The 71,112-nt window shown below is 45.1% G+C and overlaps 1 protein-coding gene and 2 long non-coding RNA genes across 8 annotated transcripts; 2 read left to right on the top strand and 1 right to left on the bottom strand.

Annotated features, from left to right (window-relative positions):
* The first annotated feature begins 10,126 nt into the window (after positions 1–10,126).
* On the top strand, positions 10,127–13,572 carry LOC140601348 (uncharacterized). Its single transcript, XR_012004361.1, has 2 exons — positions 10,127–10,645; positions 12,436–13,572. It is a non-coding gene; the product is annotated as an uncharacterized lncRNA (long non-coding RNA).
* A 4,310-nt stretch (positions 13,573–17,882) lies between these two features.
* On the top strand, positions 17,883–39,168 carry THNSL2 (threonine synthase like 2). 6 transcript variants are annotated; one of them, XM_072770137.1, is made up of 9 exons: positions 17,883–17,936; positions 19,623–19,857; positions 21,324–21,518; positions 21,943–22,095; positions 25,423–25,653; positions 28,402–28,550; positions 28,661–28,786; positions 31,188–31,339; positions 31,769–34,123. In XM_072770137.1, the coding sequence occupies exons 2-9, from the start codon at positions 19,635–19,637 to the stop codon at positions 31,992–31,994; spliced, it is 1,455 nt and encodes a 484-aa protein (XP_072626238.1). In that variant the 5' UTR covers positions 17,883–17,936; positions 19,623–19,634; the 3' UTR covers positions 31,995–34,123. The 6 variants fall into 6 exon arrangements, with proteins under 6 accessions (XP_072626238.1, XP_072626240.1, XP_072626239.1 ...); XM_072770139.1 differs by lacking the exons at positions 17,883–17,936; positions 31,188–31,339; positions 31,769–34,123 and adding exons at positions 18,157–18,441; positions 38,526–38,636; positions 39,121–39,168; XM_072770138.1 differs by lacking the exon at positions 17,883–17,936 and adding an exon at positions 18,164–18,441 and having other exon boundaries at positions 31,804–34,123.
* A 9,448-nt stretch (positions 39,169–48,616) lies between these two features.
* Positions 48,617–57,106, bottom strand: LOC140601347 (uncharacterized). The gene is made up of 3 exons (XR_012004360.1): positions 57,040–57,106; positions 53,126–53,371; positions 48,617–49,019 (listed from the first exon to the last, which is right to left on the bottom strand). It is a non-coding gene; the product is annotated as an uncharacterized lncRNA (long non-coding RNA).
* Between the last annotated feature and the right edge of the window lie 14,006 nt (positions 57,107–71,112).

The following is a 71,112-nucleotide window of genomic DNA, read 5'->3' on the forward strand; positions in this document are numbered from 1 at the left end:
ATATCCTTATAAATATTTCTTTTTTTTTTTTAAAGATCCTATTTATTTATTCATGAGAGACAGATAGAGGCAGAGACACAGGCAGAGGGAGAAGTAGGCTCCCCGTGGGGAGCCTGATATGGGACTTGATCCCAGGACTGTGGGATCATGCCCTGAATGAAAAGCAGACTGCTCAACCACTGAGCCACCCAGGCATCCCCTTATAAACATTTCATTGAAACGCTAAAGCCCACCACCCTTGGAAAATAGCATGGGGAAGTTACTGGATTCCATGATGTGGGCAGAGCTCATGACATGCACACTGGCCATTGGGAGGAGGGAATCACCCCATCTGCTGACAGGTGTGTGTGTGTGTCAGGGATAGGTACATTTTTAGTCACATGTCCAGCTCTGGCCCAAGTTTCTCCTTTGACCAAAGCTCTTGACAATTTGGTTAAATTTCAACTAAACATTATTTGACTAAACGACCCCCTTTGTAACTCAGAGCCCTGGAGTCTGTCAGCTTTCTTTGGCTGTCTTTGCTGAAAATATCTCTAATAGGAGTTGTTTTCCAAGGTCAGGGCAATGTTTTCCAAGGAAACCCTGGTGTCTTGAGAAAAGGCAGCATTGGCCATGATAAGTGGGATTCAAACCTTTATTAGAAAGGTGTGTGGGCCTGAATGGGACCAGTCAGATGTCTTTACCATTTACTTGACTCCTTTTCTAAATAGACCCAAGTGGACAAACTCTAGACCCCGGTTTTGATTGATATTTTTCATCATAGTTAGGGAATTAATTCATAGAGAATTCAAATCACCAAAGATTAGAATAAAATGCCAAACCATATCTGCACAATACAACTCAGCAGGACTTGTGCATTCCCAAGAACCCATTCCCAGGCACAATGCATACTACTACTCCCACTTCATCCAGAGAAAACCGAGATCCAGAGATGGAAAGTGTGATGCTACACAGCTAGGAAACAGCAGAGAAGGCAGCCCTTCTGGGAACCAAGCTATAAGTATCTCCTCGACACTGAAGACTCCTCTCTTCACATTTTCATTCTAAATGCAAAACAACTTTGTATTTAATGAAGTATGCATACAGAATTTGGAAATTTCTCTTTTAGTTCATCACCAGCAAGTTTAGCCACAAGACCAGTGACCCAGAGAAATCAGTGCCTGGCACATTGCAGGTGCTAAAGAACTATTGAGTGAGTGAGTGAGTGAGTGAGTGAATGAATGAACAAATGAAGTGTTATTGCTGTTTCAGAAGCCCCCATGCTGCAGCAGCAACACTCCACAGCCTTCCCTATCAGCTTGGCTTAGGCCCAGGCTGAGCCCAGGCAGGAGCTGCCCAGGGAGGGGCAGACTCTGTGGCTCTCAGGGCCTGGTCTGCCCAAGTCACTACTGCTTCTCAACCACTGAAGCTCACTTGGCTGGTGCTCTCAGAGCTGTGCTGAGTGCCAAGCCCCTGCCCACTCCCTGCACTGGGCCTCTATGGCACCAAGTGGCTTTCAATCTTGTGGCACACAAGTGACACACACTGCCCTGCCTGGTTTGGGCAGTATAAGCCATTTCTTCCTCTCACCCTCAGGGTGCATATCAAGACCAAGTGATGGGTGCCACATAATCATAGAAAGAAGCTTGAATCCATGTTATAAGAGAAAAGGGGAAAAAAACAAGGAAACTTCTGCACTTCATGAGTAAAGTGTGGCCCTTGACTCTGCTGATAAGGTTGATGTGTTGCTGGAAGCCTGTTTGAGCACCCTGGAATCTCCCCCAAGGTGCACCCTTTACTACCTTTTCCATACCCTTTGGAAACCCCCCACCTGTCCTGCAAGTTAACAATCATCCAGCCTCTCCATTCAAATCTCCATCAGAGATCACTGCATCCCATCTTAAGGAGACTACTCTGGCCCTCAAAGGAATATAACAAGATGGCCTCGAATTGTACCTTGAACCATTCACAGACTCAGACTGCAACCTGTACAATTTATTGCTGCCAATTTTCTTCAGGGATCCTTGGGGAAGGCACCTGCTTCTTACTTCCACCTCTGTTCCCAATCTTTAATGGACATGAGAAATAAGCAGTGCCACCAGTTGAAAAGAGTGTAGGATTTGTAGTCAGGTATCACAGATTCTTGGCTACACCATCCTGCAGGTGCATCCATCAGCTTCTCTGATCATAATTTTCCCATTTGTAGAATAAGAAGCAAATTACTTATTCACTCATTCAACAAGTATTTATCAAGCATTTACCTTGTGCTAGGACTTTGCTCAACCAAGATATTAACAAGTTGTGGCCATTGTCCATGAGAAGTTGCCAGAGCTTTGATCCTCCCAGGAGCACTGGCTGGCTGTACCTTGCCTTTGCTGGGAGGATTAATAGAGATTATTCATGTGGATATCTTCATAAAGGACAAGCGCGAAGGATCCTGGGAGCTGGAAGCACCTCCTTAATACCTGGGCTGCTATGAAGCAGTTGAAGGTATAGGAATAGGGAGCTGAGGATTAAGCCACTCATTCAACCTTCCTGAAGTCTCTTACCTCTATGGTAAAATATGGAGCTAAATATACTATAGAGATCTGACGGTCTAGACTCTGCTTTCGTGGATGATTGTAAGAGGCCAAAAACATTAAGAGATTGACCCAAAATTCCAGTGCTCTTGTATGGGAGTTGGTATTCAAACCCTACGCGCTTGACTCCAGGTCAGAAATGTTTCCCTACACCATGTTTAGTAATGTACTCCACACTATTGATTGTTTCCTAACACCTTCTTTGCTAATGAAACTTAAACCATGTTCAGATGGTACTTTACTTTCTCTTTCTTGGAGCTCTGTGCATTTCTGGTAAATCAAGAACTTTCTATACCTATGTCTGTATCTGTATCAATCTACAGAGAATTGTCATCCTTATAATATTGAGTCATCCTATCAAATGCACATCCTCTTAAATTCTTTAATAGAGTTTAAAATTTTTTTAATTTCCCCATGGAGGTATCCAATGTTTTATAAAGTCAATTCCTAGATGCTTTGTGATTTTTGCTGATATTGGAGATGTGATTATATTTTTGAATTGATTATTGCTGGTATACCTAAATGTTTTTGTTTTTGTTGTTGACAGAAATCTGGCAACCTTATTGAACTATTTTATACCAAGAGATTAATTTTTTAACAGCTCTATCAAAGTGTAATTGATATACAATAAACTGCACATATTTAAAATGTATAATTTGATAAGTCTGACATATGTATGAACCCCTAAAACCATCACTACAATCAAGACAAAGAAGGATTTGTCACAGTCCAGGGTTTCTTCATGGTCTGCTGTGATTCCTCCCCCCACTCCTTGCCATCCAACTGCCTGCATTCCTAAACAGCCACTGACCTGTTTTCTGTCACTGGGTTAGTTTGAGTTTCTAGAGTTTTGTAAATGCAATCATGCCATTTATATTCTTTTTTGTCTGACATTTAATTTACTATAATCATGTCATACTATAAATAACAGAAAACCAAAACCAAAGACAAAGAAGGCATAATCTCAGAATAAGTTGACAATCTTATTCTGCTATGTTACATAACCTGTTATTATGTAATGGACTATTGAGGCTAGAAACGAGCAGAGGAGGACAGTAGGCAGATATGGGACATAGGTATCTTGAGCGAGTCTCACATCCTTCTACATACAGCCTCTCTTCCAGGCTGAGAGGATGATGAACAATGGTCAGGAGTTCTGTGCAAGCACACATGTCCCTGTGGGTGGCTCACAACTGTAGTGACCCTGAGTTTCCTCTTCCTATCTAAACCTTGGCCCTGTGACCATTGACCAGCTGGCCACGTGCCACAGATTCAATTAATCTCATTGAGATTAGGGAAGCATCAGGAGCCAATGGCTCCTCTGATTATGCCTGAAATGGTCTGAACTCAGCACTCAATCTAGAGGCCTTCAACGGCACTAGATAATAGGCAGAACTGTACCCTGGCTTGTCTGGATGAAAGGTCTTGTCAGGCATGACAAAGGTGACTCAAGACCTTTGGGCCTCATATCTGCACAGGTTGTCCTACCCCTTCTCAGTGCATCTGAGCCCACGAACTAGACGAAGAATGAGTGTCATGACCATTATCAAAACCGTTTTTTATCTAGAAAGACCATTTTTTTCTAGGATCTGAAAGAGAAGTGTAGGGCTGGGGCCACTTCCCCAAGCTGATTTATCTTTCTTAGAGTCAATTTTTTATTAAATGCAATTCTTCTGAGACGTTCTACTATCTTATAACCCTGGATCTCCTTGGTCCCTCATCATTCCCAAGAGACTTAGCTGCTGGTGTCTTGGCAAGGTAGGGGAGATTTCTATCTGCTAAGTTAGTGACCCGCTCTTCAATCCCATGAAATGCAGTGTGAAGTGCTCATTCAATGCATGAGACCACCCATGGGTTAGGACTAAAGTTGCTGTCTGGGTGGGAGTCCTGCCTCTCTACCCAGCCAGCCTACCAATAGTCTCCAGAATCTAGATCAGCTTGAACATCATTCATCAATTCCTTGAAGAATGCTCCTTCCAAAAGATTGTAACCAAAAATCTAAGGGACTTCTAATGGGCTAGGAACACCCTGAATTGTCTGCAAAGTATACTGTATTTTTCTGGTAACACTTTCATTAGATTCTCAACCTTCCCCTCTCAAAAAGTTGAAGAAGCTTTGATCTAATGCAATCCCTTGATAAGATGGGGAAACAGAGAAGTGAAGTAGTTGGCTCAACATCCCACAGGTAGGAGAAGTGGGCCTGAAAGAGAATTTGGGGCTTGGCTCCATTCTGCTTTCTATCCCTTAGAATTTAGAGCAGAAGTACTCAAAGCAGTCCTCTGAACCACTTTTTAAAAAAGATTTTATTTATTTATTCATGAGAGACCCAGAGAGAGAGGCAGAGATAAAAGCAGAGGGAAAAAAAAAAAATCTAAAAAAAAAAAAAAAAAAAAAAAAAGCAGAGGGAGAAGCAGGCTCCCTGTGGGGAGCCTGGTGTGGGACTTGATTCCAGGACCCTGGGATCACTCCCTGAGCCAAAGGCAGATGCCCAACCACTGAGCCACCTAGGGGTCCTCCTCTGAACCACTTTGTATCAAGCTAAGCATTTGGATGTCTAGGCCTGCCTCAGACCTGCTCAGTCAGAGGGTTGGGCCAGGAGTTTAGCAAGCTCCCTCAGGGTTTTAGGGCACACTAAAGTTTAAGAGTCCTGGACCATCCTACAGGTGCCTGGGTGGCTCAGTCAGTTAAGTGCCCAACTCTTGATCTCAGCTGAGTTTTGATGTCAGGGCCGTGAATTCAAGCCCCACATTGGGCTCCATGTGGGTGTGGAACCTACTTTAAGAAAAAAGAAAGAAAAAGAAAACATTAAAAACCACATCTATACAGTAAGGTAGTAAGATAACTGCAACCACTTCCAATTCCTTTGGCTTTCTTTTCTTGGCATTTCCCCCCACATTTCTAAATAACATTGTTTTATGATCTTTCCTTCCTTCTTTCATCCTTCTTCTCTACTTTTTTCAGCTGTAGCTACTATCAACTAAGTTATTATCATGGGTGATTAGAATCATAAGACTTGTTTGGTGGTCTCCAGGGGCCCATCTGGGCTCACCTCTGCCATCTTTCTGGTAGGGGAATGTTCTAGATGCACAACTGACCTATGCCATTTCACATGCCACAATAAGTCCAACCCCCCCTCTCCTGAAGGGAGTGGCCCATGGTCTGTGCTCTATGTTCCCTGCTGCCTTTCACTGCTGCTCTGAACCCTCAAGAAACCTAGGAATCCCTCATAAACCTTCTCTCCAGACACATGTGGGTAAGAGAGGAGATCCTTTTTTCCTCCTGGGTTGCAATGCCAACCAGCTGCCTCTCTGCCACCTGCTCTTCAACTTCAGTGTCAGCTTCATTCCTCTGTCTGCACTCTTTTCCCTCTATATTATTTCCTCAACTCATGCGGAGTTGATAGAACTGTCCATAATTTTTTCATGTGTTGTTCTTCCATCCGTGTTAAATTTTTTAAAAAAGATCATTCCTCTATAAAGGCACTTGGTTGTGTCATATCCTTTGCTTCCCCACTTGTCAGTGTCTGCAAGGTTGAGACCACTATAGTCCCCTTCAACTCTCCACCCTCATGTAGTGCTTTTGCATCTAGCAAATGCCTGATGCATGTTCGTTGAATGAATAACTTTGCCTTGTAAAATATCTGCTGATATTCTTTAAAATACAGTTTCCCTAAAGTTACAAAACACAGAGACAATAGTGGCTTAGTTAATAAGAAATGAGAATTTTGGGGCACCTGGGTGGCTTAGTTGGGTACAATCCGTCATAATCCCTGGGTCCTGGGATGGAGCCCTGAGCCCTGCATTGGGCTCTCTGCTCAGCAGGGAGGCTGCTCCTCCCTCTCCTTCTTCCTGGCACTCCTCCTGCTTGTGCTCTCTCTTCTCTCTCTCTCTGCCCCCCCCCCCCGTCAAGTGAATGAATAAAATCTTAAAAAAAAAAAGAAAAGAAAAGAAAAAAGAAATGAGAACTTTAATCCCACAAGAAGGAGATTACTTGAAATAAATCAAGTGACCTTGGAGATGAGACTCTCAACTCTGGTTTTACATCCATAAACTATCAGGGAAGGTCCGACTTATCTTCTAACATATCACAAACATTTCACAATAGCTGCTTTCCAATCATCATCTACTTAGAGAAGATGGGGGTAAAAGCCACAGACTATGGTGCCAACTGAAGATCATGAAAAAGATTAAGTATAACGTCACCAATGTGTACACTTGGTGCCTGGCCAGGAGGCAGGGAAGACATCATAAGAAAAGATCATTCCCATGAAAATTCCAGTTTGCCAATTTTCTAGGAAAACATGGAACAGTGATTTCAGTCTACTATGGAGATCAATACTCTACCATTTGCTTGATTTTTCAATCCTTTGGGCACATGAATATATATATGCCATATGCAATTTGATGAATTAAAGTAAAAAAAAAAAAATGTGAATCCTATTGCTGCTCCCAGGCACTCAACACTACTCCCACTCTGCCCACCTGCAGGATAAACCACAACCGGATCTGCCGCTGACTGCAATAAAGCAGTTTAGCTGTGGCAGCACTTTTGGCCCAATACTGTCATCTAGTGGCACTGAATGGAGGCACTATGGTTTATGCTGGAACCACATATCAGAGAAAGATGGCCCTGGGGTCTTGGCACCAGCTAAGAGAGAAGGGAGCCACAGACTCTGCATCAGACAACTTCCTGCCTGTGGGTAAAAAGAAGCCCTATTCTGTTCTACCTATATCTGCAAAACTGAGTCACAGGGGCTGCACCTCTTCCATGAGGCCTTAGGTGTGATCCTGAGCCCCATCTCTCTGTGCTGAGCCAGGCTTGGGCTTGCTTCCCTTAGAGAACTCCTCAGCTGGACTGTGCGTGTCTCTCTCCCTCTGCTCCCCAGAATGTAGGTTCCTGAAGGACAGAAATCTTGTTTCATGTCTAGGGCCTGGCCTAGTACCTGCTACTTTGTAGGTGCAAAGTAGCAGGTACTTATATATATATACCAATATATATGGAATATAATTATATATCATACATCAGATTTATAATTATGTATAAGTAATAAAATAAAAATGAATGAATGATAGAGTAAATATCTATCACTTTTGTAATGTCAGCTCCAAGAGAATGAGACATCTACTCCTCTTAAATCATTTTCTAAATGCAGTGGATGCTGTGATGCTCTGCCCATCTCCTCCTTTAGGAAGAAAGAGCCTCTTCCTCAGCTGCTGGGAACTGCAGAAAGAAGCTGTTCAGCCCACAGCCTTCTTTGAGGTTGGTACTAGCTAGAGATACAACTGTAGACACTGATTGTACTGTCACACCTCCTTCTGGGGCAGTCATATCCAATAACTCACCAACATGGGAGGGCAGAGGCCCACATTCACATTCAATTCCTGAAGATGCTGGTGGTGTTTCTAAGGTCTGCTCCCAGGGGTCTCTGCCTCTTTCAGCAGAAAGTTACTCAAGCCCTGAGTAACTTGTCCCATTTCTACACTTGGGGAAACATGCTGCTCTCTCCTCCTCTGATACAGCTTGAGGTACATGTGGTTGAGTGTCCCCACTCCTTTTCCTACTCCATTCAGGCAAGCTCAGCTCAGTGGCATATATTTTTAAAAAGTAGCCTGTATTGTAAACTTTATCTACAGAAACAGGAAATGGGCCAGATTTTGCCCATGGGCCATAGTTTGCTGATCCCTGTTCTAGATGGTCAGCATCTTCTCCCATCTTTGGCTAAATCTATCACTAGCCTGCCCAACTCATATTCTCTTAACTTCCAGTGATCCATGTCCTATGTCATCTCAGGTTGTTCTGTGTGACCCAGACCTGTGTCAACCTGTCAACCTGTAGTTCCCTATTCATCTGAAGTAATCAATACTATGCTGATCTTACCCCATTTTGCCTCTCTCAAATTTGTTGAAAACCATATGTAACTACACTCAAGGTCACATTAGTCATTAAAGAGAGTCAACTGCTTTTTCTTATCCATGGCAAGGTGGTGATGAGAACCTTGGTAGGAAGGAAAGGTATCAGGGTACAAAGAGGGACAGCATCCCCATCACTGTGGTCATGGTTTCCTTCCTCCTTAAGCAAGTATTTTATTGAGCATGTATCACATGACAGGGACTGTGCTAAACACTGGGGATAAATCAGGAGGATAGAACAGAACTATTCCCTGCTCTTCTAGGAGCTTCCAATATGGTGAAGAGAAACCAATGGCCCTCTACAGTGTCTGGTGGTGATAAGTTTATGCAGATTAATAAAGCAAGATAGGGGGATAATGAACCATTGCTTTAGGCTGAGTGATTATGGAAGCCCTTTCTAATTTGGAGACCATGGAGCAGAGACCTGGCTGCATTAGGCCGGAAGACCTCTTTAGAAAGAGCATTCTGGGCAGAGGGAAAAGCAAATGTAAAGCCCCTAGTTGCTATGTTTGTTTGTGTGGGGGAGCTGTTGAGTACCATTGTAGCTGGAGCAGAGAGAGTAAAAGGGAGCATGCAGGAGAGGGGGCTAGAATTGTATACTCTTCTATTTCTCACTGCCCGTGAAAAGGAACCATTGCTCATTTTTTTTCCCTAAATATGAACCCAGGATCATTGTCATGAACGATGCCATGCTCTGCATTAAAATTTCAGTAGCCCATGCCTGAGCTTCTGGGCTAGACGTTTTCAGGTGTCTGAACAAGGGCCGTTTGCAAACACTGCATTGCAAGCATTATTTTGTGTCACTCTTCCTCACCACCCGCTAGAGGATATCCTTAAAGAGCTCCCTCTCTACCACTGCTCAAAACCTTCAGCTATTTCTCCCCCTGCCACTTGCTACCTTTCTTCAAGACAGCTTGTTAGCTCATCACTCTTCTTGAGTTTCTTTATGACAATGGTCAAATGCAAAATATCTCTAAATATGTCAGCAGACCATTTGAATCAGACTCACCTGGGCCACTTGTTAAAAACAAAGATCCCTGGGCCCCTCCTACTGACCTGCTGGATTAGGAGCTTGGAGAGTGAGCCCAGGAATCTGCATTTTAAACAAACTTCCTACGTACTTGCTACTTAAGTAGCGAAGTGTAGTCCTCAGACCAGCAACATTGGTCTCACCTGGGAAGTTGCTAAAATGCAGAACCTCAGCCATATCCCAGATCTACTGAATTAGAGTCCACATTTAAAAAATCCTCAGGTGAAGATTTTGGGTGTCCAAGTTTGAGAAGCATAGGCCTAGGTAATATTTATATACCCTGGAGTGTAAGAACCCCTGATCTAATGCTATCAACAGGGGAAAGAAAGTATTCTTTGAATAGGGTTTATCCTCAGATTGGGGCCATAGGAAATGGCTGCTTGTCTCACCTGGAAAAAGAAATTTATGCAGCTGGAGGTTCCTTTTCTACATTTAAGACCACTTCAGTCTATGCAGATTTTCTAGTTCTCAATGCATTCACCTGCAAAAAACGTGTTTTCATCCTGAAGCTTGACAATGTCCCTGCTGACCATTACAATCCAGGGACGGTTAGCTTGGTCACCAATTATGGAATTTCTTATCAGGCTCCAACCAACTTTGGCAGGCTGGCCTTTGCTAAATGCCTAACCAGTGACATTTAGTTGGCTGACAACTTAAGCAAGTCATTTTGTTTTCTATGCATTTTATTCGTTCATTCAGTAAGCATGCATTCAGTGTGGCCAGTAATCTTTTTGGTGCCTGGGCAAGAGAGTGGTGGACACAACACATAAGGTCTGTGTCCTCCGAGAGCTTCCATTAGGATAGAGAAGGGAGAAAACAACCAACAAGCTCAAGAATGTGATGCAGTAAGTGCCATGAAGACAATGGAACCCGACCATAAGGCAGTGGCTGGGGAAAGGTGAGCTCTGAGGGTGTTCAAAGGCTGTTCTGAAGCAGTATCTACCCTCTCGCTCCTAGAAAAGAGAGGCAGCTGTTGCACCGCCCAAGCGCACCATTATTAAGAGCTTCTGTGGGTGGTGCTGGGCCTGGGGCCTGCAGGGGCAGCAGTGAATGGGGCAAGGGTCTGCTCCCAAGCAGCTGACGCTTCTGTGGGCAGGTGGACGAAAATTGAACAACAGCAACAACAAGCAAGAGAACTTCAATATCTGGTACGTGCTATAAAGAAAATAGGATAGTTTGACAGAGAGAAACAGGGGAAGGAGAGTGGTCAGGGAGGGTTCTCTGAGGAGAGGACGTGAGTGCAGATACCTCAGTTGTGAGAAAAAGCGATACCTCAGTTGTGAGAAAAAGCCAGTCATGGAAGAGGCTGGGAAGAGCATTTTGTCAGAGGGAATGGCAATGCCTAAAGATATGAAAATGATTGCTTGTTCTTAAAGGGGTGAAAGCTGAGTGCTTGAGTACTGAGTGCTGCTTATTACAGTGGGTGAAGGTTGGAAAAGTTCAAGGTGAGGGTAAAAAATTCTCTCGGGCCACATGGGCTCAGAACTAAATTCGAACAGTGACAAGAACTATTGAGAACTTAATGACTGGTGTGCTGGGACCAGTCCTGTGCTAAGAGAAGGGATGGTGGGTTGGGAGAGTTGAGGGGGCTATTGAGAGGAAGTAGAGATGGTGGCACATGGGCCAAGGAGGTAGATTCTGTGGCTACAACCTTGTTGGTGGATTGCATCTAGGGGATAAGGAGAAAGGAAAAAACAAGTATTCCTACTTGGGAGTTTCAGCAACTGAATCAATAGAGGGGCCATTCACTGAGTGAAGGAAGAGTAGGTGGTGGATAAAGGGTTCTGTGTACAGCATATTGTATTGAAGATGGAACAGCCATCTTTCCATACTCTAGTTTTGTAATGATTCTTTTTCTCATTTGTCTGCCCACTCCCTTCTTTTTGGGCTTCAGTTTGTGATAGAAGACACATAACAGTTAAGATTCCTATTTGGCTTCTAGCAGGAGAAACCCTGAGAAACCAAGGTTTAAACAAGTGAGTCCAGGGCTGGGTCAGCTGCTCAAGGATGCCACCAAAGATTCAGGGACCTTCTATCTCTCGGTCCCTCTCTCCTTTGTTTGTGGCTGTCCTCTATGGTGCAAAGTGGTTCCAGAGCCTCTAGGTGCTGGGGGAAAACTCTCCATGGATATTTCATAGTTTTGCCTGGTCCAGGATTTCTGTACAAAGGGTGTAATTGACTAGAAAAGGCCTAGGAATCTGGAGATAGTGTCTCCCTAAAGGTAGAGACCTCCAGAGAGATTGAGAGAGTTAAATCCCTCTCCTTCTACATCCTAGAGATATTTCTTATATTCCAAGATAATAAACCTGTTGATGTCTTCCCTCTTTCCTGGAGCCTTGATCAATGAGTCATCTCAAGGGTCAGATGTGCCAATGGCCTAAGAAACTCCTAATTTCAGGGTTCTTCTCCTGTGATATCAACCTTGCTGTATGTGCAGATGACATCTGGTTCTCACCATGTCCTTCTCTGCCAGCTGGGATGTAGGGAACTTGTGCTAAGGTGCTGCTCTGGTTGCTTTTGCCAGGAGTGATCAACTGTTTGTCTGATCCAGAAAACCTCATGTCACCTAAAAGTAAATATGCATAGTGTGGTAGGCTAGCATTAGCTTCCAAGTAGGGTAACATCTCAGGCCCTTTGCAGTTTCTGACTTAACACCAGGCTACAAATCTGAGTCTCAGGTGTACTCATTAGTTGAGTCTATTCCTTATAAAAGTTGTCCTGGAACCCTTCCCAGAATTTTTAGCTCATATCTCATTGGCCAGAACTTGGTCTCTTGGCCACTTCTAAATGCAGAAAAGTTTGAGGACACATGTGAGTTTTCTAGCTGCCCATCTTGCCACATTAGGGGAGTAGGTGAGAGCAGATGTTGGTCAAGCACCTCACAGTGGTCTGTCCTGGGATGTTGGTAAACCTGCTCTTACACTGCTATCTTTCCCAGGTTTTCATAATTTCTCATTAGTGAAAAAAATCTTTTCCAAGTTCCAAGCAACTTACAGTTGTGGCAAGATGAGAAGAAATTGGATGTGGGATTGGGAGACCTAGGGTGAACCCCAGCTGCACTGCTTTCTAATGGTATGCCCTTCAGAAGGCTACAAACTCGCTGAATCTCAGCTCCTGAAAATTGTCATGACGTGGCAACTGGGAGGATAAATGGATTGATCTATGTGGAAACTCTTAGGAAATGTGAGTCTTGGCTGAGAGAGTGGAAGAGCAAAGGGCAGGTCCAGCATGGAACCAGGTCTCCTCCCAGAACAAAGAGGCTGCTCCCATGACATGATGTATCCAAGTCCACATAAAGCTGGCACAAGAGCTCACATCCTGACAACCAACAACACCTATGACTGCCAAATCGTACAAGCCATTTACAATTATTACCACTCTGAGGAAACAGGCAGAGCACACAGGTCAGTCTGGACAATGGTCTCAAGATAATGCAACATGAGTCTAGGCTTTTACTTAATTCTGCTTCAGTGGAGATGATCGGGCAGGCATGACTTCCTATTTGCATGAACAAAAGTACCTTTGAACTTGGCACAGATGCCTTCATGCACACGACGCATGAAATACTTAGCACGGGCCCCGGGGAAGGAAAAAGACATGACTGAGCAACCAGCACCCAGTCCTTACAACAAACATCTATTATAAATGTCCATTCTGCTCAGATGGTCAGAGAGCAGCACCTGAAGTGACGTCAGCTACAGAACTATTAGGCCTCTTCCCCAGTGTATTCTGCAGGTTTCTCAGAAGGTATGGAGTAAAACCAGATGTCAGAATGTTAAAGGGCATCTCTGACTGGCATTAATTATGCACCATTGACTGCTCTTCCAAATAAATTCAGCAACGGAAGAATTTATTTAGAACAGTAGCAAAGATGAGCAGCCCGGGTGGCTCAGCGGTTTAGCGCCGCCTTCAGCCCAGCGCGGGATTCTGGAAACCTGGGATGGAAACCCGGGATCCAGTCTCACGTCAGGCTCCCTGCATGGAGCCTGCTTCTCCCTCTGCCTGCGTCCCTGCCTCTCTCTGTCTGTGTGTCTCTCATGAATAAATAAATAAGTAATCTTAAAAAAAAAAAAAACCAACAGTAGCAAAGAATGCACAATGAATACACAGAAAAAAACTTCCAGCATTGAAAAAGGCTTGGTTGGCCTTTCCTGAGTTTTTATGAATGATTTCTAAGGTTGTTTACTGATGAATTAGACCTGAACTAAAACCACTCTCCACTTGTTTTGTACTCCTGGCAGGAGCAGCATGCCCTTCTCAGGGATGAGTCGGTCCCTTCCAGCCTTCAGAGCTTTTCTCTCTGGGCAGCTGTTTTGTATAATGTGTCCTGACTCCCAGCCAATCGGGGGGAGGGGGGATTTGCAATTTTTTTTTACTATGACATAGTTCACAAAGCATTAACTCACCCCCTAAAGTGTATAATTCGGTATTTTTAATATATTACAAATTTGTGCAACCATCACCACTGTCCAATTCCAGAACACTTAAATTATCCCCCAAAGAAACTGTGTCCTCATTAGCAGTCATTCCTTTTTTCCCCTCTCACTCAGCCCTGCAACCACTAATCTCCTTTCTGTCTCTAGGGGTTTGCCCATTCTGGACATTTCATATAAAAAGAACCATACAAGATGTGGACTCTTATGTCTGGCTTCTTTCACTAGCAGAATGTTTCCAAGTTTTATCCATGCCATAGGATGATGATCCATGCTACAGTATTTATTTTATGGATGAATACTGTTCCACTGTACGGATATACCACAACCACATTTTGTTTGTCCATTCATCAGCTGATGAACATTTGGGTCATTTCCATTTTGAGTCAATTATGAATAATGCTGCTATGAACATTTGTGTTCAAGATTTTGTAGGAAGGTATGTTCTCTATTCTCTTGGGCATGCCCCTAGGAATAGAATACTGGGTCATCTGGTACCTCTAACATTTTGAGGAAGTGGAAAATTGTTTTCCAAAGTGGCTATTCCATTTTACTTTCCCACCAGCAATGGGTCTCAGTGCATGTATGAGGGTTCCAATTATTCCACATCTTCACCAACACAATCTTTCTGATGCAAGCCATCCTAGTAGGCATGAAGTGGTATCTCATACTTGTTTTGATGTGCATTTCCTAATGACTAATGATGTTGAGTATCTTTTTATGTGCTTGCTAGCCATTTGTATCTCTTCTTTGGAGAGATGTCTATTTAAGTCCTCTGCCTATTTTAAAATTACATTGCCTTTTTATTATTGAGTCGTAGGAGCTTCTTATATATTCTAGATACTTGACTCTTACCAGATTTATGATTTGCAAACGTGCTCTCCTATTCTTTTTTTTAAAGATTTTATTAATTTATTTTAGAGATAGAGTGCACGCATGCATGCACAAGCAGGGGGAGGGATAAAGGGAGTGGAAGAGGGAAAGGGTCTCAAGCAGACTCCACACTGAGCCCATGTGGGGCGCGATCCCACAACACTGAGCTCAAGACCTGAGCCAAAACTAAGAGTTAGACACTTAACCAAATGAGCCACCCAGGTGCCCCTATGTTCTCCTATTCTGTAAATTGTCTTCTCACTTAATAGTTTCCTCTGATGCACAAAAGCTTTAATTTTTTTATGAAGCTAAATTTGTCTATTTTTTCTTTTGTTGCATTTGATTTTGGTGCCACATCTAAGAAACCGTTACCTAATCCAAGGTCATGAAAATTTCCATTGTTTTCTTCTAAGAGTTTCATAGTTTCAATTCTTACATTTACATCTTTAGTCCATTTTGAGGTAAATTTTGCATAGGGTATGAGGTAGGGGTCCAAATTTACTCATTTGGGGGATCCCTGGATGGCTCAGTGGTTAAGCATCTGCCTTTGGCCCAGGGTGTAGTCCTGGAGTCCCGGGATAGAGTCCCACATTGGGCTCCCTGCATGGAGCCTGCTTCTCTCTCTGCCTATGTTTCTGCCTCTCTCTCTCTGTGTGTCTCTCATGAATAAATAAATAAAATCTTAAAAAAAAAAAACAAATTTACTCATTTGTATGTAGATGTCTAGTTATCCTATCATCATTCTCCTCATTGAAGAGACTTGGTACCCTTATTAAAAATCAATTGACTGGAGTACCTAGGTGGCTTAGTTGATTAAACATCTGGCTTTGGCTCAGGCCATGATCCTGGGGTCCTAGGATGATGGAGTCCCTCATCAGGCTCTCTGTTCAGCTAGGAGCCTGTTTCTCCCTTTCCCTCTGCCTGCAGCTCCCTCTGCTTGTGCCTCTCTTTCTCCCTCTCAAATAAATAAATAAAATCTTTGAAAAAAAAAAAAAACATCAGTTGGCCATACATGTATGGGCTTTATTTCTGGACTATCAATTCTATTCCATGGATTTGTATGTCTATTCTGATGTCAGCACCACACTGACCTGACTACTACAGCTTTGTACTAGGTTTTAAACTCAGGAAGCATTAAGTCTCTCACCTTTGTAATTTCTTTTTAAGATTATTTTCATTATTCTGAGTCCCTTGCATTTCCATATAAATTTTAGGATCTACTTGTCTATTTATGGGGGGGAAGGGTAATTGGAATGATACTAGTCAGTTTTTTCTTGATAATTTGAGGGGCACCTGGGTGGCTCAGTGGTTGAGCATCTGCCTTTGGCCTAGGGTGTGATCCCAGGGTCCCAGGATTGAGTCCTACATCAGGCTCCCTACAGCAAGCCTGCTTCTCTCTCTGCCTGTGTCTCTGCCTCTCTCTCTGTGTCTCGCATGAAAAAATAAAATCTTAAAAAAAAAAAAAAAAAGCCTCTCTTAGAGGGTTTGTAGGGACACAGGGAAGGACAGCCCAGCAAGAGCCCCAGGGCTCTCCTTTGACAGCTAAGCACTCTAATGTGTAAGCCAAGTCAATAAATAAAAGCAATTTTTAATCTTAAAAAACACTAAATGGTCCAGTGTAAAAGTCTCAGAGAACTCCACATTTCTACTATTCCTGCTTGGCACTTCTGTACTCCTCATAGGTCATGCATAAGTTTTTATTTTCTATAGCTGCATTGTTCTGAATGTCCTGGGCGGGGATTCCTAACAAATTAAAGAAGCTTTTTCTTCTCTCCTTTAAGGGCAGTGGGGTGTGTGTGTGTGTGTGTGTGTGTGTGTGTGTGATGATTTATACAAAGCTTCTGATTTTCCCTTCTGCTTACAGAATAATGAAGCAGTCCTGTAGGCTCCTGTAAGTCTGACAAGAGACCTAATAGAATTCTGTGGAAGATACTTTTGTATTTGTGGAGTTTTTGAGACTCCTTCCTGCTGTTTATAGCATTGTAACATATACGGCTGCATTTTAGGGCATTTTTGCCAGGTTTCTCAGTTTCCCTGGCCTTTGAGTGGTAAAGTATACCTGATACAAGGGATAGATACCCTTTGTGGGGGTCCTGCCTGGCTTATTTCCCTCTCTGAGAATGGCTCCCTGGCCTCTGTGTGAACTCTACAGCAATAGTCCATGAAAAATGATGACCAGTCAAACTCTTTCTGGAATCTGGGACCCATCCAGACTTGAGTCAGTCAATGGCAGGTACACGGACTTGTATGGATACGTCAAATGAGTATGTGTGGGCCAAAATCTGGAGAGAGATAACTTGAATAAGCAGAGACCACAGGTTTAGGAGAATGTCATAAAGAGGAGGAAGAAAGGGGGAGGGCAGTCATCCATGTCCTCTGTCCCCATGAGTCCCAGTTGGGCCTGCATCAGTGACCAGGCCCAGCACAGAGGCATCGGCTGAACCTGATTTGACATCAGTCCAGCTTCTCAAACTTTGCCTCCTAAGTGAATTGGGACCCAGGAGGATGAACATGAATCCAGGGGCATTTGCCATATCTGGAGGACATTTTGTCAAGTATCTTACTTCTTTAAATAAATAAATAAATAAATAAATAAATAAAATCGGGGAGGATTTTACTCTAGAATAGATCTATACTTAATAAAAAGTGTTTTCTTCCAAGGACTTGTTGAGCTAAGACAGGGCCATGCAACGCTGTGGATTCCGAATCTCTGATGTACTACTACTGGCCCTAGTCTGAGGAACAGGGAATTTGTCCAGATGTCTGATCTTGCAGGTCAGAAGCATGAAACCCAAAGAAGAAAAGCGCTTTTTTTCTCCATTTTATGTCTTCCAATCCGAAAAACATAAGGGCGGGAGTGAAGATTAAGAGACTGAATATGAGTAAGTGATTAGCCGGGTGCCTTAAAAAACGAGCCCAGTGATGAGCACTGGGTGTTATGCTATATATATGTTGGCAAATCGAACCCCGATAAAAAAAAATGCATACCAAAAAAAACACCAAAAAACAAACAAAAAAATGCCCAGTGAGGAATAAACGGGTGCTTTCTGCCCGCCCCGCGCGCCCCGCCCCGCCCCGCCCGCGCGCCTGCTCCCCGGGGCCGCGCCCCGCAGCCGCCCGCGCCGCCAGTCCGGTAACCGCCCCCGCCGGGCCCCGGCAGCCCCTCCGGCCCCTGGGGCCCAGGCCGGGCGATCCCGAGCGGGGCGCCGCTCGCTCGCTCGCCCGCTCGCTCGCCGCGGTGACCGCGCCAGGCCGGCGGGCGCCCCCCTGGCCTAGCCAGCCCCGCGCACGAGCCGGCGCCTGGGCCCCTGGCCGCCTCCGCCTCCCGCGGCCGCTCGCGGCGCTCTGCCGGGGGAGCGGTAGGGGTTAATCTGCGCTGCTGAACCTGTCGCGGTTGACCTCGCGTGGCCGCGTCAGCCTCGCCGGCCCCTTCTGCCCGCTCCAGCCGCGGCGCCCTCTCGCCCTCTCGGACTTGGAGGAACCCGAGGCTCGAGGGTTTTCCAGGCTTCGCGCCTCCTGTAGGGTTTCGGCAGGACCCGCAGAGGCGGAAACCGAGAAGTGCGCCCTGTTTTCAGAAGCTGGGAGCGCGCCGTGTCCTGGAGGCCTTATCAAAACCTCCTTGCCTGACCCAGGGCCTGGTGGGTGACTGGGAGGACCTCCTTGACAGGGTGACAGGGGCCTGCCTTGAGCCTGCTGGGGCCAACCCCCCCCCACCCAGGGGCGCTGTCCGTGATCAGTTGCCGGGGACTCAGCCCTTGGGGGTCCAAGTCCCTGCCCTGCCCCCACCTTTATCAGAAAATTTCTTCATCTCGCTGGGTCCTTCCCGAAATGTTTCCTGGCCTTGGGGCTTTAAAACCGGAGCTCCTGAATTCACCCAGAGAAAGGTATTCGGAGCTCAAGCTCAGCTCAGACATGGCACCTGGCTCCTGGGTGCCTAACTGATGCGGCATTGTGACCAGAGTTAGACCTCGGGTGCCCTTGGACACTCGCCCTTCCCACAACCCCAATCAGAGAGTCCTGAGTCCCCACAGGGCCAGTTAGCCTTGGCTAGACAGTACTAAGGGTACTTGCCAGCACTTCTAACAACTCCAGAATTAGGCTGAGAGGTAGGGCACTGGTTTTTAATGAAGATGACGGGGCTGTTCTAGTTTGTCTGCCTGGAGGAGTTTCTTGGGACATGGGACTTTCGGCTTTGAAACTAGGAAGGTCCTGGGGAAAGTGGGACAAGTTTGTTACCGTATTTTTAACCCTGGCTGCGCAATAGCTTCATACATGGAGCCTCTCTCCTAGAGGGTCTAACCTGATTGATCCAGGGAGGGTCTCAGATAGGAATATTTCTTTTAAAGCTCCCAAGTTGATTCCAACAAACTACCAGAGTGAGGAACTACTCAATTATAACCTAGGCAACATTGCTGTATAACCATTGAAGGTGGTTACTTTTTGGGCACAAGTGGACGGAGGTGTCTCTCAAAAGGGTGTATAGCCAACTGTAGTGGCCCTCTCCTTAACAAGAGGACTGTCAGAATGGCAGTGGCCTTATTGCTATGGTCTTTTCCCAGTTCCCTTATTGCTCGACAGCGAGGATTAAACTTTCTCCTTTCCTGGCATGACTTGGTACCTCCTCTCCCAAGGTCCATGGATTTGCCTCATGTCAACTGGAGAGGTCATGATTTGGACAGTCTCAGATGAAGCTGTCATGAGACTTGACAGGGATCCAGGTGTAAGCGGGGATGCTTACACCTATGAGTGGTGGTCTGGGGACTAGCTGAAAGTGCTGTGTATACTTCAGCTTCTTCCTGTGGGACTGTTCCCTCTGCAGGCTGCCAGGATCATGTGGTATGTCAGCACTCGGGGGATGGCCCCACGGGTCGACTTTGAGGGGGCTCTCTTCTCTGGCTATGCTCCCGATGGGGGTCTCTTCATGCCCGAGGAGCTCCCACAGCTGGGCATAGAGACCCTGCATCAGTGGAGTGCGCTCTCCTACCCCAGCCTGGTGAAGGAGCTGTGCACCCTCTTCATTGGTCCTGAGCTCATTCCAAAAGAAGTCTTAAATGGTGAGCATCCCCCAGCCTCCCTTCTCTCCCACCTCACTCCACTGCCAGTCCAGCACCCCCACAGAGCTGCAAATCCATCACTTAACCCCTAGGCGGTTTCTAGTCCTATTTCCCAAACTTTGGAGTTTCCCCGCCCCCCCAGATTCTAGAACCCCAGAAATGTAAATATCCCCAAAGAGTTCATCCATTCCACCTTCTATCTTCAATGAGATGAATGCCATGGTGGTCTGCAGACAATGTTTCTCAAAAACCTCTTCAAGACCAGAGACTTCACCAACATCCTGAGATGCTTGAATGTTGGGATATTTCCTACCTGTATATAAAGCACCTGGGCCTTTAGATAGCTGTTCTGTTTCCTTGAATGGTAATTTCGGAAGGGACCTTGAGAGTGTCCTGGACCAAACTATCCTCTCAAACTAGAATGTACCCATGGACTCCTCTGGGGATCCTGGTTTTGTTGTTGTTTTGTTTTGTTTTGTTTTTTAAAGATTTCATTTATTTGTTTGAGAGAGAAGGAACAGGGGGAGGGGAAGAGGGAGAGGGAGAAGCAGGCTAGATCCTGGAACTCCAGGATCATGACCTGAGCCCAAGGCAAATGCTCAACTGGCTGAGCCATCCAGGTGCCCTGGAGATCCTGTTAAAATACGGCTAAGCCACCCAGGTGCCCTGGAGATCCTGTTAAAATACAGATTCTGATTCAGTAGGTCTAGGATGCACCTGAAAATTCTGCATTCCTAGCAAGTGTCCATGGGCTGCTGGTCTATAGGCCAAATGTGAAATAATCCACAATGCGATGTTGAGAGTTTAGGGCTGGAAAGAAGGGGACCACTCAAGAATGTGGTCTGATAGCACTGATGGCATTGCCTGGGCACTTACTAGAATTCTCAGACTTCTTCAGACCTACTGCACTAGAATCTGCATTTTAAGATCCCAGGTGATTGGTCTGTCAATTAAGGTTTGAGGAGCACCACCTAAGATGACCTGCCTTAGATAGGATTATATGTAAACCATCCCAAGGTTCTGGTATCACAGGTGTGAAATTTAGTATAGCAAAAACAAACAACGTTTGGTCTTTAGGAAGGAGCATTAGAAGAGATGAGACACTGATTTGTTTGTTTCACAATTGTTGAATTGAGCCTCTGCTGACCTACATGCACATGAGAAATCCTAATGATAAAGTTTATAAAGTAGAAAATGGGAGTCTTACAGCACAATTTCTCTTCTCTAGGGGGCATCTCTGTGAGGAATCTATGAACAGTGTTGTTCATGTCTTTTCAGACTTTTTTCTAGGATTATGTAATTATACTCCTATGCAGTCTCATTTGGGATAAACGTTTCTGGTCTCTTATCTGGTAGCAGGAGATAGAAACTTCAAATTCAAAAGTGTAAAGAAGTGGGGGGGGAGGGGAGAACCTGAGGAAGAGATAATGCCCTTCCTCCACTGTCCAACCCCTCTCCCCTCACAGATCTGATCGACCGGGCCTTCAGCAGATTCCGCCACAGAGAGGTGGTCCATCTGTCCAGGTTGAGGAATGGGCTGAATGTGTTGGAGCTGTGGCATGGGGCCACGTATGCGTTTAAGGACCTGTCCCTGTGCTGCACAGCACAGTTCTTACAGTACTTCCTGGAGAAGAAGGAGAAGCACATCACTGTGGTTGTAGGTGTGTGTTGCGGGCGTGAGGGCCGGAGCCCCTGAGGTGCCTCACTTGCTAGTATTCATCCATAGGATGCCCTGCATTGATATATCTCAAGGAGTTTGTATTACTGGTTCTTCTAGAGCAGGATTTGTAATCTTCCTGTGCCACGGACCCCTTAGTCCGGTGGAGACTACGGAACCTTCTCAGAGTAGTATTTTAAGTACACAAATTGTATAAGGTTACCTGGTACCAAGTCCACACAGATTCCTTGATTTCTGTCCCAGGATCTCTAGGAAGTTCATGGACCCCAGATTAAGTACTAGATTCCAACTCTTCAGGTATTTGAAGTAGACATTGCCTCATGTGGCAGGAATGCTTTGGGGGCTATTTCTTTCCTTCTCCATCTACCTTGATCTAAAGAAGAGGGTTATTTTTTCTGCATACCCAGGAACATCTGGAGACACAGGGAGTGCTGCCATTGAGAGTGTTCAAGGGACAAAGAACATAGACATCATCGTTCTGCTGCCCAAGGGTCACTGCACAAAGATTCAAGAGCTCCAGATGACCACAGTGCTGAGGGAGAATGTCCATGTGTTTGGAGGTGAGTGCTGGGATGGAGGCTCCAGGTAAAGCATGACCACCTTGAATGGGTCTATTTTGGGAAGTTGGCTGGAATACAACTAGTCAGGTGATTAGTTGACCATCCTTCCTCTTTTTTCTCTGTCCCTTCCTTTCTTCATCAGTCATGAGGTTGGTATATTCCTTGGCTCAGCTCTAGACAAGCTCTTGGCAACACAGTTTTATAAGCTATCAGAGATGACAAGTGCATAAACAAGTACTGACAGTAGGACCCAAGAAGTGTAGGTTGAAAACCATACCCCAAAGAGTGCCACCTCTATGTAAGTTCAGCCTACTGGTGCCATATACAGGCAGCCACCAGACCCATAGCCTGAGCCAAGTGCCTTGGGTTTTGTTCCAGGGCATTGAACTTTAGAGAGCACAAACATGTTAAATAACTATTTTAAAAGAATGTCCTTACATGTTAACAGCTCATGCCCTCCCTTATAGGATAGAAACAAGTAAGTCATGCATTTGGTTAGCAATCTAGGAAACTACTCGGTAGTATCCATTTTTGGAGATACCTCTTCCTGGGCCACATCATAAATTTTGCCATATTGTACTTGCAGAAGAGCAAAAGGGGCAAAAGAATATCTCCTTTAATATCAGCATCTATTCTGTAGAAATCAACTGTAAAAGGGCAGGATGAGCTTGAGTGGAGCCGTCCATCTTATTTCCACTTTTCACACCTAGCTAGACCCCAGGTAGCCACAAAGTAGGGGTGGGGGATATGAGGAGTAGGGGGTCTTGGTGAGGTTTTGTAGACTGTGGCCTTGGGAAAGCTGTCCAGGAGGCCTGGCTTGGTTTGATCACTCACTTAGCAGGAGAGCAAATGTGATGGCAAAAGACATTCCTCCCCCAACTCACCTGGCCTTCTGGTGTAATCCCATAGGGGATGTTTTCATATAACACCGGTTTTGTCAAGGAGCAAAAGCATAGTGCAAAGAAACCTTACCCATGGGAGTAGCATGAAGATCCTTCGTCGATATGTTCAAAAGTAAGCAAAAAGCCCTTCTCTTTTCTTTAGCAAGCACATACACATTCCAATGAAAATTTCTGGGTTTAGCTAATGCAGATGTTGGAAAATCTTACACATTAGCATTGGTGGTTGCCCATATTTGGCTGCATTTTCCTGCACTCATTGCAAAATTTTGATATATGATAATCTGGGCTCCCAAGGGTCCCTATTATACCCTAAGCACTATAATTGCTAGTTATGGAGTTAGAACTATCTTTGCCTAGAATCAAAGCAAAGAATAACATTCTGTACCTCTGTTCTGCCAGAGGAGTACCAAGGAGGTACTCCCTCCTTGCCTTATAGCAGATATTGGAAGGCTTTTACCTCAGAGCTTATATGTAAGCTTGGTTCCTGACCACAGAGTGGAGAACAGTGCATTTGTAAAATAGTAGTAGAAATGTGGATGACGATGAGTGCAACATGTCATAAATGTAGAGCCCAAGAGGCATTTCTGTTTTGCACATGTTCTGAGCTTCAAGAACTAATAATACAGCAGACTTTAAAGAAATTAATTTTTGTTTCTAAATAGCACTGTTCAGGTCCTTCCTTTCCTTTCTGGAATCTTCTGATTTGGTTTCTAGGAGGATGTGTGTTCGTTCCAGAGCTGAGTGGTTATGTTTTTTTCTCTTAGACTAGGGAGCCCAGGGAGTAGGAAAGGGCCACCTGGATTGTTGTGTGTTGGACACCGATGTTTTTTAAAGTCATCATTTTCCATATATATTTTATACTTGGTTCTTCTTAAGTGCAAAATAATCAGCAGGTGCTAGTTATAGATTATTTGGGATATTTTTGGCTGGAAGTAACAGAAAATCTAAGTCAGAACTTGAACAAGAATATTTTCCAGCTTATGTAAGTGAATGTCTAGAGGTGAGATAGGTTCCAAACAGCTGATTTAGCGACTCAACTGTCTGTCAGTGAGGACCCAGGTTCTTTGCATTCTCTGCTCTGCCTTCCCCAATCCTAAGGCTCATTTCCCTTGTGGCATGTGATGCTTACTTAATGTAACTAAGTCTCTCCTCCTGTGGCTCCATCTTAAGAGCAGTGAATCTTTTCCTAGAACTCCAGAGACATCCCACTGTCGTGTGGGTGGATCTAGAGTCAGCCCCCTGGCCTCATTGCTGCTATACAGTGGAATGAATAACAACCTTGACGCCTATTCTGGCACTTCCTGCAGTAAATCTTACCTCTCACCTTCAAGTTTGGATCTGGTGGAGAAATAAACCCAGGTTCCAGATAAGAGATCAATATTGGCTTGATTGCTCATTGAGTAGGATTGAGAAGCAAAACTTGGACTCATAGCCAACTCACCATAAATTTCCCCAGTAATTCATCCATAAATTAAATTGTGTCCACACCCAGTTCGGGGAGGAAAGGTCCATGCCAGCTTACCTACCACATGGAGCAGAGATCAGAATGCCTCTCTGTGATCTGAGAGAAAGGCAGAGCATATGGGAACAATAACTCTATCCCCAAGCCCCGGTGGAGGACCATGGGGTAAAGAAAGGATCAGCTTCTTGCCACCTCATAGCCTCAGAAACCATCTCTCCTTCTTCCTGGAGAGTAGGGCAGGTGGGCATGGGCTCCAAGGAAGAGTTCTTTTTTTTTTTTTCCTAAAGATTTATTTATTTAGTTAGTTAGTTAGTTATTTAGTTATTTATGATAGACATAGAGAGAGAGAGAGGCAGAGACACAGGAGGAGGGAGAAGCAGGCTCCATGCCGGGAGCCCGATGTGGGACTCGATCCTGGGACTCCAGGATCGTGCCCTGGGACAAAGGCAGGCGCTAAACTGCTGAGCCACCCAGGGATCCCCCAAGGAAGAGTTCTTTTCCCAATATCCCACCTAGAAGGTTGATCATTTATGTCTAATTTCTTATAATGGTAGAAATGTTGGAAGTATGACCACAAGAATATGAGACGTTGTTTCTTTCATTGAGTTGCTTAATTTTTTTTAAAGATTTTATTTATTCATGAGAGACACAAAGAGAAGCAGAGACACAGGTAGAGGCAGAAGCAGGCTCCCCAGAGGGAGCCTGATGTGGGACTCAATCCCAGGACCCAGAGATCGAACCCTGAGCCAAAGGCAGATGCTCAAACACTGAGCCACCTAGGCACCCTGAGTTGCTTAATTTTGAGTCTAGAAAGCCAGGCCAAGACCTGGGCGAGCAGAAACTAAAGCCGAGTGAAGGTCCCAGCTGGATGGGCCCAGTGTGGGAGGGCCTTGTAGGCAAGTACTGGCGATGTGGGGGTTCTTCATGCTTCTGACAGCTACCCTCTGCTCTCTCCCCTGACAGTGGAGGGCAACAGCGATGAGCTTGATGAGCCCATCAAGGCCGTGTTTGCCGACGTGGCTTTTGTCAAGAAGCACAATCTGATGAGTCTGAATTCAATCAACTGGGCCCGAGTCCTTGTGCAAATGGCCCATCACTTCTTTGCTTATTTCCGGTGTGCACCATCCTTAGACACATGCCCCCTGCCCCCCGTGGAGGTGGTTGTGCCCACAGGGGCTGCTGGTAACCTTGCAGGTAAGGAGACCCCTGGGCAGAAATGGGCTTTCCAGAAAAATGCCTGTGGCCCTAGTTCTTCCAGCTGCCCTTTGGCTACAACTGGGAGGAGAAAGTTCGAGTCCTCGTGCTGAAGGTGACAGGCAACCACACAGAAGGAGCCCCTAGCAAACCTCCCCCGAAGTCCCTGGGAGGACATCCCAGCCTTTTGCTGCAGCGGGGAAGGATGGGCTAACCCCACTCAAGAGAGTGTGGAGAGATGAGGTTAAGGTTCAACTTCTGGTTTGGCCTGGCACTCCCCACCCCCAGATATCCGGACTTTACCCCCAGCCTCAGCCAGCTGCCTAGTATGAGGGCAACTGGCACAACATGTTCCCACTCCTAGAATACTACCCAGAGACCATGTAAGGTGGAAAAAGGTGTGGACTTAGGGTTCTGGCCCCAGCTGAATGGCCATGGAGCAGTCCCTTAGATTCAGCTGCTCGGGTGTAAAAGCAATATTGGATAGCTTATCATATCTCTCAGGGCTACCGTGAAATGCAAGTGAGATCCTTCATGTGTGTACTTGAACTTTGTAAGGGTGAAGTGCTGTGCTGCTGTGTGGCAGTAAAATCATCTTAAATAATAATAATAATAAACATTTATCCAGCACTTACTGTGCATCAGGCAGCCCTCTAAGTGCTTTTCACATATCAACTTATTTAATCCTCATGTGCACCTATGAGGACGGTACTCCCATCCCTGCTTTATAATGAGGAAGTGGAGACACAGCTAAGTTAGCCAGCTTGCCCCTGCTTACACACGGGGCATGGCAGAGCCAGAATCACCACCTCCAGAGCCTGCATCCTCTTGAGCTTGCTAGGCTGCCTCCTAACGGGCACCACTGTTTCTGATGGTTCTGTCGGCAGCATTGCTTCTGATGGGTGCCAAAGGTGGCTTCAGTGAGACCAGGAAAGCATCCTAGCAGTCAGGAGGCTCCCTGACTTCTTCCACTACCATGAGGGTGGGAAGAATGGGGCTGGCGGTTAGGCAAGGATAGCTCAGTCATCTTCATTGGGGGAGAAAACACACTGGGCTCCCCATTTGCATGAATGGTGCTGCCTGCACATGTCCTGGTGCCTACCACAGTGGTGGGCACAAAACGAACACTTGCAGAGAGTGTTCCTATCGATATCTGCTCCATCAGGAACCAGCTGTTTAAATTTAAGCCCCTGGGCCCTTTTGAACATCTGTATCTCCTCTGCCATACACCAATAGCATGGGGTTTACAGGCGGATCAAAGGAAGTAAGAATGTGAAAGTGCTTTGCAAAATTCAGAGTGATGTTGGGGTGATGTGATCCCTAACTCCTCTTAATGACCCGCCACAGATGAACCATTCGTGAATTATGTAAAACCTTCCTTAGATGACTACCTTTTAGGACTCTCTCCCTCTCTCAGGGTGAGGAATTCCTTGTTTGTTCCATGCAAACAGAAACTGCTGGCAGGGTGGGCCGAGGGCACTGCTCTGTCCTTCTCCATGGGGCCTCTCCAGGAGGTGCGGTCTATCTGAAGGCACTGCTTCTAGGAGGCTGAGTCAGGGTCAAGAGCATGTGCCCTTCCGCAGGGAACCTTCATTTTCTCTTCTGCAAGTGGTAGCAGGCATGTGTGCCTGGTGTGTGTGTGAGAGAGACTGCTTTATTGTTATATGATTCACATACTATACACTTCACCCGTTTAAAGTATACAACTGAACAGTCTTTAGTATATGTGCAGATTTGTGCAGCCACCCCCACAGTCAATTTCAGAACATTTCATCACCTTGGAAAGGAACCCTGTTCCTGTTAGTGGTTACTCCCCGATTCCTCTCATTCCCCCAGCTCCAGGCAACCATTGATCTGTTTTTGTCTCTATCGATTTGCCTGTTCTGGACATTTTATACAAATGGAATCATGCAACTTGGGTCCTTTTGTGTCTACCTTCTTTCACTTCATATGTTTTCAAGTTTCATCAATATTATAACATGTATGAATACTTTTTTCCTTTTTATGGCTGAATAATATTCCACTGTGCACGTATACCACATTTTGTGTATCCATTTATCCATTATTGGACATTTGGGTTGCTTCAGTTTTATAACTATTATGAATAATGCTGCTATAAACATTGGTATGTAAGTTTTTGTGCGTTCCTGTATTTTCCCTTCTCTTGAGCATATATACCTACAAGTGGAATTTCTGGGTCACATGGTAACTCTAGGTTTAACTTTTTGAGGAACTGTCAGACTTTTCCAAGGCAGCTGCACCATTTTAAATTTCCACCAGCAACATATGAGTGTTTCAGTTTCTCCACATCCCACCAATGCTTTGATTCTAGCCATCCTAATGGACATGCAATGGTATGTCCTTGTGACTTTGGTTTGTGTTTTCCTTAAGTTGAGTATCTTTTATGTTCTCACTGGCCATGTGTATATCTCCTGAAGAAATGTTTGTCCAAGTCTTTTTGCCCAATTTTAAATTGAGCTACTAGTATTTTTATTGTTGATTTGTAAGAGTTATCTGCATATTCTGTATCCTTAATCAGATATACAATCTGCAAATATTTTTTCCCATTCTGTGAGCTGCCTTTTCATTTTCTAGATAGTGTCTTTGAAGCACAAGTCTTCAAAATCTTCAAAAAGCACAAAAGTTTCTTAATTTTGATGAAGTCTGGTATGTCTAAATCTCGTCTATTTCTTGTACTTGGGGTATCATGTCTGAGAAAACTTTGTTCTTCCCCCTTCTTGTCTTAAGCTGGGTGCATTGCTCAGAAGATGGGCCTGCCCATCCGCCTGGTCGCAGCAGTGAACCACAACGACATCATCCACAGGACTGTGCAGCAGGGAGACTTCTCTCTGTCTGCGGCCGTTGAACCGACCTTGGCCTCAGCTATGGACATTCAGGTAGGACCTGTGGGAAAGTGTGCACCTGGTCCAGGTGTTGATTGAGTGGGCATGGTCAAGAACGGACAACAGTGTGGCCCTACACACTGGCACCCTGCCTTCCTGCCCAGGTGCCCTACAACATGGAGAGGATCTTCTGGCTGCTATCTGGCTCTGACAGCCAGGGGACAAGAACTCTCATGGAGCAGTTTGAAAGGACCCAAAGCATGAGTCTACCCAAGGAACTGCACAGCAAGGTCAGTCACCTCACCATTCATGCGTCACAGAGAAGGTGAAGGGTGTAGCCATGAAACCCAACAGTGATTTGAAAATCTGTCTAAGGAAAGAGGGTACCTGTTTCTTGAGCACCTGTTATGAGCCAGGGACTTTTGCAGTCACTTTCTGTGAATTAATTTAGTGAATGAGGGGAGGTAGTAGAAAGCATTGGTTTAGAGTCAGACAGGGCTTGGCTCTAAGCTGGCTATGAGAACTTGGGCCTGTTTCTTAAACTCTGTGCCTCAATTTCCTCATAAGTGAAGCAGGGCTAATAAGAATGCCTATCACTGTTGAAGATTTAAGTCAAATAATACCCATGAAACACTTTGTATACTGCCTGGTAATTCAGGGCTTGATACATTGACTATTATTATTATTTTTATTTATTATTGTTGATTTTCAGCAGTAGCAACAATTGGAAGCTACTTTGCCCAACTGGTATGAACAGAGACATCTGTCCTCTTGAGCTTGCTTTCTTTCTTTCTTTCTTTCTTTCTTTCTTTCTTTCTTTCTTTCTGGAAAAGGAGTAATTTTATTTCTTCAGAGTGGTAGGAATCTAGTTAAGAAGGATTGCTTTTATTTAATTTGTTTATTACTTTTTTTGAGAGGGAGTGTGTGTGAGTGGACAGGGGCAGGGGGAAGGAGAGACAGAGGGAGAGAGAGAATCTTAAGCAGGCTCCATGCTCAGCACAGAGGCTAATGTGGGGCTTGATCTCACAACCCTGAGATCATGACCTGAGCCAAAATCAAGAGTTGGACACTTAACTGATTGAGCCACCAAGGTGCCCCGATTACTTTTATTTTAATGCAACCTGGTGATGGTCCACTTATTTTACATTAAGAAAAAGGATTTCATATGTTGATGTTGTCTTTAATTTTCTCTACCACATCCCATCAACTCATCCAGACTGTATGTCCGGTGACCAGGACCTCACTACCTCACACCAGCTCTCATCATTACGAAGTTCTGTATGCTGAGCTGGGGTCTCCTCCTTCGCACCTGTGCCCTGGGGAATAGTATGATTCCCATATTCCAAGAGAATCTTCGTTTCTCTGTTGAGTCTTTCCAGTTCCTTTAGCTGTCCCTTATATGACCGAATTTTACACAGTCAATGACTGTCTTCAAGGGTTGTTCCCAGAACTAGATATAGTTCTCTGGGCTTAGCCACCACCCATGCAGACCACAGTGGAATTTCAATGTTCCCTGTGATGCCACCTGTCTTAGCTTGGGCCACTATCACAGAGTACCAGAGACTGGGTGGCTTATAAACAACAGACATTAATCTCTCTCGGTTCTGGATGCCAGAAGTCCGAGATCAGGGTGCCAGCCTGGTTGGGTTCTGGTGGGAGCAACTTCCATAGAAGTGGCAGCTGCCAGTGTTTCCTCATAGCTTCACATGGTCGAAAGACATTTAGCAAGCTCTCTGGCCTCTTCTTATAAAGACACTAATTCCATTCATGATGGCTCCACCCTCCTGACCTAGTTACCTCCCCAAAGTCCCACCTTCAGATACCATCACATTGGAATTAAATTTTTCACATATGAATTTGGGTTTGGGGGGCAGAGAACACAAACATTCAGACCATACCACAAGCAAAGATCAACTTATTTGGTTAATGGTTTGTTTCAATCCCGCATTCCTTCTCCTCATGTAAATGAGGTGCTCCAGGGAAACAGACACCAGATCCCACACTGCTTCATTCCCTCCCTGGCTGTACACATACAAGACTTTCCACCTGCTGGAACAGCCATCACTCATTCCTTCATTCCTGTATTCCCTGTATCCCCTGTAAGCTAAGAACTGTGCTAGGTGCTGGAGATACAAAGATAGAACACATTCTTTGTCTTCTGTGAACCCACATCAATAGCACACAATAAATTTTCAAAGAATGATCAGATCAACCCTCCACACTGAGGGGCCAGTGAGAAGGGAGTCTTCCTCTGTCTGAGGATTGGGGGAGGCTTCCTGGAGGAGGTATGACCTGGGCTGGGAAGGTGTTCTTTCACCCACCGGAAGGGAGTACACCGATGACAAGGCACCAGAAATGTCTGAGTCCCCATAACCTCCTGTGATGTGTCCATTTGTGGAACAAGACTATATACTAATTTGCTGATTCATGAGCTAATCCTAACTGAATTCATTGACCTGAAACTCAGATGATCCTTCCCCCAAGCTGAGTGAATCAACTTAAAACTGGGAAACATAGGGAGCTAGATTTTTCTCTGAGCTAAAGCTGAGCTCTTTGTCTGAGCTTCTGTCTGAGCTGATACCATCTGAATCTCTGGTGTTGCCTACCTATGTTATATAGTGAGTTTTTAGTCACTTTCCCTGGGTTTCCCCTGGCCCTGATTCCCACCCCTCTGATCCTGGGACCTGTCAGCTTTCAGGGGCAATGACGTCTGAGTCCATGTCGGATGAGGCCATCACCTGGACCATGAGTCGCTGTTGGGAAGAGAACCAGTACTTGCTGTGCCCTCACTCAGCTGTGGCTGTGGGTTACCATTATCAGCAGATGGATAGGCAGCAGCCCAGGTATGGGCCACAGGCGCCTGGGTCACTGGGGTACTCTGGCTTTCAAGGGCCCTCCTCTTCCCCAAGCAAGGGAGACAGGAATCTGCATGAATGGCTTTCATGGGCTTGACTGGTGCTGTGTGGAACTGTGCCCTGAGAACTGTGGTCCTGGAGGAGGGTGTGTGATCAATGTTTGGGTATGGTTGCTGTGAGGTAGTGGGTGAACTGGGTCTCCAGCAAAGAGGAGCAGTTTTCCTGGCAGCGTCATTGTAGAGAGGAGTTGAAAGTACCCAACATCTGCCTCTTTCTCTCTCTTCCTTTCCTCTCTGTGCACCACCCTATCCCTACCTCCCCTGTTCCTTCATCTCCTCCCTCCTTGCCTTCTCCTTTCCATATCTGTCCCTCTGTTTTCTCGCCTGCCCTCCTGTTGCCACCTGCACCACCCCACAGCTTTCCCCGGTGCTGTCTGGCCCCCGCCTCTGCAGCCAAGTTCCCAGAAGCTGTCCTGGCAGCCGGGCTGACCCCAGAGACCCCTGCAGAGATCCTAGCTCTGGAGCTCAAGGAGACGCGCTGCACCCCAATGCGGAAGGGTGACGACTGGACACTGATGCTTCGGGACACCATTGAGAGTCTGGGCTGGCAGCAGAGGGGTCACTTTCTGAATGCTCCCAAATAGCCAGGCCGGGTTGGATGGACTTCCTTCAGGCTTCAGACCCCAGGGAGGCTTGCCCTCTGAATTGCTTTGTGCACTTTCTCCTCATTAAGAGTTGTCATTAAGAGAATCTCAGGAGGCTGCTGAGCATGGTCTGGTGCTGGCTTTGCTTTTATGGCTGCTGTGTTCTCACCGTGGTGGTCCTGTGCCCGGTTACTGGAGCTGCTGGGTGTGGGGGTATGGGTGGATGGGGTGTTCCAGATGGTGCAGGAGCATCCCTGCAGCATGTCATCGTTTCAGACCTGCCGATGAAGAGCTTGAGCTCAAGGTGGGCCTCAACTCCAGGGGTGAGACCCCTGATCCTGAATCTCTGCAGGTGGGGGCTTCTCCATCCATTAACACAGGTCTGAGGTTCACAGTCTCTGAGCCTTGGTTTATCTGGTCTCCAAGCCAGATCCAGAGGTATTCACCTGCCTCGTCAGAGGCTCCCCTCTTGTTAGAAGCGTGGGACTCCCTGGAGTAAAAGTGCACGTTCAGTGCGATGATGACTCTATGGCTTGTGAGCAGAGACTAGTGGCTACTGGGTGGTAGCAGGGTGCCAGAGGGTGTGCTGCATCTTCCTGCTGCTCTAGACTTGTCCGGCACTGAGGGGCAACAGAACAGGCAGGGGAACAGGTAGCGTGCATGGTGGTGGTGGACAGAGTCAAGATTTGGTATCACCAAATCAAGGCCATGTGGGAAAGCATGCACCCCAAAGTGCAAACACAATCAAGTTGCTCTCTTGCTCTTCTATCAGATTCCCCTGTTGTGTTAATCCAGGGCATGTGTCATAGCAGCATTAACCACTAAATAAGGTCCAGATGCCTGCATTTCCTTAGGTACCTCCATAATCATGCTGCCTCAGAGAGGTCACACTGTCTTTTCCTCTGAAAATATGACTCACTTTCTCCCCTCTCCATGCTTTCCACCCTGCCTTGGCCTCTGGGAGACTGTCCTTCTTTGATAAGTCCTGCAGATTGTTTACTGCAGAGTTGTCCTTCATCAGGCCAGATGGGATCAATGGTTCCTGATTCTGGCAGAACTTCAACAGTAGCTTTCCTTCTACCCTGTTTTGTGGTTCCCCACATCAGATATCATCTCCCCATCTTGAAGTTTCTTGAAGACAAGAATCACTGCTTTACACAATGGGCTGAAACTTTTTGGATTTGCCCCTACTGATCAAAATGTTTTTAGAATTTGTTCTCCCAACATGTGGATACTAAATTATATGTAAGCTACTACTAAATTATATATAAACTATACTGGCCCTGGGATCTCCTCAAAATGCACACTTCTGGCCACCTTCATAGATGAATATCTGGGTCTGGGGTGGACATCTGACATTCTTACAGATTCCCTAAGTCTTCTGTGCACTCTAATTTGGGAAACCCTGGCTGGGGAATTTAAGTGGATAAATAATTTATCAATTGTGAGGTGTACTTTACTTCCACAAGGGCATACTTTATTGCTCCTACAGTTTTCATGATCTAGCCTTGCACTGGGGAATTCAGTAGCTACTAGCCACATGTGACTCTGAGCACTTGAAATGCAAATAGTGCAACTGAAGAGCTGAATTTTTAATTTAAAAAAATTTTAATTTACGGGCAGCCTGGGTGGCTCAGTGGTTTAGCGCCACCTTCAGCCCAGGGCGTGATCCCGGAGATCCAGGATCGAGTCCCACGTCGGGCTCCCTGCATGGAGCCTGCTTCTCCCTCTGCCTGTGTCTCTGCCCCCCACCCCCCTCTCTGTGTCTCTATGAATAAATAAATAAAATCTTTAAAAAATAAATGTAAAAAAATTTAATTTACATTTAAATTTCAAAACTAATACTTGATTCAGTCATTAAAATCTTTTAAGTAGTTTTGGAAAGATGCGGGTATGTGAATCTGCTTTTTCCGCTATAAATTTTATGAAGTTTAAATATAGATACGTATTCCCAATGAAAATTTAGTGTTCTAATTAAAATACACCGTAAGTGTAAAATACATGCTGGATTTCTAAGACTTCGAATGAAAAAAAATCTGAAATATCTCAGTAATAATTTTATATTGATCACAAGTTGAAAGGATATTTTTTGATGTATTGTGTTAAATAAAATATATCATCAACTTTAATTGTTTCTTTTCCTTTTACTAGGATATTTAAAGTTTTATATGTGGCTTGCCTTTGTGGTTCACATTGCATTTCTGTGGACAGCAGTGATCTAGAGTTTAGCATTGGCTTCGGGTCCACATGAACACACTGCAGATTGTTGCGGGTTTAAATTACTGCATGAATCGAGGGGGAGGGGTTTAGACCAACACAAACATGTGAAGGTCCACACAAGCCCTATGCTCTGGACATGGAGGGGGTGGTGCTTTGGAACATAGGTGAGGCAGGCACGCACGCAGGGAGTTTGGGGGGACACTAGAGGGCGCTGTTGTTACCATTCTGAGGGCTGCGGGGTAGGGGTGAGGGAGGGGGGGTGTATCCAGCCTCCTTAGCCCCATACCCATGCCCTGGGGTCTAAAGGAGCTGGTCACCCAGGTTGATCTCTGCCTGCCATTCCCACAGCAGAGCATGCCAGCCTCACATCTCTGTGATGCCCAGGGAGAGAACGCCCGCCTACTGGAAAATTGGACATTGAAGCATGACATTCAGTACAAAGAGGGAAGGACAGGAATGCTGGACCCACAGGAGGATGATAGAGCATTCCTAAAGGAATGACAATGACCCTTCCAGGCCAAAGCACTGCGCAGTTGTTGAGACCCTGTAATATCTTCATTAGCAAACATGATGGAGCCCCAGAGTCTGTTTATCCACTAGGCACTATAGGTCTGATGCTTAGGAGTCACGATACATTTAAAGACCTACAAAAATGTTTTCATTTCTTTTAAAAATCAAAAGAAATAATGAGGGACGTCTGGGTGGCTCAGCGGTTGAGCGTCTGCCTTCAGCCCAGGGCGTGATCCTGGAGTCCTGGGATCAAGTCTCACATCGGGCTCCCTGCATGGAGCCTGCTTCTCCCTCTGTCTGTGTCTCTGCCTCTCTCTCTCTCTCTCTCTCTGTGTGTCTCTCATGAATAAATAAGTAAAATCTTAAAAAAAAAAAAAAAAAAAGAAAGAAAGAAAGAAAAGAAAAGAAAAGAAACAACGAATACAATCCAGCATGGCTTCTATTCAACATAGTCATACAATAGAATTTTAAACATTTTTTATGGAGGAAGAGGCCCATGAAAGTGAAAGCACCCAGGGTCCACAGAAGTCATTATGTGGGCCTAAAAGTACGTGCTACACACCAGAGAATGCTTTGCCATGTAAGTAATTGAATCCTGAAAACCTGTGATTTAAGTCTTCCTATTATCTGCATTTTGCAGGTAAAGAAACTGAGGCAAAGATGAGTACCTAGGTGGCTGGGGTGGCACCACTAAGAGGCAGAGAGGCTAAGACTTGAACCCAGATACTGTGGTTTCAAGTTCAATGTATAGTTTCCTTCACACTGTCTTCGGTAGCTGCTCTGTTGTCCACCACTTCCCATCCTTCCCAGGCTGTGGCCCTGCTTCTGGATTCTTCTCTGCCCTCGCTTCCATGGATGGATGTGGGAACATGGTTTTGTGTCTCTGAGAGGCCCGCCAGGGGCTGCTGTGGCCCAGGTTTGTGGGTCTCCCAATTGGCACTGGCACTGGCCCCCAGGGCCCACTGCGGGCTGCCCTGAGCTGCAAGCTCCTTATCTTTTGCTACCGTATTTCTGAGGGCCTCAGGGGAGTGTTGAGATCATAGGGGTCACAAAAATCCCCACCCTTTGGATGGTTCAGAGACCTAAGTGGTCACCATACCTGGAGGAAGGGACCCAGAATGAAGCCACTAGACACAGTGCAAATAGATGCGAAACATGAACTGCATCTGGCCATGGGGAATCTTGGAGGCAAGTAGAAGAGCAGGGCAGGCATGAGAGAAAATCAAAGAAGCACCTGCACCATGAACATACAAGCAGCCTAGCTGTCCTCACACGGACACACACACACACACACACACACATACACATCTACACACATACATACAGACCTGCATGCACTCATTAACATCTACACGCCCATACACACCTGCGCATACATCTACACACACCCACACACATCTACACACCCATATACTTACACATCTACATACCCATACACACACCCACACATATCTGCATAGCCATACACACCTGCACACACACATACATCTACATACCCATACATATCTGCACACACATACATCTACACACCAGTATGCGCACACACATCTACATACCCATACATGCCTGCACGCACACATACTTCTACACACACATATGTCTCACTGGCCCCAGACAGAGTTAGAATGGGCTGTCCTTCCTGAGAGCACCATGTACTGGCCATGTGATCACAAGCCACATCACCTTCGTGAGCCTCAGGCTCCTTGTTGGCTAATTCCAGTCCTTACCTGGCTGGTTTGTTTTGAGGATTACATGAGATAATGTATTCCCAAGTGCTAGGTAAATGCGAAAATGCTGCACAAATAGTTCTTCTTATTAACACAATTATAGTCTGCACTGAACAATTTAGTACTTTTAAGCTATCTTGTATTTTTTACTAATTGCTTTGTGAATTAGTCTTATCTTGCCTACAAGACTGCCTCTTCCTCAAGGACCCAGTTGGTCTGCGGCCCCACAGTGCTGGCACAGCTCTGGGCACAGGGTTGGAGGTGCCTTGCCCAGCCAATGTGCCTGGCAACAGGCTCTGTGGGGCTCGTTTGGGGGTTCAATGGGATGGATTGGCCAGTAGTGGCTCTGCTAGCTTGTTAACAAGCCTTGCTGATTTGCAACGACGATGGGGATGGAATGATGCCCTTTATTGAGCATTAGTGACTGGCTGAGCCCTTGGTGAAGTACTTCCCAGACATGGACTCCTCTAACAGTCATGAGGATTATCTGAGAAAGGACTATTAGGATCTCCATTTTAGAGATGAGGAAATGAAACACAGAGAGGTTAAGCCATTTGCTGAAGGCCACCCCAGCCAGTGAGTGGTGGAGGAGAGATGCGAGGCTGAGTGTAGGGTCTGTGAGCTTGAACGTCGTGCTAGCCTAGAAGAGGCACTTTGGGCCAGATGGCCTTTGGGTTCTCTTGAAATCAGGATCTGTGGTCATCCGAAGGTTAGATGGGGAGATGGCTGAGTCTGAGAAAGCCAGGTGCTCTGGGGAGGAGCAGGGAGCCAGAACTTTTGCTGGGGGCTTGCCCCTGGCTCAGGTTCCCACTTGGAGCTGGGGTCCTCACTGGGGAAGGCTGGGAGCAAGAGTCTGCTGAGTGGGGTGGGTGTTGTCTTGGGAGGCAAGTGGCATGACAGAAGATCTGAGAGGCTTTTCAGTGGCTGACAGGGAGGCCCTGCCGTGTGGGCCCACTGGGAAGACCCAGATGGGTGGAGCTGGGGAGACTTTGTTGAGTTTTCTGTGTCCCCAAAAAAACAAAGGGTGAGCAATATGAGGAGGGCCGGGCCATTAACCTCCTAAAGGGGGAGAGGGATGATTTCTCTGTCCTGCTCAAGAAAGCTTCTCCCCAGATCCACCCTTCAGCCTACCAGGTGCTGGGCCCTGTGTTGGGTTCCCAGGGAGAGAGAAAGGGTAGGAAAAGACAGGGCTGGGGTTAACTTATGTAGAAGGATAAAAGCCTGTGACAACACCCAGGCCACAAGGCTGTGAGTGACCAGCTCTTGAATGCAGGAGCCCGGCAGCCTTCCTGTGGCCCCCTCTTCCCCATCCAGCTCCAACACTGACCCACAGTGTTGCAGTGATTGGTTTAGGGGTCTGCTCCCCGAATACTTAAACATTTTTGCAAGACTGCTGTCCAATACCCCATCAAACAAGACCTAGCCCCCAAACTTAGCCTTCCTGAGTATGGCCTCAGTGAGTAGCTGACTAGAACAGAACTGGCAGGAGGGCTGCAGACCCAGAAAAGGAAAGATGATGGCAGGGAGAGGGAGTGGTTGGAGAGAAGAAGGCTGGGTTGAGTGTCCAGGGGTCTGTTAGGTGCCGAGGTGGTCCTCCTAGATTCAGAACTGTTTCCTTCTCCTCCTCAATAGTTTGGTCATCACATAGATCTAAGAAGGCAGAGGGACCTCTTTCTTCTGAATGAATGATCAGGAGCTAAGTAACCAAGGCCAACCATAACAAGTACAAAACTAAGAACCCAAGCAAAGCTCTGGGTCCTTCCACGCAGGGTGAAACCACTAGAGCCTTCCTCTGGTGTGGCTTCTAGGAGGATCCACAGAGTGTCACCTCTCCCACCTCCTATTCAATTCCTCGGCCACCTGGATCACAGTCTTCCTTTACCCTTCCTTATCCAAGCCAAATCCCCAAGCGGAGACAGTGCTTGCTTATAGAATGGATTCAGTTTAGGTCTTGAGGGATCAGAAGGGTGAGGGCTCAGCTCTGTACAATGCTCCTGCAAATAAAGGTCACTTTTGCCCTCCTTTCCCCCAATCTCTGGACAAAAAAAAATCCCTCCAAATTCTCCAAGCCCAGGAGGAGCCAGCCAGTGATTCACATGGCCCGCAGAGGGCAGCAGAACACACCCCAAGGCCCTCTCCCTCCGAGGTGACGGACTCCAGCCCCATCCCCACCCCCTACATGCAGGTAGGTCTGACTTTGTTCTCTAGGAATTAGAAACCCTGAAGGTCTGAGAGGGGGTGGTGGCAGAGTTTCTTTAGTCCATTCTCAGATTTAATACTGGGGCCTCCTTCCTTTAAAAATAATAAAAATATATATCACAGATGCTTCCAATGTTGTCTTAAGTAGTTTTTGTTTTGTAATAACGCTACTCAAACATGTACAAACATAAAACTACTTGTGAACTCCTTATACTGATAACTCTCATACAAAGATAAACAGAAATAAAAATTCAAATTAAATGAGAACAAATCTACAAATGCAATCAAAGTTCAAAGTCATCTCATGAATGATAAATCACATGCCACACTCAAACCTCCAGAGCCCCAGACCTAAGGCACTGAAGTCTGCAGGCAGGGTTTTGGTGTTGTCCTCGTGGGTTTAGCTGATTTGTCCTCTGTTTGTGATGGAGTAATTTCATTCTCCCTTCCCTCTTCCTTTCAAATCACAGGGAAACATCCCAAGCACAGCACGTTGTGATTGATGCCATAGGACCTTTGCTTGGCACCAACTCACCAGGTATTTGTCACGGGGTCTACCCTTCCTTACTGGCTTGTGACAATTGAGACAGTATTGTTGCTTGTGATTGTAAATACAAATACAAATGCAGACTCTGGAATTATGCATTTCATTTTAAGGTGGCTGGACACGCACAAAAATCACATACAAAAAACCCACACCATTGGGACACCTGGGTGGCTCAGTGGTTGGGCGTCTGCCTTCGGCTCAGGTCATGATCTCAGGATCTGGGATCGAGTCCCACACTGGGCTCCCCGTGGGGACCCTGCTTCTCCCTCTGCCTGTGTCTTTGCCTCTCTCTCCCGTGTCTCTCATGAATAAATAAATAAATCTTTAAAAATCCACACCACTGATTGAGAATTCTTAAATAGCAAGGATGGGGAGTTCCTGGGTGGCTCAGTCAGTTAAGCCTCTGGCTTCAGCTCAGGTCATGATTCCACGGTCCTGGGATGAATCCTGATTCGGGTGGGCTCCTTGCTCCATGGGGAGTCTGCTTCTCCCTCTCCCTCTGCCCTGTTCCTGCACACTCACTCACTTTCTCTCAGAATAAATAAGTAAAATCCCTATAAATAAAATCCTTATTAAAAAAAAAAAAAGCTCTGGATGTCCAGAGCCCCATATGACAAATGTCATTTCCCCCAACCCGAGCTTTTTATTTATTTATTTTAAAGATTTTATTTATTTATTCTGAGAGACACAGAGAAAGGGAGGCAGAGACAGAAGCAGGCTCCATGCAGGGAGCCCGAGCCGAAGGCAGACGCTCAACCACTGAGCCACCCAGGCGTCCCAACAACCTGTGCTTTTTTATTTTAATAATACATTTATTTTTTATTGGTGTTCAATTTGCCAACATACAGAATAACACCCAGTGCTCATCCTGTCAAGTGGCCCCCTCAGTGCCCGTCACCCATTCACCCCCACCCCCTACCCTCCTCCCCTTCCACCACCCCTAGTTCGTTTCCCAGAGTTAGGAGTCTTTATGTTCTGTCTCCCTTTCTGATATTTCCTACCCATTTCTTCTCCCTTCCCTTATATTCCCTTTCACTATTATTTATATTCCCCAAATGAATGAGAACATATAATGTTTGTCCTTCTCCGATTGACTCATTTCACTTAGCATAATACCCTCCAGTTCCATCCACGTTGAAGCAAATGGTAGGTATTCGTCATTTCTAATAGCTGAGTAATATTCCATTGTATGCATAAACCACATCTTCTTTATCCATTCATCTTTCGTTGGACACCGAGGCTCCTTCCACAGTTTGGCTATTGTGGACATTGCTGCTAGAAACATCGGGGTGCAGGTATCCCAGCGTTTCATTGCATCTGTATCTTTGGAGTAAATCCCCAACAGTGCAATTGCTGGGTCGTAGGGCAGGTCTATTTTTAACTCTTTGAGGAACCTCCACAGTTTTCCAGAGTGGCTGCACCAGTTCACATTCCCACCAACAGTACAAGAGGGTTCCCTTTTCTCTGCATCCTCTCCAACAATTGTGGTTTCCTGTCTTGTTGATTTTCCCCATTCTCACTGGTGTGAGGTGGTATCTCATTGTGGTTTTGATTTGTATTTCCCTGATGGCCAGTGATGCAGAGCATTTTCTCATGTGCATGTTGGCCATGTCTATGTCTTCCTCTGTGAGATTTCTGTTCATGTCTTTTGCCCATTTCATGATTGGATTGTTTGTTTCTTTGGTGTTGAGTTTAATAAGTTCTTTATAGATCTTGGAAACTCAACCTGTGCTTTATACAGATGAGCACGAAACCTCAGAGAGGAGAGAGTTGGCTTAGCCAAGGTCTAGGGCTAGTCAGTCAGGTCAGCTTGAGAGCTCTGAGACTCTCTCACTTTGCACACTACTAGCTCCTAGGAGCACACTCAGGCTGCCCCTTCTAGGCTGGGGGTTCTCCTTGGGATTAGTCATTGGCTTTTGGGTAGTTCCCTGCAGGTTTTAAGTAGCCATTTTACAAAATTTGGAATATGAAAGAAATTGAATACACAGCACTGCCACAAGTGAAAAGAAATTGTTTAAAGCACTTCCAGACTCTAGGGTCTGAAAAGAAAGCCCAGTCTGCACCTTTCTGTATGTTCTCATTTTCTATATGTGTGTGTGTGTGTGTGTGTGTGTGTATTTACTAAGTCTTATGGATATTGAGTTCTTATTGGATAGTCTTTTCAGGCCCTGGGGAAAATAGGCCATATCACCCCCAGCTCCAGGGGCAGGTTTTGAATTTGAGGCCTAATAATTCCCAAAGGGTCCATGGATAGAATTCGAGAGGTGTGAGAACCTGAATGGGAGAAAACTACAGCTTTATTTTCCCTCACCTATGACTAGAAGTTAGTACTTCCTTAAAATGTAAATGTTGGCAACCAAAGATTAACAATAGCAGCACCAGGGACTTTGCCAGAACCAGAAGTCAGACATTCTCACAGGACCTTATAGGAATGGTAGGTACTATGAAATACTATTAACACTCACCACCACTTTGAAATAATATTAGATTGGACATTATATTATGTTATTTAACTACCAATAAAGAGCAGATACTGTGTTTCTATATTACAAGTATTTTAAAATATTTTAATAACGGCCTCTCAGTATAATTGGTTTCCTTTCTGATCTCATGTACTTTATTTTATGCATTTGAAAATATTATTCTAGCCTGTCAAAGGAGATCACACACCAGAAAAGTACCTTCATCTGGGGGAAACAAATCTGTAGAGAGTTACATCAACTACAAACTGGGCGCATCCTGGGGTTCGGTGTGTGTATTATCTTTAACTCTGGCAACAATAAAGTGGACAGTGTTATCCTCCTTTTATACACGAGGAAGCTGCCTAATATCACACGCTCCACAAAACAATAAATATGTTGAGTCCTTTAATAGAAATAGGGACAAAATGAGGGCAACACCATGTCTGATTTTGCTTACTACCATGTCCCCATGCCTGGCACCTCTCAGATGCTCAGTTTATGTTGAATAACTGGATGAGGAGACATTCAGTAGCCCTGCCAGGGGTGAGATAGAAAAGGCTTCAGAGGAAAAAGTTGAGATGAGCCCTGGGTCTTGGGGAAATGCAGGCTGGTGTAAGCCAATCACGGTACTCTGTTGCCCAGGCCAATTTCAAACGGGGCCTGTTACTTAGCATTGGCCCGTGAGATGCAAGGGAAAGTTCATCCAGGATCGGTTCTGCCTCTTGACATTAGAATGGGAGGCAAAGATACTTGGAGCCACTGCAGCCACCTTGTCCCCTTGAGAATGGCAGAGATGGGGCAAGGCCCTCGGCTCTCAGCAATGCTATAAACCTCTGAACTAAACGTCCCTCAGCTTCCTTCCTCTGGGCCTCTAATGAGGGGCAATCATAAGAAAGGTTATATTTAAATCTGTTTGAGTTGTTTTCTATGCCTTATAGTTAAATGCATCCTAGTGATAGAGTGTGTACACACAAGGAGGCAGGGGCTGTATCAGGAACAGCTTGCAGGTGATTCTAAAGAGCTTATGGCTCACCCCTAGAGGTGATGATGTGGGTGAGCAGGGTGAAGGACAAAATAATTGGAAGAAGGGACTGAGATGGTGTGATTTATATTCTAGAAAGAATACTTTGGAGGTAATGTAGAGGATGGGATAGTGAAAATTTGGTTAATAAATAAAATGGTAATGGTGCAAATATGGTGAATAAGGAAACTGGGTGGGGCCTTTATCTGCTCTCAGTTTGAGGAAAGAGAAATGGAGTCAGTAAGCATGTTCAGATTAGAAATTTGTTGTAGATCTCAACTTGCAGGGGACCCCCAAACTCACATACCTCACAGTGGACAGGCTGCTGGAGATGGTGCTCAGGATAGTGACACTGAGACCTCACCAACACCAGTGAGGCCAGCAGCATCATTAAACCAAGGGATTCATCTGAACCAGGCCATTTTCGTTTCTGGAATCTTCCCTTTTGGTGTACACTATTCTTTGAAAATCATCTTTCCGATTTAAGTGGTTACTCTCAATGAACCAGAATGCCCCCTCTCCCCACTTTTTTCTGAATAAAAGATCGCTTGCTATGTTTGAGTGTGTGGGTCTGGTTCTAGGCCTATCCTGGAGACAGAGGTGCTGCTTGTGGTGGACAGAAGAGTGGCCTGGGAATCAGAAGGCCCCATTCTGGCTCCTGCTTCTGCCCCTATCTGGCCGGGCACTGTCAGACATACCTTACCCCCTCTCCATGCTGCAGTGTCCTTGCCTATGAATAGTGGTATTGGCCCCACATTCTCTGTGTTCCTTCCTGGTTCCCACACCCCTGGGTTCTGAAACTGCCCCCCGCCCCCATTAGGCTGCATCTTTTATGTGCAATGGTTCTTCAGAAGGAGGGGATGGGATTCCTCAGAATAAAATATATTGTTCTCAGTTAGGTTTGGGGCCAGTGGTCAGCTGAATATTAAGTATTTTTAAAGCCCCTACTATGTGCTTGGTACCATGCATGAGGAGGCATCCTCAAGAAAAAGGTAGGTTCCACTCTCTAGTAGTTGCCGAAGACCTATGTGCGCCCTTCTCCACACACAAACATGCATCTGCACAAACATACATGTACCATATGCCCACACAGACATGAAGTGGTGGGAGCAGTGGTTAATTTCTTGTGGTAGTTCTGGGAAGGGAGAAGTCACTGCTTCAGTGTTGGACAGTCCATTAAAGCTTCCTAGAGGTATTGAGTCAAGTATCTTGCCAAAGGATGGTAGGGTCTAGCTAATGGTCTATTAGCCATTGTGGACTGATTATACTCCTCCAAATATTTGTATGGTTGAAGTCCTAAACCCCAGTACCAGAGAATGTAACTGTATTTGGAAATAGGGTCTTTAAAAAGGTAATTAAGTTAAAATGGGGTCATTGTGGGGGGGGGGGGGCCTAATCCAATATGACCGGTGTCTTTCTAAAAAACGATTAGGACACAGACATATACAGAAGGAAGATGATGTGAAGACACAGGGAGAAGATGGCCATCTCCAAGCCAAAGGAGACAGACCCTATGAGCCAGGCATGGCTTTAGGTGCAGGCTTATGAAGTGCCTCTTCCTCCAGAGCTTTCATACTGGGGAAGGCAAGGAGCAGGCAACAGAGAAATAAATACAAAAGCAAGGTAAGTCCAGACTGTGATGTGGCTGTGAAGGGAAGCAAGCAGAAGGTAAAGATGTGGTGGAGACAGGGGAGGGACAGGGCCAGCTTTAGGTGGAATGGTCAGGGGAGGGTCCCTGAGGGGCTGCTACCCCGGGCATGAGGACTAGATAGCCAGCTCAAGAACATTCTAGGGGGGTGTCACAAGCTGGAGCAGGGGCTTGGAGGTAGGGTGTGCTGGGGCGTTTGAAAACCCCCTGGCTCTGTCAGTTGTGCAAGAATATGGTGGGATGACATGAGCTCCCTGAGCCCTGGCAGGGACTCCCAACAGGCAGACCATTGTAAGCTCCAAGAGAAGGTTGGGACAAAATAGTTTAACTCCCATATTTAAAAGATCATTCTGTGCCACGTGATCCAGTAATTCTACTTTCAGGTATATACCTCAAAGAGTTAAAAGCAGAGGGGCACCTGGGTGGCTTAGTTGCTTAAGCATCTGCCTTTGGCTCAGGTCATGGTCCTGGTATCCTGCAATGGAGCCCCACATCCCTGGGATCTATCCCCACATCGGGCTCCCTGCTCAGTGGGAAGCATGCTTCTCCCTCTCCCTTGGCCTCCCTCTCCCTCTGCCTCCTGCTTCCCCTGCTTGTGCTCTCTATCAAATAAATAAATAAATAAATAAATAAATAAAATCTTAAAAAAAAAAAAGAATTGAAAGCAGAGAATTGAACAGATACTTGTATACCCACATTCAAGCTGCACTATTCACAAGAGCCAAAAGGCAGAAGCAACCCAAGCATCGGCCAGCAGAAGGATGGATAAATAAAATGCAATATACCCATACATTGGCATATTATCCAGTCTTGAAAAGAAATTCTGACCTGTGCTACAACATGGTTGAACCTGAAGACATTATAATAAGTGAAAGAGCCAGACCCAAAATGACAACCATCATGTGACTCCACTTCCATGAAGTACCTAGAAGAGGCAAACTGATAGAAAAGAGAGTGGTGGTTGTAGGGGGGTAGGTCAGGAGAGAAGGGAATGGGTGGTTAGTGCTACAGGGTGCAGAGTTTCAGTTTGGGAGGATGAAAATCATCTGGAGATGGATGGTGGTCACAGTCATTCACTATTAGGAATGTCCTTAATGCCTGGATACTTAAAGATGGTTAAAATGGTAGATTTTAGGTGTATTTTACCACAAAAAAAAAAAAAAAAAAAGATCAGGGGCACCTGGGTGACTCAGTGGTTGAGCATCTGCCTTTGGATCCTGGGATCCAGTCCGCATAGGGCTTCCTGTATGAAGCCTGCTTCTCCCTCTGCCTATGTCTCTGCCTCTGTCTCTCATGAATAAAGAAATAAAATCTTAAAATTAAGGAAGGAAGGGAGGGAGGGAGGAAGGAAGGGAGGGAGAAAGGAAGAAAGGAAGGAAAGGAGGAAGAAAGAAAGAAAGAAAGAAAAAGAAAGAAAGAAAGAGAAAGAAGAAAGGAAAGAGAAGAAAGAAAGAAGAAAAAGAAAGAAAAGAAAGAAAGAGAAAGAGAAGAAAGAAAGAAAGAAAAAGAAAAAGAGAGAAGAAAGAAAGAAAAGAAAGAAAGAAAGAAAGAAAGAAAGAAAGAAAGAAAGAAAGAAAGAAAGAAAGAAAGAAGAAAAAAGAAAAAAGAAAAGAAAGAAAGATCCATCAGGGGCAGCCTGGGTGGCTCAGCGGTTTAGCGCTGCCTTCAGCCCCAGGGATCGACACTCGTGGAGACCTAGGATCGAGTCCCACGTCGGGCTCCCTGCATGGAGCCTGCTTCTCCCTCTGCCTGTGTCTCTGCCTGTGTGTGTGTGTGTGTGTGTGTGTGTGTGTGTGTGTGTGTGTCTCATGAATAAATAAGTAAAATTTAAAGAAAGATCAGTCTGGTTGCAGCTCAGGCGGGGAGTGAGGCACAGCCTGGAAAAATGTGGGCCGGCCGGGCGTCTCCCCAGTGCTCCGTGCCTGGGGGGCAGAGGCTGCCCCCAGCATTCCCATCCAAGCACTTCCCATGCCCCAGTGTCGGGGACCTTGAGCCTGCAGCGGAAGCCAGGACTTCAGCTCTCGGTCCAGGCTCCCCGGTTTGGGACTCACACGGCAGCCTCCAGCCTCGCAGGTGGCTGTCATCTGGTCGCCCAGCTGGGGAGGCCGCGGGGCGGAGGCCGGGGGCAGCTGCTGCCCAGACCCCTTGCAGCCTGCCCAGGGCGGAGCGGCCGCGCGGCAGCAGACAGCTCCTGCAGGCTCCTTCCTGCGCGCCGCCCGCGGTGCTGCCTGGGCAGGCCCGCACCGGGGAATCACCCGGCCCTGGAAAAAAAAAAGGCGAGAGAGGGAGAAAAGCAGCACCATTAAAATCTTAGTGTATGAATAATTACATTTTAAAAATCCCCACATTTTTTTTTACATCAAAAGGAATTCTGTAATCAGAGGTTTAATTTGCAGATTTAGTGGCATTTGGCAGGTTAAAAGTAGGTGCTGTGAAGTGAGTAAGCGTGGGATTTGGGGCTGGAAGCAAAGAATGGGGGAATCTGCTCAGCCAGAAATCCCGGCTTTGAGCTGCCTCTGAGCTTCGCGCAGCCTCACTTCCTCTGCCCACCGCCGCCCTCGGACCGCGCTACTTTCTCCTTAGGGGGCGGGGGTGGGGGGGGGGGTGAGGGACGCGAGAGCGAGAGGGATCTAGCCCTCCAGCCTCCCGACCTTGCCTCCTCCTTCTTCTTCAAAATAGCTTAATTGTGGAGGGGTTTTTTTTCTTTTGATTATTTGCTCATCGCAAAACAAAACAAAGCAAAAAACAAAAACAACCCACACCAAAATCCTGAAAATACAGAAAAGCAAAAAGAAAAAAAAAAAAAAAGAAAAGAAAACAAAGATCACCTGTAGTTTCACTGCCTGAAGGTAGGCGTGACTTTTTCCTCCTCTCTAAAATACTGTGGATAAAAAAAATCCCTTTGCCAACTAGCTCAGGCTTTACAGATGTGCAGGCTTATTATTCTCACCCCTACTTTTCCCTCCTCTCCTCTGGGAGTCTCCCTCTCTTTCCTTCCCCATGAGAAACAAAACAAAGCAGGAGCTTTGACACAAGAAGTCCAGGAAGGGAGATTTTGGCCCGAGAACCTTTCCAAAGCTGATGCTGGCAGAGCAGCCTGGGGGAAGGGGCTCAGAGCAGGGCGATCCTGGCTGGGGGATGGGATGGCCTGGGGGAGCAGGGACCCAGAAGGGTGATTCTAGGGCAAACTTCCCGTGGGAGGGAAGGAAAAAAGCGTGAGTGGGCAGTGTTTGCCCCCCCCCATATCAATTACTCACTGGATGTGGGCTCACCCCAGAATGGGGGACATGGGGTGATGGGACTGTCCTCAGCTGAGACTATTTCTACGTAGTAGGGCTCAGGACTGCCTGCAGCTGAAGTCCCAACAGCTGCGGAGGGGTGGGGGGTGGTGGTAGTTGTATGTCCTTCGGTCCTGAACAGGGTGTGAGAGACAGAGGGTTTCTGGAACCCATCAAGGGCAAAAATCTAGAACCAGCGCAAGGCAGCTGCTCCCAGAGAAACTGCCAGTTGCCAGGCAGTGTCAAAATGCGTTGGTGAAGACAAATGTAGGAAGGAGACAACAGTTGGGGTTGTCCAGCAGCTCACCAAGATAGGACCAAAGTCCTGGGCCCCTCTGGCTGTTTGGCAGGGGTGGGGGGCAGGACAGGCACTTTCAGGGGGCTGAAGGCAAACCCCAGAGTGGGAACAATGAGTGAGCCTTTCGTGAAGAGGCTGCTGGCCCCACAGCCCCTGTCAGCACTCCTCTGTGGAATCTTCCTCATCACAGACTCTGCATGTATCTGGCAAATATTAACAGCTACCATTAATTTAGCGGGACTGTCTTATCCCCCAAGAAACTGGAGCTCTGCTCTTGGACCAAAGCCAGAAAATGAGACTAAAAGAGGTTGAGAAACTTGCCCAGGCTCACAGGTAGGAAATGGCAGAAAAGGAGGTTCAAAACCAGACACTCCAACTCCAAGGCTCTAACGCACATCTCCTGGCTCTTGTGACCATGTTTCTCCAACTCATGATGATGAGCTACATTTTTTAAAGTATAGTGGATTGAAGGGCCACCAAGGTGATTAGAATCATGCGCTTGGATCACACCAAATGGAAGGACATGGTCTTCCAGATTAATTGTAGCAAGAAATTATATAGTATTATATAATACTTCTTATTATATAAGTTGTGTTTTTAGTTTAGAATAGAATTGCCATATTCTCTACAGTAAGCCAGTGTATTTCATGAATAATTAAATAGATCAAGGTTTTAAATATGTATATTTTATATTTTTTATTAATATGACCCCCTCAAAATTATTTCAATTGAAAGAATTCTTTTTGAATTATTTAAAAACCACCTTTTCACTTAATAATAGGAGCAAACAGGCTGGTTAGGATCTTCTTTATCAGGTTCAACATCAGGTGTATTTCCATATTCTGTTTCTGTCACCAGTACAATGTAGCAAAGGAGAAAAGATCAATTTCCTACTTTGTATTGTTTGTGTTGTGTTTTTACTGTAGTTATTCTGATGGTTGGGAATTAATTTATTCATTATGAACAGCTCTTCTCTCAATGTTTTTAGAAATTCTCTTCATAAGGAGGCTGCTTAATTGTGTGGTTCTATGATTCAAATCCAGCGTGGGAGCACATGATTCTGCTTTTTCTTTGAAACTTCCTTCTGGATCCATGAAGATGATATGGGGGAGTAGCTATGTTTAGGATACAAAAAATGTTGAATCATGTCACCAATATATTGGTGAACATATGTTAGAACATGCAATGAGGCTGATCATGATCATTGAAGAATCACACCAGAGTCAATTGTTCAATCCCATCGATAGAGGCTATATTAGATGTCACATGTGTGTATTAGGTAATGCTTCCTACCGTTTTTCAAGATGGCATATCATTTTTAAAAAGCAGAGTGTCGAAATTATATCAATGGCACGTATATGAATGTGTCTGGTGTTTTTCTTAAGTAGATATTTTCAATATTTTTAGAGCAAAAATATGGCTAATAGAGCTTGAGCTTTTCTGATGCAACACCTACTAACATCCCATAGCACACAGGCTGCACCTTGGTCTCCGTGACATATTGGTAAAATCATGCTAATTTGATCAAATGCACAAAAAGTAGCAAATGCCATGGATTCCATGGTAAAAGACTTGTGCTTTAGACATGCATTCTAGGAAAAACCGTAACAGGTTCAGGGATAGACTATATTGATAAAGTTTTTAAGGGTCCAGTGGTTTGAACCATGATCAGATTAACCTTCCAAAAAAAGGACAACTTACTGCACCTTTAAACTCCTGCTTCTGAGAAAGAAATGTAAACATTCTTGGGGGTTCCAAAGCTATATATTCCATGCTTAGGAATCCCACTGTGGTTCATTTATTAGGTGTTAGGGAAGGCTGCTAGCTTTGAGTGGGGCCCGGAGCAAAAGCAGGCTCTACAGGTCTAGACTATAGAACAAGCAGCCCTGCTGCTGGCTAGTACACCCTGGGAGATTGCATGGCATCAGACACATCTATGGTCTATGTCTGTGGAGCTTCTGTACACCCCAATAAAAGAGCAACAACACAATACTTAGGGTTCTGCAGCAAGTTCAAGGCATTTGCAGCGGAGAGCCATGTACCATTATTGCAAAAACAGCTCCTGACATGTTAGTAGGTTCTTGCAGAAATTTAGCCCCTCTGATCCTGGTAGTCAAGGGGCCATGAATACTATTAGAGCCCTAAGTCACAAGGCTGGGGAGGGAAGCAGCAGAAATCTATCATAAAATAAAAGTGAAAAAAATAAATAAATAAATAAAAGTGATACATTGGGGTTTGGGCTGAAGTGGGTTCAGGGGGGATAAGGGAGCTGCACAAATGGATGACCCTGGCACGCATACCAGTCATCACTATGGTACCAACACGTGTCCCTCAGCTCCTACCTCTCATCTTCATGTGATCTAGATTTGTTTCCTTACTGATAAAATCTGGATAAAAGAGACATCCTTCAAGCCCCCCACCCCCCTCCGCCCCCGGGAATGTTGTGAGAGTTAAATAAGATAATAGACAAGGGAAAATTGAAAAGTTAAAATTACAAAATAAATTATAATTAAATACTATCACAGATGAAACTCGAGTAAGGCTTGACTTGAGCCAGGTTGTAAAGGTGGGAAGAACTTGCCCTAATCCCAGGACTGGAAGGCTCTCTGGGACTTTTCAGACTAGGGTCCATGTCTCTGGAGGAATCCTCAGAGTCCCTATAGTGGCCCAGGTAGTGAGGGGGCTCCTGACTCTTGCTCCTGCTGTCTCTAAACTAGTTCTGCTTAGATCCGTTGTTACAATGGGCACAGGACCAGATTAAGACCTTAAAGGCCCTGAATACTGAGAAGACCCAGAAGCTCCCATCCCTACTTACTGACATTAAAGTGGCTCATCTAAATAAAATAAAGTGGCTCATCTCTAGTCTTGCTGATGGAAACATTTTGGTGCATTATTCAAATGGAACTTTCTCTCTCCTTCTCCCTATTTGTCCAGTGTTCTGAGCACATGCCTAGTATGCTTTTTGGATACTCTCAGCATTGACTGGGGTTTCACAGAAAGATTCATTTAAAAAGAAAGTTTCAAAAAAATTTTTAAAAATAAAATAAATAAATAAATAAAAAGAAAGTTTCAGGAGCATCTGGGTGGCTCAGTGGTTGAACGTCTGCCTTGGGCTCAGGTTGTAATCCCCGGGTCCTGGGATCAGGTCCCACATCAGGCTCCCTGAAGGGGAGCTTCTCCCTCTGCCTATGTCTCTACCTCTCTCTGTGTCTCTCATGAATAAACAAAATCTTTTTTTAAAGGGTGCCTGGGTGGCTCAATTGGTTTCACATACTACTCTTGATTTCGGCTCAGGTTGTGATCTTGGGGATGATGAGATAGAGTTCTACACGCTGAGCCTGGGATCTTTCTCCCTCTCCTTCTGCCCCTCTCCCTGCTTGTGGTCTAAAAATAAATAAATAAATAAATAAATAAATAAATAAATAAATAAAATCTTATAAAAAAAGAAAAAAGGGAAGTTGCACTGTTTAAACTTTTGATTGAATCTACTGTCCACTTAAATCCCCTTGCCAATGGCTCAGCAAACATTTTCCTAACTCTGGCTTAAATACTTCCCATACTATTTACTATCCACCGAATGACCCTGGCACATCTTCAGATTATTATTAGAAAGTCTGGTAGTGAGGCCAAACACATCACCTTCTAGCTTCTACCATTGGGTCTCCGTCTGCCCTCAGGGTTCTGCTGAATATGTTTAATCCCCCTTCCACTGTCTGCCTCGGCTCAGCCAGGTGCTTGGGTGGGGTTCTTGGAGTCAGCCTGTCTCTTCTCTTTCTCTCCAACCCTGAGTCCTCAAAGTCTCCCCAGTTAGTGATAATAATAATAATAGCCCCAAATAAGTGGACTCACTGCATGCCAGGTGCCAAAGTCACACAGCTAGAGGATTTTAGAGCCAAATGCTAGTTTGTCTGATCCCAGGGTCTCTATTTTTAGCCTCTACATTATGATTTTAACTTCTCATCTAGTCTGAAACAACTTCAAAGTGTAGTCTCCTCAAAACATTTAGAACAATTGGTATAGGAAAAAAAATTCAAATACCCTCCAGCCTTTGACATGAGCATTGTCTAGAGCCTGAGATACTAAATCAAGGAGTCTTCACTTGTCAGTCAAAGGCCCTGCCCCTATGTTAGATCTGTTCATGCTTCTCCTTTAAGGAGGCATCTCTTAGGTGAGGGGGCAGGGCTGTAGCTAACTATGTCCTTTGGCAGCAGGGAAGAGTCACTGGATCTGCTGAATGTTCTCTGGATTATCACTAACATCTGCAGTGATCTCCTGTCCATCTGTGTGATATTTTTCCCATAGGAAGTTCATGGCTGAGGTGTCATTGGCACCTCACTAAAGCCAAGGCAGGTGGGGACTTCTGACTTGTGAGCTTTGGTCTTATGACCGTGCTCTCACTCTAAGGACAGCTGGGTAAAGAATTTCATAAGTTTCTGCTTCCTTAGTGTGAGGTGGGCTCTTCTCACCAAGATTTATAAGTAGGGAATTCTTCCCACATAGGAAGAGAGATCAGATGTGATGAACCAAAACGTGTCCACACCTCCGTAGGTATGAAATTCCCAAGTCTTTTTCTTTAATGAATCAACTCATATTTAACTCATATTTATCAAGTCCAAGGTCCCTGTAAGGAACAGTGAATGGGAAGGTGACTGTCTCATTTAGTTGAAACCTCAGATCTCCAATGTACTCAAGGTCTTTCGGTTCCTGTATGCACTAAGCCTACACTGGGCTCTTTATTTAAAAGACCAGAGATCAGATTGGGGGGTGAGAGGAATTCAAGTGATTGGCCTTACCCTCTCAGATTTAAAACACCCAATGATTAAAATCCTCAACTCTCATCCTAATACAGGGCTTACACAGGGCTGTCACTGTGGTATTCCTAAAACATAAAATTGTGTCACCTCCACAGCTCAGGAATCATTGATTAATCTCCATTACTTAGAGGCTAACCCATTCATTCATTCATTTATCTATATCCATTCATCCACTTAAAGTGTATCTGTGCCTATTATGTGCCAGGTATAGTGCTAGACAATTGAGACATAAAGATGAAAGCCATGGGCTCAGCCCCCCGGGAGATCAGAGGGTACAAGGAGATAGACATGAACACAGTTACATTCGGAGAGGCGGGAACACATGCAGCAGTGTGTCCTTAATGCTTCTTGCTGAAATGCCCTCCTCAGTAGGCACACCACTCCCCCTCCATGCCCCACACCTATACCTATATCCTGTAAATCCTGCGCTTCCTTCGAATCTAATCTAGACATCTCCCCGGGAGATCTTCGGTGTTTCTCTGTGTTCTGAATGCTGGAATCTCCTGGAGAGTGGTATACGGTGGGGCAGGAGGGCCCATGGCATTTTTACTGTGTTTCCTGCAACACCCTGTAGAACACGCTCTTAGCATCTAACAGGATGATTCCTCTGGTTTCTCTTCCCACAAAATCAACACATGTTTGGTGATGCCTTTCTGGAAGATGAAAACACATTTTCATTTTTCAGTACCTGAATATGATGTGGTTACTCCCCAAAGTCACATTCACCATATGCTCTGCACCTGGTAGGCCCTCAGTGACCATCTGTGGGGTTTGTTCAGGGGCTCATCTCCTGCCTCAACCAGGCCCACATAGGGCAGGGCTCCCCAAGTCAGGGGCTCCCTAAGACAGCTGGGGGCTAAGGGAGAGCTTTGCTGCTTGGGGGGATGCTCCGCCTCCATCAGCTCTAAGTGAGGAATCTGAGCCCAGAAGATAAAATGGTTTTCTGCCTGATGGAACTTGCCGCTTCTCAGATTGGCCAGCGGAGCTTTGGTTTCCGGCCAAGTCCATGGTGGGCTTCCCTGCTTTGATGTGGTTTTACAAGGAAAACATCCGCAAATGAGCAACAACTAACAGAATCTCTTTCTCTCTTAGTCCACCTTGAGTTTTTTAAAAAGAAGTGCTAATTAGCTTCTTGGAGTTGGTTGGGGCTGGAAGCCACCGCCCCTCTAGAGGAGACAAGGGTATAGGGCTTCAGAGTCGGAATAAAAGTATATGTTTAGATGAATGTGAGATCTCCAAACAGTTACTCAAACTTGTGTCATTGGTGGTAAGGGGAAGGGAGGTAATTTGGAATTAGGACATGTGGGCCCTGAATCACTCAGGCTCTACCTCTTGGTTAAGGTATAGCATTTTGTTTCTGAGCCTCGGCTTTCTCATCCATAAAATGGAAAGGCCAGTCAAATCACCACCTCTGTACTAATAAACTCCAATGAAATGGTACCTGTCAAAGCCCTGTGTAATCTGTACGGCTCTATCCACAGTAGGTATTAACCAGGGACAAATAACCAACCCCAAAATAAGACAAAAAAATTGTTTATGAATATCAGAGGTGTGGATCCCTGGGTGGCTCAGCGATTTAGCGCCTGCCTTAGGCCCAGGGCGTGATCCTGGAGACCCGGGATTGATTCCCGTGTCAGGCTCCCTGAGTGGAGCCTGCTTCTCCCTCTGCCTGTGTCTCTGCCTCTCTCTCTCTCTCTCTCTCTGTCTCTCATGAATAAATAAATAAAATCTTTAAAAATATATATCAGAGGAAAAACATGTTGATCAACTCTTTTTGAAAAAAAAAAAGGCTTTTCATTGAACTAGATACACTTTGTATCACAATGGCAATAACAAAAGAGCTTACACAAATAAATTTAATGCTAAAAACATTTAAACCTGTCTCTTTTTTTGTCATTGTTCTTGCAGAACATTTTAACTTTTTATTTTTAAGCGATTATAGATTCACAGGAGGTTGCAAAAACAATGTGTAGGGAGGTCTATGCACCTTTTGCCCAGCCTATCCCGAGCCTACTCCCTACATCTTACAGAGCCTCTCAAACCAGGCAGCTGACATTGGCATCATCCAGAGAATTTGCTTAGATCTCACCGGTTTTACAAGCACTCATTTGTGTCTGTGTATACATAGCTCTGTGCAATTATCAAACATGTAGCTTTGTGTAACCACCTCTACCATCAAGATTCAGAACTGTTCTATCACCACAGGGCCCCCGTTGCCAGCCCTTCATAGATTCTCATCCTTTCCCCAGTCTCCAGGTCTCCAGCCCTGGTAACCACTGATCTCTTCTCTATCACTATGGTTTTGATAGTTCAAGAATGTTATATAAGTGGATCATACAATATGTAACCGTTTGAAATTGTTTTTTTTTTAACTTAGCATAATCTGCTTGAGGTCCCCATGCAAGTTGTTGCATGTATCAATAGTTTATACATTTCCTTTGCTGAGTAGGATTGATGATGCAGAGGTACCTTGGTTTGTTTAGACCCTAAAGGACAATTGGGTTGCAACTATTTCTTATAAAAGAAGGGAAGCATTGTTTGGTTCTATCAATAGATATTTATGGAGTCACCCCATGCATCATGTTCTACCATAAGTATTGTAGCAATATTGAGAGAAAGATGATAAACCCACAAAGAGAATGATTGGAGGAGGTAATTAAGGGTGTGAAGGAACCAAAAGACCAGCAGAGCAGAGTGTGCAGGACTCCTTCAGAGGGGAGGTTGGAGGGGGCCCCTCTGAGGGAACTTCATTTAAATCAAGACCTGAATGAGGAGGAATCAACCCTTCAAAAAGCCCTGGTAGGAACATTCTAGGCAGAAAGAACAGCAAGAGCAAATACCCTGAGTGGGCCTGTGCCTGGCTGTTTGGGAAACGAAAGGGGGCGCAGGAAACATGAAGGCAGGCTTAGGAGTGACCGAAGAAGCAGGCAGGGCTAGATCAGGCAAGGCCTGTAACCTGCAGAGAAGAGTTTGGATTTTATTCTAAGGATTTTGAGTAAGGGTAGACATGATGCCATTAATCTTTTAAAAGATCACTCTAGAGTCTAGGGACAAACTCTATTTTAAGCCTCTAGGTGTAATTTCCCTGAGTAACTACTCATTTATTATTCACAAACCTTTGAACTAGAATTGAATGCTAACAGCCTGAGTAGCTACTGGTCATGTGGGACTAGCCCCTCTCAGTCGAAGGGGAGTCCCTGGAGGATATACAGGGACAAACATTTTCTGCAGCTCCCAAGCCAGTGGCTCAACAAGTATAGATTCACACAGAAGAATCTGTGAATGTTTTTTTAATAGATACCCATTGGATTTCACTTGGACTCTGTTAGAACTTGCTACCCTCCCCCTGCCTGTGCCACTGTGCACCTGGCTCCCATCCCTTAGTCCCCAGTCAATGGCAGAGGTGAGAAGAGAAGGGATGAGTGAGCAGAAGAAAGGGAGATACTTTATCAGGCCTTAGAGAGCTCTTGGTCTGCTTGAGGGATTGGTGGCTGGGTTAGGAAAGAGAGAGAGAATGAGAGAGAGTAGAACAAGAAAAGAGCAGTGCAGGCTGACATGGGAGACAGGAAGGGACATTAAGAGTCCAGGCCCAGCCCTGGTAGTGGGGAACAGTCACTTTGCCCCTCTGGACTTGTGTGCCCTCATCAATGGCCTGTATGTTCTGGTCAGAGGATGATTTCTATCTGTAGGACAAGCCAGTTCAGGACAAACATGCCTTTCTCTGTGGCTGACCTGCCGGAGTGAGAGTGAAGGGATATTGAGGTCAGGCAAATGTGGGACTATCTCCCTCCTTCAACATAGTGGGGTAGAGTCTAGAAACTGAACGATCTCTAAAAGCCAACACCAGAAATTGACCGTGTGCATACAGGTTGCCTTACGGCCTCCAATTCTGGATAACTCATATTAAGAGAATCTGGTATACAAAAATTTAATTTGCCTAACTGATAGACGAGGGCAGGCCAGGCAAACCATGACCTACATGCCAAATCTAGCCCACTGCCTATTTTGGTATGGCCCACAATCTAAGAATGGTTTTATATTTTTAAATAGTTGTGGGGGGAGGGTGGGGAAATCAAAAGATGAATGACATTTTGTCACTGTAAAAATGATATGAAACTCAAATTTCAGTGTCCATAAAGTTCCATTAGAACACACTGATTTGTTTAAGTCCTGTCTATGGTTGATTTTGTGCTCCAAGGGCAGAGATGAATAGTCTGACAGCCTAAAATATGTCCTTTCCAGGCTTCTACAAAAGTTTGCAGATCCCTGTGGTGGGCAGGCTCTAAATGGCCCCATGACTGTTGCTTTCAGGTGTTCTCACCTCTGTGGAATCCCTCCCCTTGAGCGTGGACAGGACCTGTGACTGACTTCTAACCAATAGAATGCAGCAAAGGCTGCCACGCCCCCTGATGACGCCACACAGGGCTGTAAGCCCGCCTTGCTACCAGACTGGCTCCCTTTGCAGCTTTGGCAAAGCCACCTGCTGTGTTGTGAGCCGCCTTACAGAGAGACTCCTGTGACAAGAAACCGGGGGTTGGCAGCAAAAAAGAGCAGGCAAGGGACTGAAGCCCTCATCCAACGACGGGCAAGGACTGAAATCCCGCCAACTGCCACAGGAGCTTGGAAGTAGATCTTTCCCCAGTCCAACTTCAGGGACCCCAGCGCTGGGTGACACTGCCTACAGCCTTGTAGGAGATCCCAAAGTAGATCTTAGCTGAGCCCAAACTCCTGACCAACAGAAACTGTGAAATAATAAATATGTGGGCTTTTAAATTTTTTTATTACTAAGTAGAGCTAACATAGAATGTTCTGTTAGTTTCATCTGTACAACAATGTGATTTGATCATTATACTACGCAGTGCTCACCGTGGTTAGCGTAGTCACCATACAACGTTATTACAGTATTATTAACTATGTTCCCTCTGTTGTACTTTTCATCTCTGTGACTTATTTTGTAGCTGAAGGTTTGTACCTTTTAATCCCCTTCACCTTAAATGTGTGTTGCTAAATTTGTGATAATATTGTTTCACGGCAATAGGTAGCTAGGGGATCGGAATTCAGATTCCCTCAAATATGGAGCATTCAGTGGGATTCCCTTCACACAGACAGGATTTCTACACATTCCGAGGAAAGCAGAGAAGTGAGGTGAGGCTGTGGCAGCCCTGGGTGTGGCAGGAGGACCAAGTTCATCAGATCCTGGGATAGTTAGAAGAGATTACTAAGAACAATCCTATTTTAGATGAATCACTAAAAAGCCTTTCATTAAGGGTGTTACCAAGTGGGCAGGACTGGAACAATGTGAATTCCCTAGATGTGTTTAGGGTCCTGGGGTCCTGTGGCCCAGGGGCACACTGTCTGCCTGGCTCTGAATTGCTGCAAGGTCATGGCCCTGGTGAGCTGGGCAGACCACAGAAATTTGAGGACTCCCTGCAACCCAAGACTTGAAATCTTAGCCTAGGGTCAGGATTATGCAGTCTACGCTGTGGATGTTCTCAGGTATTCTGTAGGGGCCATCACTTAATCATGAAGAAGCCCTCCCTACCGCCTTCTTGACCGGACAGCCCTACAACCTTAGAACCATCTATGGTAAGAAAGTAGAGCCCTGATAAACTGAAGAGGGCAGGAAGTAGGGAGCTCCAGCCTCTACCTAGAAGCTAAAGGATGTGGATACATGGGGATACAAAGAACGATTTGATTATGAAATTTAGGACAATAAACTAAAGATGCAGTAGATATTTTTAAACAAAGTCCAGAACCTTTGTCAATCTCCAAGTTAGGAAACATCACCATGGGATTTCAGGAGAGAGCTGTCAAGGGGCCAGTATGCGCAGGATGTCCGGTGGGTGGCTAGGATCACTACTGAGCTGTGACTGCAAATGGGCTTCCCCTTCTAGATCAGCCTCAAGGTCCTGCCATCCACCTGCCAACCTTGAGGCAGAATCAAGAGGATTGATCTGCCAGGGTTTCTAACAACTAGAAGAAACCATGAATATTAATTTTTTTTGACAACTAACTGCCCTTTTGTTTTAAAATTCCTGAGCCGGGTGCCTTGGTGGTTCAGTCGGTTAAGCAATGTTCATTGAGCATCTACTGTACTCCAGGCACTGTCTTAAATGCTGGAAATACAAAAGTAGACAAGATGGACTTGCTTCTAGCATCGGGCAGCCTTGGGGAGTTTCAAATTACACAATGGCTGTAATAATAGCTTTGGTTATTTTGACTATTACAGTTATTGTAATTTATAGCATAGATCCTCCATTACAGCCTTTTCTGTCCTTGCTGTTAAAATTTTCAAACACCTGTTTGAAAGAGTTCTCCATGAGCCTCATTAACAATTGAACTTCATGAGCTCCACCTGCCGTGTGCCCCAAGATTATCCATGGATATAAGAGAGTCTTTGTAAAGCACTATCATTGAGGATGAGATGGATAGTTCAGTGAAGACCAACTTAGCATACACTTCACTGCAGCTCTGCAATGTGCTCACTTTGAAATCAAATAAAACTATTGTGTGCCAATGCTTTGGGAAATAGACATGTATTTTTTCAAATAAAAATGTATATTTGGGATCCCTGGGTGGCGCAGCGGTTTAGCGCCTGCCTTTGGCCCAGGGCGCGATCCTGGAGACCTGGGATCGAATCCCACGTTGGGCTCCCAGGTGCATGGAGCCTGCTTCTCCCTCTGCCTATGTCTCTGCCTCTCTCTCTCTCTCTCTCTGTGACTATCATATATAAATAGAAATTTTTAAAAATGTATATTTATTATAAAACAAAACTCTAATGTAAAGAATGAAAGACTATTATGAGTCTTTTTAAAATTTATGCATTTGTTGTTCAAAAGATGAAAACTTAGAGAAATGTAAAGAGTCACCTTTGCCTTTACTCCACATGCCCTGACCCTCCCCACCTGCCCAATGCACAATAAAAGATGACCACTGTTGATAGCAGCTGTGGATCCTTTAAGCTTTTCTGTGCATGGAAATGTATAGATTTCTGAATTAAAAATGGAATATTACATCCACTTTTTAAAAATGCATTTCTCCCCCCCTCAATACTACATGGTTCAGCCAAACAGCAGGCATATTACCCCCAGACTGCATGAAGTCACCTAACAGTTTTGAAAGTGGTGTAGTGTTCTATTAAAGACTGTTGCACAATATTTAACCAGTTCTCCACTGATGGACAATCAGACAGCAAACAATCATTTACCAGCAACGCTGTGATAGTTATTCTTGTACAAAAATAGGTGCATTTTTGAATAAATATGCCCGTGGGATAAATTCTTAGAAGTGGATTTTTTGTGTGTGTGTGTGACCTGGCATTATAATGTTTTGATAATGAGCCGTAATAGACAAAGTGCTAACCATGGTTTCGGGAGCCCCAACAAGTTCCTGCTCTCTTGCACAGCTCACTGCACCTCTGAAACTCAGATTCCTCACCCCTGAAATGAGGATGCTAATCCTCCATTGACCCATTTCATTGGGGGGTGCAGAGATCAATTGAAATAAAAAATACAGGGGCGCTTTGAAGGAAATGAAGTGCTAAACAGATGGGGGAATGGGTGGTAGTGTTATTACTATTATCCCTTGGGGTGTAAGCATGGGAGGGGCAATGAAATTCCTTACATGAATTTAATTAACTTTAATTTTTAAATTCTGCCAAAATATTCTGGGAGTACAATGGGGGGTAGTTACAGGTGCCAGGGCCATGGACTCAAAACAAACATGAGACTTTGCTGGCAGAGACTCCAGAGTCTGCAAGTATCCAGAGGGCTCTTGCCCTAGACTTACCCTGGGGCCTCAGAGGCCAGATTGAGACCAGAAGTTCGGGGTCAAGGGAGGCTAGTTCTGACATGCTCTGTGGAAGAGTCTAATATCAATTAGAGCCATCCAACTCGCAAGAGTTTACCCTAAGAGAGAAACTCCCATCATTGGAAGCATTCAAAGACAGGCAGATGAACCCCTGTTGGGGTCACACAGGGAGATATCCTGCAGGAAAACTGCCACCAGGACTACTTGATTGGGCCTCTTTTCTGAGAGACCATCTCAGGAAAAGCAGGCCGAAGACTCTGACTGGCACCTGTGCATGGGCCAGTCCCCAACCTGGCCATCATTTGAAGTCTCTTTGTTATTTAGCCACCACTCTGTGGGCTCTATTCCTCAAAGATTTTGCCTACCACCAAATAAACCACTATTACTATGAAACAATGAAGGTCCAGTCATTATTTATCAAATCAGAGCCTCCTCTTCCTATAAAATAACCAGGGGGGCAGCCCAGGTGGCTCAGCAGTTTAGCACTGCCTTTGGCCCAAGGTGTGATCCTGGGGACCCAGGACCGAGACCCACATGGGACTCCCTGCATGGAGCCTGCTTCTCCCTCTGCCTGTGTCTCTGCCTCTCTCTCTCTCTCTCTCTCTCTCTCTGTTTTTCATGAATAAATAAAAAAATTTTTTAAATTAAAATAACCAGGGTTGCTGCTCTCAACTTATATGATTACAGCCCCAAATGACACTTAATTCAGAGAAGTTGATTGAGTTATTAAAGGCCACACAGCCAGGAAAGTTGCCGAGCCAGGACTGGAAGCTGGACCATCTGAACCTGCATCCTTCCCCCTGAAGCAGAGCGCTGGACGCCTCTCCGGGATGCTAGTTCTAAAGTGCGCTCACTTGTAGTTAGAAGACAGAGTTTAAATCCCAACCTCGCTGCTTTCTAGTTGTACAAGCTTCTGGAAAATGAGACCAAGGACACTGTGCACTGAGAGTGGCTCTGAAGAGCGGATGAGACCAGAAATTCTCTACCATTACATAAAGGGGAGGCTCTTTTTCAGTGATTGAATATGAAAGGAAAGGGATAAGATGTGAGGGGTAGAAATCTGCACAAGCATTCAGCATTAGCATGACTGCCTTTTCCTGGAGCCAGAAATTGCTAAATGTGGGGTTAGCCTCTGCAGGCAGGAGACAAGGTTCCCCACCATGGAGCCAGATCTGTCCAGGAGGAAGAGATAAGGACCTTGATACTTCCTGCTGCCTCTTTGAGGAGCCTCAGGAGCAAAGTTGGCTGTGTAAGGAGAGCCAAGTGATCTAAGGCCAAGGACGCTGTGCTTCCTTAATTTGGAAATTCATATTTTAATGTCTCTGAACTGTTAGGATAGATGAGGGCATCTGGTGTACAGTTTTTCTTTTATGGTTACAGTCTCTGGAATGATCTATCTATCAGTGCCTGGATGGTGCTTGAAGCCCTGCCCCACACAGGGCCCAGGGAGTCCTCCAATCAAGAAAACTCCGGCCCCCCTTCTCTTTACAGGAAACTGAGGCCCAGAGAAGGTGAATGACAAGTCCAGAGTCAGGGAGCTAGAGTAAGCCTGAGTAGGGCCTCAGAGCCGCTGTGTGCTCTCTCAAATTCTGGAGGCTGGGACGCTGAGGCGCCCCACCTGCTGTGAGCAGAAGAAGGGCTGCGGGACCCTGTCCCTTCCAGGGGTCCTGAGGGGAGTCAGCCCTTAGGCAGTTAGAGAGAGCCTCTTCATTATCTTCTCAGAGCCCTGACAAACCACAGCAGTACCATCTGTCAGCTGTCTTACCCTTGCTACGTGCCAGGCATGGCACTGAGCTCATGGCACGCCACCCTTGCAGGTAGAGGCACAGCTGTCCCATTTTACAGATAAGGAGTGTAAGGCTCAGACCAGGCCTGTAGCTTGGCTAAGTCACACAGCTAGGAAGTGGTGGGGTCAAGGTTTGAATCCAGTGTTCATCAGAAAATGTCATCAGACAAAAGAGGACAACGATGTGCATCATCCTTGAGGTTGGTCTGAGGGTAAAATAGCCAAGGCGTAAGGCAGCAATGCCTGGGTATCAGTGCCAGAGTTTCTGACTCAGAAAGTTTCTGACATTCTGGGGTGGGCCTGAGAATTTCTAACAAGGTTGCAGATAATGCTGAGGCTGCCCCTGGTTGGACTCCGTGGTGGAGCCACTGCTATGTTATGTTTCTCTCACCACTACTAACTCACACCTCATCTGGGCTCAGGGAGTGAGATGAGGAAGGACTCTATGGTCTGAAAAACTGGGTTTTGATTTTCCTGTTGTTGTTGTTTTTTTTTAATCTCCCTGTGACCTTCTTTAAATTGCCTAATTTCTCAGAGCCTCAGGGAATTCTCTGGAAAATGCAGATGCTAAAACCTACTTCCTAGATTGCTGAGATTATAACCATAAACCCACCTGGGATGTAGTAGGAGCTCAATAAGTTACCCTGTGTCTGGCACACAGTGGTTTCTCTTTGATTTCTGCTTTTCCACCAGGCCTCTGGACTCCTGGGCCAGGATATTTGAAACTCTGAGGGTTGGCTCTGTTCTTTAAAAACTATTCCTAGGGATGCCTGGGTGGCTCAGTGGTTGAGTGTCTGTCTTCGGCTCCGGGTATGATCCTGGAGTCCAGGGACTGAGTCCCGCATCAGGGTCCCTGCATACAGCCTGCTTCTCCCTCTGCCTGTGTCTCTGCCTCTATCTCTGTGTTTCTTATGAATAAATAAATACAATCTTTTAAAAAAATTATTCCTAAAGGCAGCATCAGACTGCTTAAGAGGCCTGCAGTTGAGGATTGCCCCAATCTCAGAGCCCACATTAAACAACACAGCAAGGGAGGGCAGGGAGGCAGCAAGAGAAAAAGCTGTAAGATCTGGAAACCGCCTGTAGATTAACCCCTTAGTGACCTAGGGCAGTGGACCCTAATCCCTGACAGCTGTAGGCTCTGGGCTTTGTCACATGGGAAGAAGTGGGAGGAAGCAGCTGACTCTTGGGTCCTTACCTGCCAAAGCTGGGCTGGGCCGCCTGGTGCACAGGTGCTGGGGCTGTGGGGTTTTGATCTTGCACAGAGCCTGGCAGCTTGCAGGTGGGACTGCCAGCATCTGCTCAGCGGACTGGGTGCATGCCTGGCCCCATCTGCTCAGCTCACCTCTGCCTATGTTCCCTCCCTCCTAGAGGGCTGCTGAAGGGTCCCTAAGGGGCAGTCCAGCTCCCTCCCACCCAAGCTCTGAGAGAGATGCATGGGTGTGCTGTCAGTGTGCCCACATCCTTGGGCAGTTCACATTCTTTAACTCATCTCAGTTTCAATCTTATCAGGGCCACCCTATTGGCCTGTACAAGAAGCTCTCCTCAGAATAATTCAGTCTTCAGTCAGAGAAGCAGAACTCTGGGATGTGTTATAGGATTGGAGTGCGTATTATGGAGCTGGTTAGCACTCTTTGAAAGGCTTGCCTTCTCTGATGCTGGAGCTTGGAATCCACAAGACAGACAGGACAAGATGGGAAGATGGATGCAAAGTGGGGATCATAAAGGGCAGGCAGTGTGCCACACACACCAGCTAGAATCCATATCAGGCCCTGTATAGTCTGCTCTGGATGCCACAATAAAATAGCACAGATGGGGTGACTTAAACAACAGACTTTGTTTTCCCACAGCTCTGAAGGCTGGAAGTCCAAGATCAGGTTTGGTTTCTCCTGAGACCTCTCTCCTTGGTTTGTGGATGGCTGCCTTTGTGCCATGTGCTCATGTGGCCCTTCTGGGCACATGTATCCTTGCTGTCTCCTCCTCTTCTTACAAGGACACCCCAACCTGTGACCTGATTTTACCTAATTACCTCTTTGAAGGCCCCATCTCCAAATATAGTCACGTTGGAAGTTAGAGTTTTAACATGAATGGGGTGGATGGGCCATGGTCTACAAAAACCTCTACTCTAAATAAGGTGGCATTCATGGATACTTGTGGTTAGGAATTCAACAGATCTTTTGGGGGGCACCATTCAACCCATAACAGACAGAGGGTAAGACTAGCTAGGAGAGGATGCAGATGAGCAGTCCAGGCCAGCCGAGACACAGGGAGACCTGACAGGAAGCCATGGAAGACACCCAGGTAAGAAGCAGATGCATAAGGAGTGCTTGGGTGACTCAGTGGGTGAAGTGTCCAACTCTTGATTTTTGGCCCAGGTCATGATCTCAGTGTAGTGAGATCGAACCCCCCACAGGGCTCCGTGTTCAGAGGAGTCTGCTTGAGATTCTCTCCCTCTCTCTTTGCTCTCCCTGCTGCTCCCACACTCTTTCTCTCAAATAAATAAAGAAAGAATGAAGCCAATACTTAAAGCCCTGAGGACAGGGAATGGGTGGCAGGTAAAGTAGGTGTGATTCTGTTGATTTACAGGTGAGGAAACTGAGTCACAGTGCAGCTGTATTATCTTCTCTTAGGCCCCACTGTGCACAGATATGAGCCTGGGTCTGATTCTCTGCTCACTCATATTCCATGGTCGCATGTCCAAAGCTGGCCAAGGGCCCCTGTCCTCGTAGATGATTAGTGACCCCTTGATTGAGGTCTTACCACTTGAAAAGAGGTAGAAGCACAGCTAAAAGTCCTGTTCTCGTGCCTCCAGGTCCAGTGCCCTGTAATCCTGGGAGGTCTCTCTTCTGACCCCAAGGGGAATTAGGAGGAGCTCTCTCCCTTTCTCCCACCTTTACTTCTATTTTAATGCAGGCCCGTTCTGTAAGTCTTACTTGGGCCAGCCCTATGTCCTTAGATTCTGTGCAACAAGAGGACAGCTGAGGGATGGGACAGGACCTGTCTGCCCCATACGCCTCTCTTCATGGCCTGCTCTGGTCCTTCCTATCACAGCCAGCACACTGGGCTTTTGGGAACTCCTGGCCTGAGTGATCTGAATTACCACCTTATGTGATCACAGATAGGAATCTGATTTGAGATTCTGACTGAACTCAACTGCTGACTGCTTGAACAGAAGGGGGTTCATTCTTGCCAGAGCATGACCACAGCAGCCATACTACAGCAGTGGCCTGTCCCCTGGCTCCCCCAAGCCTGAGGGTGCAACTGAGAAACAGTGGTGCAACCTGCAGCTTGGAAGACAGAAGACTCAGCTTCTTTGTACCAAACTTTTCTGGGCCTTTCAGAACCTCAGTATCTTTATCTGAAAAATGTGGGTCCTGTTGCCCAATTCCCGTGGTCGGAGAAGTGCAAGGTACAGACCCTGCACTAGCAGAAGCTTACTCAGGAAATGCCAAATCCCTCCCTTTACCTCTTTGAACCACTCAAGCCTGGGCTTCAGTTCAGACCTGTGTTTTAATCGGAGCTCTGAGTGCAATTAAGCTGTGTGTAACTGGGGGCGAATGACCAGAGCCTCACTTTCCTCTTATAGGAAGCAACTGTAGAAAGGTGGTGAGAAACAAAAAGTCTAGAGCCTGAGGGCCTGGGTTCAGATCCTGATTCCTCTGCTTATGAGCTGTGTGACTGGGCAAGTTCCATAGACTTTCTGTGCCTTGGCTTCCCCTTCTGTAACGTGGGGATCCTAAGATGATTCAATTTAGTACATGATTTGGGGCAAATTCTGAGTTTTTTTCTTTTTCATGCATTGTTTTTCCCTTTGTGCTTCCATTTATATTTATATTGACTAGCTTTTGAATTCCTGATTGATTCTGCAGCTGCAGTTTACTAATTTGGCAAGTGTTTTAGATAAAAAAAAAAAAAAAGAGAGACAGTCAAGCTAAAAACAGTGCCTTTATGAAAGGATGACAATGAAGGGCTTAGGAGACAAACTTGAACATGTGTTCAAGTCCCTCTTTGCCTGCAACAAGGGATGTCAGCACCTTGGGCATTTCACTGGCCACTCCAAAAATTACAAGGAGGCGGCTGTGAAAACATGTTGATTTGCAAAATGACTGATGCGGCGGGAAATGGTAAAAATGGAAACATCATTCTCATTCCCCACATCTAGAAAATAGTACTAATAATATCTTTTTTTTTTTCTGCTATGTTAATAGGATTTTTGAGAAGGACAAATCATAGCTAACAGTTACTACATATGCGCCAGGCACCAAGTGTTCTAAGGCACTAAGTGTTCTTATCTTTAAAAGGGGTATGAGGGCAGCCCGGATGGCTCAGCAGTTTAGCGCCACCTTCTGCCCAGGGCCTGATCCTGGAGATCCAGGATCGAGTCCCACGTCAGGCTTCCTGCATGAAATGGAGCCTGCTTCTCCCTCTGCCTGTGTCTCTGCTTCTCTTTCTCTCTCTCCTGTGTCTCATGAATAAATAAATAAAATCTTTAAAAAAAAAAAAAAAGATCACGTTATGAGTGATCTCGTGTGTGAAAGTGCTTTGCAGTATGAGGCAGCATTAAGGATTGTGAGAGCTGGAAGGGGCTGGAGGGATGAGTAGACCCAAGTTCTCACTCCATCTACACGAGAGAATTCAGAAAGGTGACAAGGCACAATAGATAATTAGAACAGCAGAGCTGGAACCATTCATTTATTTGTTCTACAAATGTTTATTAAGCGCCTGCTGTGTGCTGGAGCCACATTTGGTGCTAGTATTAATGTTCTCAGATTCTCTTTCTGGTCCTCTATGTTGCTGGTGTGATCTTGTGAATTTGACAGGTGATGCTATGAAAAACTTATCTTCGGGTCTCCTTTAATCCCCTCTTGAACACACTTGGCACTAGTCATGGACAGCCAGGGTGACTCCTGAGCTCTACTCTTTTTGAAAATAATTCCTTCATCCCACCCAGAGACCATATGCTTCAGTGCCAATATTCTCAACCTATTGGTTGGGGCAGAGTTTTCTCCAGTTTTCTTATAACCATATAAATAATCATTTAAAAGTTAAAGAATTGGGATGCCTGGGTGGCTCAGTGGTTGAGCGCCTGCCTTCAGCTTGGGGCATGATCCCGGAGACCTAGGATCGAGTCCCACCAGAGGGCTCCCTGCATGGAGCCTGCTTCTCCCTTTGCCTATGTCTCTGCCTCTCTCTGTGTGTGTCTCTCATGAATCAATAAATAAAATCTTAAAAAAAAAAAAAAGTAAAAGAATCATTAAAAAATCAGCAGTTACCAAAATGTTTGTCTTTTTATATACTCTTTACTTAGAGACTTCTGTTATGCCAAGGGTGCCAAGCTTAGAAAGAATAGTATTCACTGAAACCTAGGATCATGGATTTCATCTCACTAGAATGTTCTATAAATGTCAATTAGACCTTATTGGTTGCTGATTTTCTGTCTACCAGATCTATCAACTGTTGAGAAAGGAGTGCTGAAGTCCCAACTGTAATTATGAGTTTCTCTATTTCTCCTTTCAGTTCTATTAGTTTTTGCTTTATATCTTTTGAAGCACCATTATTTAGTGCATACATATTTAGGATTGCTATGACTTTTTGGTGAATTGATCCTTTAATCATTGTTTTGTTCTTCTTTCTCTGTGTTAATTTTATTTGCTCCAAAGTCCACTTTATCTGGTATTAATATTGACTTTCCTACTTTCTTGTGATTAATATTTGCATTAATTTGCATTGTATTTTTGCTATCTTTTTACATTTAACCTACCTATATCATCATATTTGAAGTGAGTTTCTTGTAGTTAGCATATAGTTGGAGCATATTATTGTAGTAATTGGCCCAATCTGTCTTTTAACTGGTATATTTAGATCATTTACATCAAGTGTAATTGTTGATATAAAACGGTTTAAGTATGCCATTTTTTGTTTTTTGTTTACTCCTTCTCTTCCTATTCTTCTGTTTCTCTTTTCCTTCCTTTTTATGGATTACTTGAATATTTTTAATAATTTAATTTTGATATACCAATAGTGTTTTGGGATGTATATTTATGTATAGTTTTTTTATAGTTGCTCTACATATTATATATACATATGTAACATGCCAGTTTACTACTGTAGAAATTTTATAGGTCCCTTTATCTCATTTATAATTTTATCTTATTATATAATTATTTTAAATATTTCCAATTTATAATTATCTTAAATATTTACTGTACATACTCTGAAAAATATATCATATAATGTTATAATTTTGCTTCAACCACCAAACATAATTTAGAAAACTCAAGAGGAGAAGAAAAGTCTATTGTGTTGTAATTACTCACATTGTACTTTTTCCATGTTCTTCCTTCTTTTTTGAAAGTCTACAAGTCTTCTATTATTTCCTTTCCATTTAGAGAATTTTCTTTAGCCATTCTCATAGGGCAGGTCTGCTGATAATAAATTGTCTTAATTTTCCTTTATCTGAGAATGTCTTCATTTCCCTTTCACCCCTGAAGAATATTTTTCTTACTTTTCTTGGACATAGAATTCTGGGTTGGTAATTCTTTCAGAACCTGAAAAATGTGTGGGGTCATGAGTTTGAGCCCCATGCTGAGTGTAGAGATTACTAAAAAAAATAAAAAATATGTTACTTCTTTCTGGACTTCATGATTTGGATGAGAAATATGCTATTATTCAACCTTTCCCCTTATAGATAAGGTATCATTTCTCTTTTGTTACTTTCAAGATTTTTCTTTGTTTAGTTTAATAAGTTTGATTATGATGTATGTTGGCATGGGTTTCCCTGGGTTTATTCTGAGGTTTAAGCAGTTTCTTTAATCTGTTTATGTCTTTTGTGAAATTTGGGACAATTTCAGCCATTATTTCATAGAATATTTTTCAGCCCCACACTTTTTCCCTTCTCTTTGCAGGACTCCAATGACATAAATATTAGATCTTTTATTATTGTTCCACAAATCCCTGAGATTCTGTTCTTTTTTTTTTTTTTTTTTTTTTTTTTTGGTCTATTTTCCTTGTGTTGTTTAGATTGGATAATTTTTTTTTAAAGATTTATTTATTTATTTATTTATTCAGAGAGAGCGAAAGAGAGGCAGAGACACAGGCAGAGAGAGAAGCAGGCTCCATGCAGGAAGCCCGACCTGGGACTTGATCCTGGGTCTCCAGGATCACACCCCCGGCTGCAGGCGGCGCTAAACCACTGTGCCACCGGGGCAGCCCTAGATTGGATAATTTTTTAGAAGATTTTATGTATTTATTTGAGAGACAGAAAGAAAGAGAGAGACAATGTGAGCAAGGAGGGGAGAGGCAGAAGCAGACTCCCATCAACCAGAGACCCTAACACAGGGCTGGATTCCACGACCTTGGGATCATGACCTAAGCCAAAGCAGATGCTTAACTGACTGAGCCACCCAGGTGCCCCTAGATTGGATAATTTATTTTGATTTATTTTCAAGTTTACTGATTCTTTCCTCTGTCTCTGCCATTATGCTGTTGAGTCCATTGAGTGAGTTTTTCTTTCAGTTCTTATCATTTCAGTGCTAAAATTTCCATTTCGTTCTTCTTTCTATCTTCTATTTCTTTCCTGAAGCTTTCTATTTTTTCATTTCCTTCAAATGTGCTTATGATTGCTTATTAGAACACTTTCATGAGAACACTTTAAAATCCTTGTCAGATTATTCCAAGTTCTATGTCATCTCTGTATCAGTGCTTTCTCATTGTCTTTTTTTTTTTTCATTCATATTGAATTATCCCTGATTTTTTGGTATAAGGAGTGTTTTTCTAACATAAGCTAGATATGCTAGGTATACTTTTATGAGACTCTGGATATTATTTAAATATACTATTCTAGCAGGTCTCATTGACCCTACTCCAACAGAGGAAAGAAAGGTGCAACCTCATTACTTCCAGGTAACACAGAAGTTCAGGCTTCCCACTAGGTTTTTGCTGACACTGCAAATGGTGGGATGAGGAGGTGGGGTGGGTAGAAAAGGGAATATAACCACTGGGCATGGATTAAATCCTAGGTTCCCACTTGACCGCAGTTGTTGACAGGTGCCTTGTTTTTCCCCTGATGTTTGACTAGAGTAAAGTGAGTATTTTCGTTTTTTAAAAAAATATTTTATTTATTTGAAAGAGAGGGAGAAAAAGAGAGAGAGCTCATATGTGAGGGAGAGAGATCACAAGCAGGGGGAGGGGCAGAGGGAGAGGAAGAAGTAGGCTCCCCGCTGAGCAGGGAGCCCAATGTGGGACTATAGTGAGTATTTTCTTTCTTTCTTTTTTTTTTTCTAAGATTTTATTTACTTATTCATGAGAGACACACACAGAGATGAGAGAGGCAGAGACACGGGCAGAGGGAGAAGCAGGCTCCATGCAGGGAGCCCAGGTCTCCAGGATCACACCTCAGGGCAGAAGGCAAGGCTAAACCGCTGGGCCACCGGGACTGCCCTAGAGTGAGTATTTTCAAAAAAGTTTCTGTTCTGCTAGGCCACCTCTCTTCTAATCATTTGGCTAGAGATTTTCTTGGAGATTAGTTTTTGGTTTTGTTTTTGTTTTATACCTTTTGGTATTTCCAGATTGAGGGGAGTCATCATACATATAAGAAAAGAGAATAAGGAAATCTATGAACTCATCACCATGTCATTCCTCAAATCCTGAGGTTCCTACCCAGTTTTCCTTTTCACCTCTCAGAATCTTCTTATATTTGTCCTATTTTTTCTGGTGTTTGGTTGTACTTCAAGTACTTGAAGTTTGGTTGAGGGAGAAAGATGAAGAAATGTGTCCATTCCATTTTGTCTGGAATCAAGA

This window comes from Canis lupus, chromosome 12 (genome assembly GCF_048164855.1).
Source record: "Canis lupus baileyi chromosome 12, mCanLup2.hap1, whole genome shotgun sequence".
NCBI classification, from domain to species: domain Eukaryota; kingdom Metazoa; phylum Chordata; class Mammalia; order Carnivora; family Canidae; genus Canis; species Canis lupus.

Excerpts from the sequence above, each read along its gene's own strand:
- THNSL2 (XM_072770137.1), top strand. The coding sequence starts at position 19,635 with ATGTGGTATGTCAGCACTCGGGGGATGGCCCCACGGGTCGACTTTGAG. Across the intron at positions 28,551-28,660 it reads CCTCAGCTATGGACATTCAG|GTGCCCTACAACATGGAGAG; the intron begins GTAGGACCTGTG and ends CTTCCTGCCCAG. Across the intron at positions 31,340-31,768 it reads ATGGATAGGCAGCAGCCCAG|CTTTCCCCGGTGCTGTCTGG; the intron begins GTATGGGCCACA and ends ACCACCCCACAG.